The sequence below is a fragment of the Mercenaria mercenaria genome, chromosome 18, assembly GCF_021730395.1.
Source record: "Mercenaria mercenaria strain notata chromosome 18, MADL_Memer_1, whole genome shotgun sequence".
NCBI classification, from domain to species: Eukaryota; Metazoa; Mollusca; class Bivalvia; order Venerida; family Veneridae; genus Mercenaria; species Mercenaria mercenaria.
Window position 1 is genome coordinate 20,240,951 of NC_069378.1, and position 72,089 is coordinate 20,313,039.

At 36.9% G+C, this 72,089-nt stretch overlaps 1 protein-coding gene and 1 long non-coding RNA gene across 2 annotated transcripts; both read right to left on the reverse strand.

The window, feature by feature from the left end:
- Positions 1-18,020: 18,020 nt before the first annotated feature.
- On the reverse strand, positions 18,021-52,218 carry LOC123539390 (uncharacterized). Its single transcript, XR_006683967.2, has 5 exons — positions 52,029-52,218; positions 37,301-37,449; positions 33,286-33,492; positions 26,874-26,986; positions 18,021-18,893 (listed from the first exon to the last, which is right to left on the reverse strand). It is a non-coding gene; the product is annotated as an uncharacterized LOC123539390 (long non-coding RNA).
- Positions 52,219-64,221: 12,003 nt separating this feature from the next.
- On the reverse strand, positions 64,222-69,720 carry LOC128550497 (uncharacterized). Its single transcript, XM_053529694.1, has 2 exons — positions 66,163-69,720; positions 64,222-65,796 (listed from the first exon to the last, which is right to left on the reverse strand). The coding sequence occupies exons 1-2, from the start codon at positions 69,718-69,720 to the stop codon at positions 64,222-64,224; spliced, it is 5,133 nt and encodes a 1,710-aa protein (XP_053385669.1).
- Positions 69,721-72,089: the final 2,369 nt, after the last annotated feature.

Sequence of the window (72,089 nt, forward strand, 5' to 3'; positions counted from 1 at the left end):
AATATAGGTCAAACATAAAGACAACAGGGTCTGAACCTTGAAGAAGGGTTTCTGCTCAATAATTTGAGAACTGCTTGACCCAGGACCTTCAAACTTAATAGTATGATTGGGCTAGAATGGAGTAGAAGACCCATATAGTTCTGAGGATCAGTAAGTCGAAGTTAATGGTCACGGGGGCCTGAACCTTGAAAACAGTTTCTGCTCTATAACTTGAGAATCACTTGACCCAGAACCTTCAAACTTGATTGCACTATTTGGCTTATAAAGTAAACTACCCTACTGTTTTTGGATCAATATGTTGAAGGTCAAGGTCACAGGGCCTGAACCTTGAAAAAATGTTTCTGCTCAATAAAACAAGTGAATGAAGTATTGCCATGCAATACAAAGTCCGCTACTGGAAGGCACCTAATTTTCTCTACTGCAGTATAGCATAATGAACTGATATTTGTCAATGGTGTATAAACAATATTGTACTATATATACAGTATGTTATAAACAAAAGACATGGACTAAAATTGTATATATAAAACCCTATAGTTGTTTTCATGTAGCATTTTTGGCCGATTATCAAAATTTATAGTAAAAAAAAAAAAGAAATCCATAGAAGTCCACACAAACCTCTTTACCAGGTAGAGATAGGTCAAAATACACCTAAAAATTGGATGTAACATGCATGTTGTACTACAGAAAACTGGTCTCGATTTTTCCCTACGGCCTGTAATAAGTAAGTTACAATATAAGCTGTTTATAGTAATAACAAAGGGAAATAATTATAAAAAACGTGAGTGCCTCATGGTGGTGAACATTTGTGCCAACTTACATCAAAATCCCTCCATGCATAAAAAAGAAATGCTTCGGACAAAGTCATTCTTGAATTTGGCATTTGACCTCTAAGCGTGACCTTGACCTTAAACATAGGGACCTGGTTCTTGCGAACAACAATCTGTCTCATGATAGTGAACATTTATGCCAATTTACATCAAAATCCCTCTATGCATGAAGAAGAATTGTTCCAGACAAAGTCATTCTTGTATCTGACCTTTGGCATCTGTGTGTGACCTTGACCTTCGACCTAGGGACCAGGTTCTTGTGCATGACACTCCCTCTCATAGTGGTAAACATTTGTGCCAAGTGATATTCAAATCCTGTTTCCAGGACAAAGTTATATACCGGACAGGAAAAATGTCCCATTAACCTTTGATCTCCAAGTGTGACCTTGACCTTTAAGCTAGGGTTCTGGGTGTTGCGCATGACACATTGTTTCATCATGGGGAACATTTATGCCAAGTAATATTAAAATCCCTTGATGGATGTCAAGAGTTCTGGACCGAACAGGAAAAAAGCTCTGTTGACCTTTGACCTCAAATTGTGACTTTGACCTTTCAGCCAGGGGTCCGGGTTTTGCACTTCACACGTCGCCTCATTATGGGGAACATTTGTGCCAAGTAATATTAAAATCCCTTCATGGATGACAGAGTTATGGACCGGACACGAAACAGACCCTGTTCATGCCATGTAATCATTTGACTGCCAAGAGTGACCATGACCTTTGAGTTAGGGGTCTGAAAGTTGGGCATGACACATTGTCTTATTATGAGGTACATTTGTGCCAAGTAATGTTAAAATCCATTCATGGATGGCAGAGTTATGGACCGGACCGGAAAAAAGCCCAATTGACATTTGACCTCAAATTGTGACCTTGACCTTTAAGCTAGGGGTCCGGGTTTTGCGCATGACACGTCGTCTCATCATGGGGAACATTTGTGCCAAGTAATATTAAAATCCCTTCATGGTTATGGACCGGACACGACATTGCGGACGGACGGAATGACGGACGGACGGAAAAGCGCATTCCTATAGTCCCCAAACTGGTTTTCAACCAGTAGGGGACTAATAACTTAACCAGTAACCTTCAAACTTGATAGCATGATTGAGCTTATAAAGAAGATGACCCCTATTTCCATTGATGCCAGTAAGTCAAAGGTCAAGGTCACAGGGGACTGACCCTTGAAAACGGTTTCCCCCAAATAACTTGAAAACAACTTGACCCAGAATCTTCAGACTTGATAGCATGCTTGGGCTTACAAAGTAAATGATCCCTATTGTTTGTGGGGTCAGAATGTCAAAGGTCAAGGTCATAGGGGCCTGAGCATTGAAAACGGTAACCTGATAACCACTTTACCCAGACTTGATAACATGATTGCGTTTATGAAATAGATGACCCCTATTGTTTTCTAGATTAGATTAGTAAGTCAAAGGTCAAGGTCACAGGGGCCTCAGGTAAACGGTTTCTGCTAAATAACTCGGACTACTTGATTCAGAACCTTCAAACTTAATAGGCCTGACTAGCCTAAAGGAACCAGCGCGGAAGTCAACTGGTCTAGTTGGACGGATAGGGTTTTCACTTGGCGTGGCCACAGAGGTCTAAAATAAAAATTTTGTGCTGTTTTTTGTTTAAATTTCATTGTTTATGTATTTTTCACATTTTGATACATAAATTGTATTTGGTGAAGTGAAAGTGAATTTTAGTATGAGAAGCACTAGTACTACCAGGTCACAGCAATGAGATTTTGATGTGATTTTACATTATGCAGATTTGACAAAAGAAATCTCTCTAAGAAGATATATGACACGGCTTTTCTCTTCCTTTTATGTCCGTTTTTTTTATATAATTCTTTAAAATGAGGTAAGGATTGGGCCTAGCTATGTTAAACATTGTCAGTTTTATAAAAATTGCTTTGTGTATATTGCTCTGCATTGCTGCAAGTGCTCTTGTTTTTAGCTCACCTGTCACATAGTGACAAGGTGAGCTTTTGTAACCACCCTTCGTCCCTCGTCAGTCCGTCCGTCCGTCTCGTGCGTCCGTGCGTCAACAATTTCTTGTCTGAACGATAGTGGTTTCATTTATGATTTTATTTTAACCAAACTTGCACACAACTTGTATCACCATAAGATCTCGGTTCCTTTCTTGAACTGGCCAGATCTCATTGCAGGTTCCAGAGTTATGGCCCCTGAAAGGGCCAAAATTAGCTATTTTGACGTCTGCACAATAGCAGCTTTATTTATAATTTGATTTTTACCAAACTGGCACACAACTTGTATCACCATAAGATCTCAGTTCCTTTCTTGAACTGGTCAGATTCCATTATGGGTTCCAGAGTCATGGCCCCTGAAAGGGCCAGAATTAGCTATTTTGACCTTGTCTGCACAATAGCAGCTTCATTTATGATTTTATTTTAACCAAACTTGCACACAACTTGTATCACAATATGATCTTGGTTCCTTTCTTGAACTGGCCAGATTCCATTATGGGTTCCAGAGTGAGTGATGGCCCCTGAAAGGGCCAGAATTAGCTATTTTGACCTTGTCTGCACAATAGCAGCTTTATTTATGATTTGAATTTAATCAAACTTGCACAAAACTTGTGTCACCATAAGATCTCGGTTCCTTTCTTGAACCGGCCAGATCTCCTAATGGATAGACGGTAACAATCACACCTGAGGAAAGAATGAGCTAATGTTTCACAGGCAGTGGCTGACTACATATTTTCTGTAACTTCCATGTACAAGATCTGTCTCCTTTTTAAAAGAATATTAATTAATACAAATTAAGTTTACAATTTGTGGGTGTTGTAGCACTCTGATATCAATTCTTACTTTAAGTTCAAAATGTATGAACGAGTGCCCTTGATAAAGCTGGTTAATCTCTGGGATGGAATGAGCTTGCTGGACAGACAGTGACTGACCACAGTGTTTCTGTAATTTCCATGTTCAAACGCTGTGATAAATAGATAGATACTATCCCACATATAACAATAGAGAGAACAAAAGATTAGTCATATGTAAGAATGTCCGTCCGTCCGCCACACTTAATTTCCGATAAATAACTGGAGAACCAGTTGACCTAGAACCTTCAAAATTCATAGGCTGACAGGGCTTATAGAGTAGACGACCTCTATTGTTTTTGGGATCACTCCATCAACGGTCAAGGTCACAAGGACCTGTCTATGGAAAACCGTTTCTGATCAATAACTTGAGAACCACTTGACCAAGAAAATCGATACTTAATAGGATGATTGGACAAGCAGAGTAGATGATCCCTATTGATTTAGGGGTCACTCGATCAATGGTCAAAGCCACTGGGCCAGAACACGGAAAATCGTTTCCAATAAAGTGAGAACCACCAGGCCCAGAATGTTGAAACTTCGTGGGATGACTGGACATGCCGGGTAGATGACCTCTATTGCAGCAAACCTTCAGTGTCTCTTTGACTGTCGCTTCTGTCCCCTATTGACTTCTTGCCTATTACTACTAATTATATTGGGGGAGACGCGCTTTCTACAAAAGTACAACTGCATCTTTTAGTTAAGTTCACAATGCAGGAGTAAGAGTTTCAGAAAAACAGATATATTTATTTTACTTTGTTTTCTTCTGCTCTAACAAAATTTTTAACTGTACTTTCATGCAAAAGAATGTTTCAAAATGCATAATTTCATGTCCCATTTTAAACTTTTCTCCTTGTTTTAGGTTTATCACTATTTTTTAGTAAAATGTTTTCTTGCTATGGTCCTGATTTAAGTGCCTGTAACAAGATGGAATACAATGTAAAACTGTACATCGGTAAATCATCTGTTTAGTCATATTACAGTGAAATACAGTTCATCCTAAAATTGAAGGAAACACAGTTTTATTTTACTTTTTTCAATGAAATTGTCAAACTGTACGAGTGTAAGAGTAGCAGCATGCATTTAAAACATGTCTGATATAAAATGCTTTCTTTAAAATTGGTCAATCCATAATAAACATCGTTTTTGATTAACAAGAGCTGTCCGTAAGACAGCACGCTCGACTATTCTCAGTGCTTGACTCTTAATTAGAGCTTTGCCAGTAAAAACTTTATAAAATTTTAACAAAAAAATCTAGGGGTATAACTCAAAATTCAGTTATGGGGAATGTTTCTCTTGGTGCAGACTTTGATAGTGAATAACGATTTTAAGTTTTAAGTCAAAAGCTTTGATAGTAACAGTGATATTTGACTTTATCAAAAACTTTAACCAAAAAATTCTAAGTTAAAAAGAGGCATAACTCTGTCAAAATTCAAATAAGAGATATGAGGATTGTACTTTGATAGTAAGTAACTAGTTAAAGTTTAAGCTTTGATAATAACATAGATATTAGACTTTTTCAAAAACAAACTAAAAATTCTAAGTTAAAAAGGGGCATAACTCTGTCAAAATTTAAATCAGAGTTATGGGGATTGTTTCTATTGGTGTAGACCTTGATAGTATATAAATTTTTAAGTTTAAAGTCAATTGCTTTGATAATAAGAGATATTTGACTTTATCAAAAACTTTAACCAACGGCTCGGCAATGCCGACACTGGGGCTAGTGCAATAGCTCTACTTTTTCTTCGAAAAGTCGAGCTAAAAAGGTATGGTTTGCTGTTATGATCGAGTATGTAATCTAAGACAGACATACAGTCAAACTTTTTTCTTTCGAACTCAACAGGACAGGCTAATTTATTCAGTTTTTAGCAGTGTGAGCAGTAATATACAAAATGTACATATAATTTATACAAAGACTGTCTAGGGATCTGTCTATTATTTCGAGCAAAGAGCTGTATTCAAATTATACGAGTTCGAGCGAACAAACTATATTATTTACATATTTATATATTGTAACATTTACAGCTTCTGCTATACAAATAAGGTCTCCATTAAAGTCCCTGCATTATTTTAGGAGACATGTTAACCCAATATCATGCTGGACACAACTGATTTTGCCTTTGCGACCAGTGTAGATCATGATTAGCCTGCACATCTGTGCAGTCTGATCATGATCTGCACTGTTCGCCATTCAGTCTATATTTTTTGGTAAGCTTTCCTTTCAACAGTTAATGGCACTGTCCAAATTGAAAGATGGACAAGTTCATTATAGAAATTTAGCAGGGTAAGGGTTAAGTGTCCCTACAAGTTTACATAACTTTCTTTTTCCATTCATTTGAAATATTACAAATAGATATAGATATGAATATTTTAGTAAGCCATCCTTATTCATGGCTTTGTTGTTGAAATTAGAGGATTTAACATAAACATGTACAAAATGTACTTCTGCTTCAAAATTATACGAAGTATTAAATATGAATTATCATTTCCGTATGCAAATATGGATGCAGCCTTTGGTCCATATTTCAACATGTAAACAGTATGCAACATTTTAGAATGTGCAATAAATGAAGCATCTCTCCAGTATGAATGTTTAATATGAGCCAAAGTAGAATTTTCAGTCAAAATAACTTTAAATCAGCATGCATGATTAAAAATAAGCACCATATACTCAGTTCCAAAAGAAAGTGTGCACTTTTTAAGTTTAAATATTTCAAAAAATTCCGCGACGTTTTTGTTTCATTTTTTCATACACTAACTCTCAGGTATAACTCAAAATCTAAAATGCACGCCTATTTGTTTACGAACTGATTTAAATTTTGGTACCAAATATTATGTTTTCATGAAAATAACCGAGAAAAAAATAACAGAAAACTAAGTGCACACTTTCTTTTGGAACTGAGTGTATTCCTGTTCTGCATGTCTGAGACTGTTGTATAAATATACTGGTACTGATGATAAACCCAGACAGATGATAAAGTCGACCACCTTGGAAATATTCGATTGCAATCGGTTATTTGTAAAATTGAACACACCATCTAATAGTTTCCTCTTACAACACCAACTGGTGTAAACAAAAACAAAATTGGTAAATATTCTGTATAAATAAATGACTTATATTTATCTGTATAAAAAAATATTTATCCAAAATTACTGGGGAAGAGGGTGTTTTTTGCGCATGCTCACTGTCGACACATGAAGGCCTGACATTCGGTCACGTTTCATTACTTGATCAGGAATGACTGTTGCAGCTTTTTGGGGAAAGTTTCAATATATAGTTAATGGAACAGACCCGGAGAGAGAGTAGAAACTACTCGCACCCTAGGAGGCTCCAATTACATGGTAATTGAAGTGATGGCCAGTTTACCAGCATGCAGCCAATAAAAAACAATAAATCACATGTAACAGTGTTGATAAGCTTAGGCCAGATTTTCCTTGATGTAGGAATAAACGAATAACATGTATAAAATGATAGTGTGCTGTTTATAGTGCATGCATGTGCATTTAACTACATGTCTTTTAAATTTGCCCATTTTTTCCAGAAAACTTGATATATGGGTATTAGACAAAATTAATCAACATCCACTTTAATCAATTTTGTGCAAAATATTTAAAACCTATGAAATATAATGACCTATGAAATATAACGGGTCCTATCATTAGTATATAATAACTTCCATCAGGAAATTTGATAGTAAGAAGACTATATTGAAAATACCTATATATGCTATTCAAATTTCTACATTTGTATGCCTGTTTGCCTGTCTATCAGTCAAATAAGGTAGATCTTGCTGCGACTTTATAAAAACAACATGTTTTTTATAAATAGATGGCAGTCTGAAGAATATGCTTATCGTTATATTTCATCCATATATTAAGTATGTCTGTCTGTCTGTCTGTCTGTCTGTCTGTCATTTATTGAAGATGGAATCTATAATTGGATAAAAGAAACCATTTTCAGATTGGACCATATGTTGTTTATTGTGCATGCCGATGTACCACGTACAGGTTTTCTAAATTCTATTCTGCTCTGTTCTATTATAAAACTCTGCTAAACAGTGGTTTCACCTTACACAAAAACAAATACTGTAGATATGCACTGCATTTCGGAACAAAAAACATGTCGTACACTGGTTCATGTCAATTGATACATTACCTCTACTGACATGAATTTGCATTATGTAACAATTATTTTGTTAAAATAACAAAACGAATACACATGTTTGTGGATTCAATTTTGGTAGTTTTGCACATTGAAGGTAAAATATAATCCACAATGTAGAATTTGATAAAACCACTCCGTTTTAGAATTTCAGGACATACTAAGAAAAAGTCGCAAAATATATATATTCTCGTGCTTGCATTTTTTACTAGACTGATTTGAATGAATCTGGACCTTAAGCAAGATTTTGTAATTGGAGTTTATAGGAAAATCGCATTTTTTGCACTACATTGCAGATTTTATTAAAAATTCTCACAGTTTGTGAAGACATTATTGGAATTGTTTTATTGCAAACATTGTAACAATTGAATTTCATTTTAGAAAGATTGTGACATTGCCATCTAGTAAACACATGAACATCAGTAACGCATACATAGGCTTTATTCTATGTTATCAAGAACAATGAAGTTACTTCATTACTTTCGGTTTACCGGTATAAAATTGTGAAGAACTAAGATATGAAAAACCATGCTTAAAATTGTTCATTTACATATTCAGATGTAATATAAATTTCATTCAAACATCACAACAAGAGGGTGATGATGACCCTATATCGCTCACCTGTAAAACTTGGCCTTGACCCCACATAAACCAGTTTCGAACTTGGCCTAGAAATAATCAAGATAAAAATTCTTACCAAATTTCATGAAGATAAGGTCATAAATATGGCCTCTTGGAGTGTTAACAAGCTTTTCTTTTGATTTGAGCACGTGACCTAGTTTTTGACCATACATGGCCAGTGTCACACTTGGTCTAGGAATCACCAAGATAAACATTCTTAGCAAATTTCATGAAGATAGGGTCATAAAAGTGGCCTCGAGAGACAAGCTTTCCCTTTGATTTGACTGGATTGGCCTAGTTTTTGACCCCATATGACCCAGTTTTAAATTTGGTTCAGGAATGAAGATAACCATTCTGACCAAGTGTCATGGAGATAGGATGAGGTCTTTAGCTTTTGATCTGGTCAGTTTTCAAAAGGAACCGAGATATTATGCACATACAAGCTGTGTGCAAGTATGATTAAAGTTTATTGCAAAATGTGGTCCCTATTGTGTTCACAAGTCAAAATACCATAAATTTTGCCTTTTAAGGGGCAATAACCCTTGAACCCATGATGGGATCTGGCCAAGTTTCGAAAGGAATCGAGATATTATGCCAATACAAGTTGTGTGCAAGTTTGATTAAAATTGATTGCAAAGTGCGGTCTCTATCGTGTTCACAAGAAATTGTGGACAGACGACGAACGAAGGGTGATCACAAAAGCTCATCCACAGGCGAGCTAAAAACAAAATGCCTCTTTGCTGAGCTTACGATTGATTAGCAATGGACGGAACTAGCTATGGCTACACAGTGCTGTGTACATGCTAACAAATTAAAACGATAAAAAAAAATCAAAAAAAAATCAATGTAATGAATTATATACATCTTAAAATTACGTTCACATTCATTTTGTTCATTTTTTTCGAAAAGGCCACGAAGAAGAATACCTTTTTTTAAATAAAACAGGAAAGAGTAAAACAATTAATCCTATATACTTAATTAACAGGTGATTTACACTTTAAAAGCAATCACATAAAATATACAAAATATGCAGGCTTTTACCAATCTTGTTAGGTCATTCGGATACTCTCTGATAATAGACATAGCAACACATTTGAAATTGCAAAGTTTTTTAACTTTCTTGTAATTATATATCATGGAGCATTGTTGGTCCAAATATTTAATAATAACAGAACAGAACAGAATAGAATTTTATTAAAGACCTGTACATGGTACATCGGCATGCATAATAAACAACATCTGGTCCAATCTGAAAATGGTTCTTTTAGCTCTTAATGCTTGTCGTCACAGGATAATTTTCCATTTCAAGGACATGTTATTGCATATTCCATCTTTAGTGACTGACAGACAGACAGACAGACAGACAGACATGTATTATAATGATAAGCATATTCTTCAGACTGCCATCTTCTTATAAAACAGATTTTAATATGTAAAAACAGATTTATAAAGCCGCAGCAAGATCTACCTTATTGACTGATAGACAGGCAGACAGTCATACACAGCTAGAAAATTAAATAACAGATATTTTCAATATTGTCTTCTAATTAGAAAAGTTTGTGATGAAATATATTCTGTGCTTTGAATTATATTCTAATAATAAGACCCATTTTATTGGCAGTTTTTAACTATTTTTGCACAAAATTGATGTCGATTAATTTTGTCTTATATCCATATATCAAGTTTCCTGAAATAAAATGGGCAAATTTAAAAGACATGCAGTTAAATGCACATGCCTTCACTATAAACAGCACACTATCATTTTATATATATTATTCATTAATTCCTGCACCAAGGCTTATCAACACTGCTACATGTGATTTATTGCTTTTTATTGACTGCATGCTGGTAAACTGGCCATCACTTCAATTACCATGTAATTGGAGCCACCTAGGGTGCGAGTAGTTTCTACTCTCTCTCCGGGTCTGTTCCAGTAACTGTATAATGCTATGAAGAAAATTATGTAATTGACAAAGTGGTCGAATTTATCATCAGTCAACATTCGTACAGTCCCCATTTTACAAACCCCTTTCAGGCCTCACTTCGTGTGAGTTTGCTTACTAAATATCAATCTGAATTATGTTAAGTTTTCAGCAAATGTTAAGCTTTATTTTGATACCGACCATTGATTACAATTTGCAGAAATAAAAAAGTTACAGGTAAAAAACCTCATTTTCTGTTCAGGTTTATCATCACTACCAGTATATATAGATATATGTACATTGACGAGCCGATAGCTGAACTAGTTTGTATTTTTGTAATACTGTTGGAATGGCATGTGAAGTCATTTTATTTATTCAATTTACAGACTTCCATCTTGTGCCGAGTCTTTTTACTGTCAAGTATATATAGTTTTATAATACTTAGATTTAGCAAATATAACCTTTTGCATACAAAGTATCATTTTGTTTCAAATTTCCTTTGCGTAGCCCTGTGTTTACTTAAGAAATAATTTATAGCAAAAAGAGTGCTTTAACACTATTTATGCACGATGGGTGGTTATACGTCTGGCGTAATAATTTCACGAGGTATACCCCAAAATTACCTTCGGATATCGTTTTCAAGGTTCCTGTAGAAAAAAAAGAGAAAAGAGTGGGTTTAGCACTGATTTCCCCCATCTATCCAGACTTCTACAAAAAAGTTGTAACAGCTTCCCCCTTGCAAGGAGGGCTCAGGTGATCTAAATTTTTAAGTACGTCAGCTTTACAAAATACCGTATGTACCTGAAGACATTACGATGGAGATGTCACTTGCAGAGAACATATTATGTTGTGAAGAGAAGTTGTAGAGGTTCGTACTTCATGTGGAGATGTCATTACTCGCAGAAAAACAGGTGCATACTTTAATATAAGTTGCCAGTAAGTTACTTTCAATGAACTCAAGTACTTCACTTTGAAATGTTTTCAGTTACTTTCAGAGAACAGGGTAGATTTTCGTGGGAAGTTTCCAGGTGTTTTTTTTGCAGAAAGATTAGTGCTGAATTCATTCGAGACGTTATCATTACCAGCAGAGATTGATGTGGATTTTTTGTCAGTTACTTGCAGGGAACTGGTTAGTACTTCATGTGAAGAAGTTGTCACTTACTTGCAAAGACTGGAATTAGCATTTAGGAAATTCAATATTGATGGAATTACTAACTGCTGTACCTGATGAAAATACAGTTAAAAAGCTGTCTGATGACAGCACGCTAGACTATTCAAAGGCTCGTCAATAAAATGGATTTTAGAATAGTAATGTTACAACTATGTTATGGTAAGGGTCAAAATTATAAAACAAGTACTTACAATGGCAGAAATGTGTATGCAGTATTTACACACTAAGTACAAAAAGGGCATAGTTCTGTTGTAATACAAGTCTAAGATACGTGACCTTGTACACTGACCCTTAACATAGCTTTGTAGTTTCAATTCAACAGCCTTTAAAGTTAATGCTTAAAAGATCTTAAGTTGCATGCAAAACCTCAGTATGAACTAAGTAGACAGAGGTGTATAATTCTGTTAAAATACAATTCAGAGTTATTGGACTTGGCCCAGTGACTGTATGCAATGACCCAAAGACGTGTGAAGTTTCAATACAATAGCACCCCATCCCCAAGTACTTACAAAGGTCTATGAACACCTAATTTTCGAAGTGATTTCATGGAAACAAATATTCTGACCAATTTTCATTAAGATTGGATCAAAAATGTGGTCTCTTTATAATAAATGTTCGCTGAAAAGAATGGAAGAAGTTTAATGAAATTCTACCAAATGGTAAGTTTGTTATGTACAAATATGTGGATTTTTAAACAAGAGGGTCAAGATGGCCCTAGGTCGCTCACCTGATAAACACACCATAACAGTGTAAACATGTTTGACATAGTGATTTCATGGAAACAAATATTCTGACCAATTTTCATTAAGATTGGATCAAAAATGTGGTCTCTTAAGTATAAACAAGCATTTTCTTCAATTTGACCTAGTGACCTAGTTTTTGAGCTAAGATGACCTACATTGGAATATGATCTAGATTTGATCAAGGCAATCATTCTGACTAAATTTCATCAACCTCAATTAAAAAATACAGCCTCTATCGCATACAAAAATTTTTTCTTTGATATATCCTAGCGACCTAGTTTTTGACCCCAGGTTACCCATATTCAAACTTTCCTTTATTTCATCAAGGCAATGATTCTGACCAAAATTCATGACGATCAATTGAAAAATACAGCCTCTATCGCATACACAAGGTTTTTCTTTGATTTGACCTCGTGACCTAGTTTTTGACCCCAGATGACCCATTTTCGAAACTGGCCTAGATTTCATCAAGGTTATCATTCTGACAAAATTTCATGAAGATCAGTTGAAAAATACAGCCTCCATCGCATACACAAGGTTTTTCTTTGATTTGACCTAGTGACCTACTTTTTAACCCCAGATAACCCATTTTCCAACTCGGCCTAGATTTTATCAAGGTAATCATTCTGACCAAAATGCATTAAAAATAAAATGCAAAATACAGCCTCTATCGCATACACAAGGTTTTTCCTTGATATGACCTAGTGACCTAGTTTTTGACCCCGGGTGACCCATTTTCGAACTTGGCCTAGATTTCATCAAGGTAATCATTCTGACAAAATTTCATAAAGATCAATTGAAACATACAGCCTCTATCGCATACACAAGGTTTTTCCTTGATTTGACCTAGTGACCTAGTTTTTGACCCTGGGTGACTCATTTTCAAACTTGGCCTAGATTTCATCAAGGTAATCATTCTGACAAAATTTCATGAAGATCAATTGAAAAATACAGCCTCTATCGCATACACAAGGTTTTTCCTTGATTTGACCTAGTGACCTAGTTTTTGACCCCAGATGACCCATTTTCGAAATGGCCTAGATTTCATCAAGGTAATCATTCTGACCAAAGTTCATGAAGATCAGTTGATAAATACAGCCTCTATCGCAAACACAAGCTAAATGTTGACGGACGACAGACAGACTACAGACGACGTACATCGAGCGATCAGAAAACAATTAAAGGAAATCCAGATGAAATTGTGTACACAACCACATTGTGGTGATCTAAATTCAGTTCAAGTTTTATAGTTCTATGTCAAATATATCAGAAGTTACGAAGCAGAAATTGCCACATTTATATCACCCTATATAGTTAACACTAGAAACTTCTAAGGGCCATAACTCTGACGTTACTTGGGCAATCTGACTGAAACTTGACAGGCCGCAGAACCTCATATACATATATTATATGAAAGTTTTATTTAAATATTCCCAACAACATCCTAGAAATGGCTCTGGACGGACGGACAATACCAAAACTTTATCCCCCAGACTTCGTCGGGGGATAATAAAAGTAAACAATTAATTGTTCAAATGTGAAGTTTAAGCACTGGGACATAACTGCAGTTGCATAAAAACAGACATTTAACAGTTCTCTAAAAATGATGCGTGTTTAAAGATGTGAACTGTCCAGAGTTATGGCCCCTTCATGAAGTCCCTTTCCAGAATTCAGTACCTATGTGAGCAAATTGATGATGCTTTGATAGACATATATGTATGTTTTATATGCTGTTTAACATTTAACCTGCTAAATTTCTAAAATGGACTGGTCCGTCGTTCAATTTGGGCAGTACCATTTATTATTCTAAGGGGTGTTCACAGAAAATTTACTGACTGAATAGCTAACAGAGCAGACCATGATCAGACTGCAAAGATGTACAGGCTGATCTTGGTCTGCACTGGTCACAAAGGTAGAATCACTTTTATATTGTTGACAGAGTAATATCCCCTGTCATACATGTGCACACTGGCACTATAATTTTATTCAAGTATTCAAAGTCTCACTTGAATATCTTCGATAGCGTTCAAGATATTTGATACTACAAAAAAGGTATAACCAATGCCGACGCCAATGCCATGGTTAGTAGTATAGCTGTCCATATTCGTCGGGCTAAAAATTAACAGACGAACCAGGCATTTGAAGTCGTACTATGAAATTTTTAATATTTAAGGTAGGGGGGCTACTTTTTGTGGATTTCATGGTTTCATCAACACACTGAACAATTGAAATTGCCATTCCTTTTATCTTCTAAAAGTTGAAATCTGCATATTCATTTTCCCGTACAATGGAGCCAATACTAAGAATATCCTGCCCCCAAAATTAAATGATATCCCTTTGGGAACAACTATGTGCAGTGAAATAAATCTGTTAATGCAGTAGAGATGTTGAAAGTTTCTTACAAATACTAATACTATATGAGCCGCACCATGAGAAAACCAACATAGTGGGTTTGCGACCAGCATGGATCCAGACCAGCCTGCGCATCCGCACAGTCTGGTCAGGATCCATGCTGTTCGCTTTTAAAGCCTACTGCAATTGGAGAAACTGTTAGCAAACAGCATGGATCCTGACCAGACTACTGGACTGGATCCATGCTGGTCGCAAACCCACTATGTTGGTTTTCTGATGGCGCGGCTCATATATTCTTCATCTGAGAGTAAAGTAACAAATGCTGTTGAAATGTTGAAAGACAGCATTGCTCTACCCTTCAGCCTTGTCACTTACATAAATAAATGAATACCAGTAGAACATGGCTGTTGAATAGTTGAGCATTGCTGACCTCCATCAGCACATGTCAGCTGAATGAAAATAAGTTGAACAAGAGCCATGTTAGACATGGCTAATCCCCCCACCGGGCATATTATAATTGAAGGCTAAAGTTCCTGGCAAGTTTGTGTCTGAAAGTATTAATTTTGGGGAAAGCTTTGAAGAACCGTTTAGTTGTGGTCCGCATCAGGGGTTTTAAAGATGTGGAAGAAAGAATAAGTAAGCTTTCATGCAGGAATGGCTAAAGTCTTCAGGAAGAGGCAAACTTGTGGTGTGCTCGTTTCAACAGAGAATGCAGGGAAACTATCAAGAAGCTTGGTATGTATCTAAATTATTAACACTAGAACCCTGCACCCAAATCTTCTGTTGAAGGTGCCACCTCGGGAAGGCAGTCACAGGCATTACACAAGCAAGAACTAAACAAAATTTGGAAGAAAAAACAACAATTGGAAAAACAGTATGTCCCCATGTGGGACAATAATTCAAATAAATATATGAAAAAGGGGAATAACTCAAAAAATAGGCGGGGTAGAGTTATTGTTTTTCCACACTGCACTTCCTCCCAGTGTTCTATCAGTGTATGAAGTTTGAAGAAAATCCCTCCAGTACTTTTGAGGTATGCTCCGGACAAAGATCGTTGCGGACACACGGAGAGCACTTCTAATATCCCCCTTCACCTTTGTGAAGAATGCTCATTGGAAAATCCGTTGCTGTAGAAATTCTTGAAAAAAAACTGATATATTTTTTTTAAAAAATATGAAAAAGGGGAATAACTAAAAAAATAGGCGGGGTAGAGTTATTGTTTTTGCACACTGCACTTCCTCCCAATGTGTTCTATCAGTGTATGAAGTTTGAAGAAAATCCCTCCAGTACTTTGAGTTATGCTCCGGACAAATTTTTTTAAGAAAATATGATAAAGGGAAATAAATCAAAAAATAGGTGGGGTAGAGTTAATTGTTTTTGCACAACGCACTTCCTCCCAATGTGTTCTATCAGTGTATGAAGTCTGAAGAAAATCCCTCCAGTACTTTTGGAGTTATGCTCTGGACAAAGATTGGGCAACGGACACACGGACGGACGGAGAGCATTTCTAATATCCCCCTTCGCCTTTGGCAGGGGGATAACAAGAGCACCGCCTTGCGGGTGCTGACGTTCATCTGATTTTTTTTGTATAATAGAAAAATTATATACCTACCCATGATTTTCTAAGTCCAAAAAGAGCCATAATTCTTGCAAAAAGCAGGATGGAGTTATGTCTCTTGATGTACAGAGTCAGCTTATGATGGTGAACAACTGTTGCAAGTTTCAAAGCAATAGCTTGAATAGTTTAGGAGAAAAGCTGACCTAAACATAAAACTCAACCAATAAATCTGATATTTTCAAAAAGAGCCATAATTCTTGCAAAAAGCAGGACAGAGTTTCTTGCTGTACATGGTCAGCTTATGATGGTGAACAAGTGTTGCAAGTTTTAAAGAAATAGCTTTGATAGTTTATGAGAAAAGCTGACCTAAACATAAAACTTAACCAAGAAATCTGATTTTCTAAGTCCAAAAGGGGCAATAATTCTTGAAAAAAGCAGGATGGAGTTACATTTCTTGATGTACATGGTCAGCTTATGATGGTGAACAAGAGTTGCACGTTTCAAAGCAATAGCTTTGATAGTTTAGGAGAAAAGTTGACCTAAACATACAACTTAACCAAGAAATCTGATATTTTCTAAGTCCAAAAGGGGCCATAATTCTTGCAAAAAGCAGGACGGAGTTATGTTTCTTGCTGTATAGGGTCAGCTATTGATGGTGAACAAGTGTTCCAAGTTTCAAAGCAATACCTTTGATAGTTTAGGAGAAAAGCTGACCTAAACATAAAACTTAACCAGGCAACGCCGACGCCGACGCTAACACCAATCAAGTGATGACAGTAACTCATCATTTTTTTTTCAAAAAATCAGATGAGCTAAAAAGGGGAATAATTTTGTAAAATTGCTAAACAGGGTTATGGAACCTGTAAAATGCATATCAGTTCATGAAAGTGGACAATGGTGTTAAGTTTCAATCCATTCCTATTAATGGGTACTGAGATACCAGCTTACATACAGAAACTTAACCAAAAACTGCCGAGTCGAAGGGGCATAATTTTGTAAAAATGCAAAGTGGAGTTATGGAACCTGTGCACTGCATGTCAGATCATGATAGTGAACAAGTGTGTGAATTCAATCTGAATCCATTCCCATTAGTGGGTACTGAGGTACCAGTCGAAAAATAGGCATTATTTGATTTGCAATGCGATGTCGATGTAAAAACAACGAACTTGACTGCGCAATGTACCGAGAGAAATGCAAATGTTTCTATCTAGGAACACAGTGAGGCACCACATTGATTCTATTCTATAATGGGAAAAACATAACTCTGCCTAGTGGTATTTTTGTCACTGACCACTCCAAGGTGTTGCCCCACTTTGTTCCATTGTTTCATTCTTTTTTCATAAGTTCAGAAACCGGCCTGTGCTGACCATTGGTTGCATGTTTGGATTGGTGATTCTTTTTTTTATTATTGGATCAAATGCACTATGAACTAATGAATGAATTTGTCCTTATTCAACGACAGTTGCAAGAAACTATCACATATACATAAACACACTCACACAAAGTTCCAGACTATCACAAAATACGCCCATCTTTAAATTTGGCCTAATGCTTAATTTGGCCGAGATATTATGTCCACAAACATTGTCAGAAAGTTTGGTGAAGATCGGATGATAACTGACTTAAAGAGCGAACATGCTGTGGACGCTGCCCGCCCACCACAGGTGTTCACGTAATACACCATACTTTCAGACGGGCGTATAAAAAGGAAAAGTGCTTTTACTCACACCAGAATTGGTGGCATTAACATGTCACAGGGCAATGTTTCAAAACCAGGTACATGATTGAGCAAAGATTAAGGTCAGTGACAAATACAATAAAGAAAACAACACTTAAAATTTTAATACAAAGACTGCCTTGGTTTTGAGTGCCTTGGTTGTGAGCGCACATACAGAGTCGAAAATGAGCCAACTGGTGTTATTTTGTCATTGACCATTGATCAACTAACTGATGTTACAGCAGTGTTTATGCCAAAATTGTTAGAAGACACTGAAAGCTAACTAACAAGGATCTTGTCAACTATAATATCTCATGCGAGTGCGATGGAGCAAATAAAAGATGGAGAACGTTGTTAAGTACAACATCAAAATTCGTATTAATGCTAGGGTTCTTAATACCATAAAATAAATTGTAACATTATTGTTAACATGCTGGTGTTGATCTTTTCAGTATTCTATCTTAAACCACAACTTGGTCTTTAATGTTTAATGTCTATTTCACTGTCACACTTGAACATCCTTTAATGATACATTCAGTAAGTGTTAAGGTCAATAATGAACCATCAAATTTGCACTTGATCTTAATATTTTTAATGCCTTTTTCACTTTCACAACTGAACATTCTCTAATGTCATGTTCAGTAAGTTTAATAAATTATCTTTATCTTTGTATCTTTCCAGCTTGCCAGTAGACCCATGGTAGCATTCAGTCTGCGATCAATTATTACTAACAGGAATATATCATTGATAAGTTATTTCTCTGATCTTTTTTTCTGACCAGAGAGAAACAATTGCTCTGAATCTGTGCTATTTTGTGGAAAATTCAACACTTGACTCGCACTGGTATCCTCGGCCCTTCTATTGGCTGCCAGAAAACGGCGAGAAACTTGGTTTGATCAGTGCATTTTGTCTTCATGCCACGTCGACAGTCAATGACTTCGTGAAAAAATTCCATGGGAAGCAGCTTCAAGCAAGGGACACAACTGAAAAAATGCAAGAAAATTGATACATGATTAACAAACAGGGCTGGTTAGATTTTGATTCAAAATATTAGTCTGTGGCCCACATTATATGGGAAATATATATATATACAAGCAAATTCGATGAATTGGTATCCCCCGCCGAAAGGGTTTGTGGTCAGGAATGGCAAAAAAATATATCCTGCAAAAAGTTAAGGATGTTACAAAGAAGCAAAAGAAGCAAATAATTTCATTTGTCAAAATCAATTTAACAGAAAATGAATGCTATTTTTTGGTTGGGGGAGGGGTGGGGGGCAGCGGGGGTGACTGGGTGAGGGTACAAAACATCGATTATTGTCATTGATCATCGATGTTGATTATAAATATTGAAATAGGGATGGAAAAAAAAAAAAGAAAAAAAAAAAAATGAGGGGGGGGGGGCGGCGGTGGGGTGATGACTGGGTGGAGGAGTGAGGTGGGGGAACAGTACAACTTTGCATGTTGATAAATATTCATGGAAGTTTGAAAAAATAATAATAAAAAGGAAAGAATTTTTTTTTGGGGGGTGGGGGGGTGTGGGGAGGGGTTGGTCGGGGAGGGGGTGTGACGAAATCAAGGTGGTGACCAGGTGTGGGTACACAACTTCACATGTTTATAATAAATGTTCACGGAAAAGAATGAAAGAAGTTTTATGAAATTCTACCAATTGGTTGGTTTATGTACAAATCTGTACATTTTCAAACAATTAAAGGGCAATAACTCTAAGGAAAATTGACCAATTGAAAAAAAAAATGACAGACATCATCGAAGAATGTTGATTCATATTTATTTTAAGTTTCATGAAATTCTACCAGCTTGTTACTGAGAAATGGCTGCAGACGTGGATTTTTCATTAAATCAAGGGCAATAACTCTAAGGGAAATTGACCAATCCAAAATAAAACTTGATGGGCATCATTGCAGTATGTTGGTTCATACTTATTTCAGGTTTCATGAAATTCTACCTGCTAGTTACTGAGAAATGGCTGCGGACGGACATTTTTGGGCATTTTTCATTAAATCATGGGCAATAACTCTAAGGGAAATTGACCAATCCAAAAAAAACTTGACGGGCATCATCGCAGTATGTTGGTTCATGTTTATTTCAAGTTTCATGAAATTCTACCTGCTAGTTACTGAGAAATCGCTGCGGACGGACGCATGGACGTGACGGACGGACAACGCCATTTCAATACCCCCCTCCCGATTTCATCGGCGGGGGATAATAATGTTTCGATTTTACCATAAAGGATTTTGTGTTCATAATCCTTTCCTCATACGTTCAGTGTATACTAAGTCTTCTAAAATGCCAAAATACAACCCTAAAAGTCAATCAACGGTTAGCTAAATTACCTGTTAAATGTTTCAAACATCTGGGCCCAAATGGTTACTCAATTTGCAAATAAAAGTATAAGCATGTTTGTTGTTTTCTGTTTAAAAGTACTTATAAATATTATTGCATGACTTTACATAGTTACATTGCCAGTTCATAGTTCATGCCCTATGACCAGTCCATAATTCAGAGCTCCAGATAAGCTTTTGGTGCAATTGGGTATTGGAGATCTGAATTGGGTATAAATAATCATTACCCAGCCTTTTCAGATGCAACTGAGTATTTTCACCAATCTCACACAAACAACTGAGTATTTTTTGCTTACAGTATACATGGTATATTATCATAAGCCAGAATTGACTAACTACACTGAAGTACTATAATAGCACCCTTCAATTTTTAATACAAAAACGTATTTAAAATTGTAATGAAATGTGCTTAATTAAAACAGTATTGTCTTCTTTTAAATTGTTTTTACGTGCCTGTGATCAATGTAAACATGTGTATGGTACCAAAGATATTTTTCTCCAATCATTTAATGTATTCTGAGATACTTTTGTTCCATACTGTTGTTTTCTTTTTCACTTTTCATGCAGTCAGAGATCAATTCGTCAATATCCCGAATGATGCGTTCACCGCAATATGCGTTCTCCCATAAGATGTCATCCAGTATCGGTGACATTACATTGTCACAAACTGTTGAACAGCAAAAATACAAATTTGTTAGTCTGTGTTGCAACAATGTTTTTCTCTGCTCTCTTTTACATTTTATCGGCATAAAGAAAATTGTTTACAAAGTGTCCAAATAACACTGATCAGCTGATTGAATGGTCCTGTGATTTTTCCGATAAATTGCAACCTGTTTTGTGGTAACGTATAACCAGTCAGTTGTCTAGCGTTAAAGTCTCGTACCCATTCTAGTAATAATAAGGAAAATGCGATACGTAAGCGATTTTTTATGAATTGGGTATTAGGAAATTTAATTGCTTTTTAGTACGCACACTATTTGAATTCAATTGGGTTTTCTGCAATTTTAATTGCGTAAATACGCAAATACGCAGCTTATCTGGAGCTCCGGTCCATATTCAACAATACAAAACTGAAAATTAATTCCTGGTGTCATGTAATGAATCACTTCTTGAATGGCTCTGTCATTTGCATCTCAGGCAATAGATTTGACTATTGATTTGCAAGGCATTTAGTAAGTGTATAATAGTTGTTACAAAATTGTTTCATATGTCTAAATACAATCTAAAATTATTAATTTAGGCAGGTATAAAACAACAGCTATCAGAGGACAGCAGCACTCGACTATTCAACAGCCTTGTTAATTTAATTAATGTTAAATTTGAAAAGGGGGCAGAGTTTTGTAACAAGAGGGCCATGATGGCCCTGTATCGCTCAGCTGAGTACCATTGCTCAAAATGATATGATAAAGTTTTTCCATAGAGCACATAGGCATACACATTAGATATCATCACGATAACCATTTTCTTGTAACAATCCCTTTTGACCTAGACAGGGCCAATTTCCATACCAAGTTAGAGGGTCCTAGGCTCAAATGCTGCATTTTTGATTTTTGTACCAACAGGACTATTCCTCACCTTGGAAGACTTAAATAACATTTAAAACCAATCTCAATGTTAAATGTTCAATCAAGAGTTATCTAATATGACTATTTCTTACCATGGAGACATAAATAACGTTTCAAATCAATCTCATTAGAAGCTGCTAAGGTGTATTCATTTAGATAAAAAAACAAAAGGAGGTAATTTCAGTCAATATGTATCTTCACTGATTGTCCAAGTCCATCTGTTGACATAAATGAAATTTCAGATCAGTATCTTCATTAGTTATGGAGATATACCCATTTTAATATTAAATAAAGGGAGGTAATTTGATATAAAATCAGTCCATAGTTATCTACCCTGATTGTCTCAGTCCAACTAATGACAATAATGAATTTCAAATAAGTCTATAAGTACTTACTGATATAAATCCATTTTGATTACAATCAGGGGAGGTAATCGGATATAAAATAACTCTGTAAGCTACGATTGGATCTGACATATTCTTTACGGAATACAAGATTTATTGTTGCTGAAGATATTTTGGAAGTTTGTATCAAATCAAACAATAAATGAAGTCTCTTTATGGCTGCAAAAGCCAAAATAGCAAATTTTGAACATTTAAGGGGCCATAAATCTGGAACCCATGATGGAATCTGGCCAGTTCAAGAAAGAAACCAAGATCTTGTGGTGATACAGGTTGTGTGCACGTTTGGTTAAAATCGAATCATAAACAAGAGCTGGTCGAACACAAAATGACCCCCTTGATGCATTCAGTAATTGCACAAGGAATAGAAATTACATGCTCACTGTAAACAAAAGTTCTACCAGTCTGGTTTAATCTGACCTTGACCTTTAACCTATCAACCTAACAAGAGATCTCAGAGTGATCTTGGCGCCATCAACTGAGCCATTTTTGAATGTTCCAAATTTCAAGACTAGCTCAAGGTCAAAATCAATGTCAAATTTCATTTCGGTACAAAACAATGTGTATGTGATCCAAATTTGGAAGCTGTGAAGGTAGGTCACTAGATCAATTTCAATGTCAAATTTCAATTCAGAACACATAAATATGCATGCTGTCCAAAATTGAAGCCTGTAGCTTCAGAAATGTGAAAGTAGGTCACTAGGTCAATCTCAAGATCAAAGTTCATTTCAGTACACACAAATATGCATGTGGTTCAAATCTGAAGGCTGTAGCTTGAGAAATGTGAAAGTAGGTCACTAGGTCAATACCAAGGTCAAAGTTTTTTTCAGTACACAAACCTATGCATGTGGTCCAAATTTGAAGGTTGTAGCTACAGAAATATGAAAGTAGGTCATTAGGTCAAGATCAAGGTCAACTCATGTCAAGGTTCATCTTGCCATTCAAAACTATACATGTGGTCCAAATTTGAATGATGTAGGTTGTGGACATGAAGATTTTAAGTTTTTCCCTATATAAGTCTATATGAACTATGTGACCCCTGGGGCGGGGCCATATTTGACCCTACAGGAATAATTTGAACAAACTTGGTAGAGAACCACTAGATGATGCTACATTACAAAGTATCAAAGCCATAGTCTTTGTGGTTTGGACAAGAAGATTTTCAAAGTTTTTCCCTATATAAGTCTACGTAAACCTTGGACCCCCAGCGGGGAGCCATATTTGACCCTAGGGGAATAATTTGAACAATCTTAGTAGAGAACACTAGATGATGTCATACACAAAATATCAAAGCCCTAGGCCCTGTGGTTTTTGGACAAGAGGTTTTTCAAAGTTTTTTCCTATATATGGAGAAGAAGATCAGAAACCATTCAACTGTTCCTGGCCAATGTGCCCTTGACCTTTGACCTAATGACCTCAAAAATCAATAGGGGACACCTGCTGGTCATGGTCAACCATTTGTGACCCTAGGCCTAAGCGTTCTTGAGTTATCATCCGGAAACCATTTAACTGTTCAGGGTCAAAGTGACCTTGACCTTTAACATGCTGACCTCAAAATCAATAGAGGTAATCTGTTGGTCGTGACCAATCTCCCTATCAACTTTCATGATCAAGTGTTCTTGAGCTATCATCCGGAAACTGTTTTACTATTCAGGGTCACTGTGACCTTGACCTTTGACCTACTGATCTCAAAATCAATAGGGGTCATCTGCTGGTGATGACCAACCTCCCTATCAACTTTCATGACCCTAGGCCCAAGCGTTCTTTAGTTATCATCCGGAAACAGACTGGTCTACATTCCGACCGACCGACTGACATCTGCAAAGCAATATACCTCTCCTTTGAAGGGGGGCATAATAAAGCTGCTTTTATGCAGACAAGGTCAAAACAGCTACTTCTGGCCCTTTCAGGGGCCATAACTCTCGAAACCATAATGGGATCTGGCCAGTTTAAGAAAGGAACCGAGATCTTATGGTGACAAGTTTTGTGCAGGTTTGATTAAATTCAAATCATAAGCTGCTGTGCAGACAAGGTCAAAATAGCTAATTCTGGCCCTTTCAAGGGCCATAACTCTGGGACCAATAATGGAATCTGGCCAGTTCAAGAAAGGAATCAAGGTCTTATGGTGATACAATTTGTATGCAAGTTTGGTTTTAATAAAATCATAAATGAAGCTGCTACTGTGCATACAAGGTCAAAATAGCTAATTCTGGCTCTTTCAAGGGCCATAACTCTGGGACCAATAATGGAATCTGGCCAGTTCAAAAACGGAATCAAGATCTTATGGTGATACAATTTGTATGCAAGTTTGGTTTTAATAAAATCATAAATGAAGCTGCTATTGTGCAGAAAAGGTCAAAATCGCTAATTCTGGCCCTTTCAGGGGCCATAACTCTGGAACCCATAATGGGATCTGGCCAATTCAAAAAAGGAAACAAGATCTTATGGTGATAAAAGTTGTGTGCATGTTTGGTAGAAATCTAATCTTAATTAAAGCTGCTATTGTGCAGACGAGGTCAAAAGGCAGACGGTCCACTATTATAGGTCAGTGGGCCAACAGCCAAAGAGCCATTTTTTAAGGGGCCATAAATGACCAACAATGGCCCTGAATCACCTGCTGGTCAACCAAAATGGCCCCTTAGGCCCTGCGAGTCATTTACTGCAATACTGTTTACAGCTGAAGCCCAAATGACAGGAACAACGAAGGGAAGAAATTCAAAAAAAAAATTCTAGGTCCAAAAAAAATCCTTACAAGGTACAGGTATGTCAAAATATACCTACAAGTTGGAGGTACCATTCATGTTGTACCACATAAAAGTGGTCTTGGTTTTTCCCTACAGCCAATAATAAAAAAGTTTTAACATAAGCTATTTATAGTAACATTAAAGGGAAATAATTCAAAAAAAAAAAAATTTATTGTAAGTGAACAAAAATGGGATCTGCCAAATAAAAACAAGAGCACTTGCAGCAATGCAGAGCAATATACACAAAGCAAAAGTCATATATGACCTTGACCCCAAAGTGTGACCTTGACCTTGAAGTGGGTCATTCGAAACATGCGCTCTGCACGTTGTCTCGGTGAGGTGAACGTTTGTGCCAAGTTTTCTTGAAATCCTTCAAGCAGGTCGAGTTATAGAGTGGACAGGAAACAATCTGATATGACCTTTGACCCCCTAAGTTTGACCTTGACCCTGAAGCGAGACATCCAAAACATGGGCTCTACACGTCGTCTTGAGGTGGTGAACATTTATGTCAAGTTTCTTTGAAATCCTTCAAGGGGTTCAAGAGTACAGAGCGGACACAAAATAGCAGACGGACGGACAGACGGTATAACATAATACGTCCCTTCGGGCGTATAAAAATATTCCTTTAAAGATATCATTGGGACCTTCATTTCCCTACCAGATGAAAACATTCCAAGTGCTCGCCTGTACAACAAGTCAGGTTTTCAATAGAGGTAAATAAATGAGGAAAATTAATGACTTGAACAGTATCAAAATATTTTTTTACTTGAAATTCTCACGCAAACAATGCATTTTACCTCCGACAGCAAGTCCAGCTATGAAAAAAAAACATGTCCGTGAGCTATCATAGGAGACAATGCACTTCAATGTTGAATTAAGCGGAAAAAAAACAGGCATAACTGAGGAAACTTGAGCTATCACTTGAGTGATTAACACCACTGATGTGGATTATGATGTTGGACACAAGCTTGAATCAGTATAATCTATTTCAAGTAATAGCAGGGAAGGTTCTGCATCTAGTCACACTAAAATACAATGTCACTATGAGCAAGTAGTAGTACAGTAAGTATCAAATGAATATCTTACGTCATGAAGATACTGGACTTCATCATAAAAACTTTAATCTTATTTCTAAGTAAACAAGAGCTATCACTAATGGTGACAAATGCCCCCGCAGCACCTTGACCTTTGACCTGGTGACCCCAAAGTCAGTAGGGGTGGTGTACTCAATAAGTACTATCAGCATGTGAAGTTTGAAGGTCCTGGGTGAAGTGGTTCGCATGTAAAGTGCCTTCATGCAAAAAGTTAACGTTGGCCCCTGTGACCTTGATCTTTGGCCTGGTGACCCCAAAGTCAGTAGGTTTGGTGTACTCATAAAGTACTATAAACATGTAAAGTCTGAAGGTCCTGGGTGAAGTGGTTTGCGAGTAAAGTGCCTTCATGCTAAAAGTTAACGTTGGCCCCTGTGACCTTGATCTTTGGCCTGGTGATCCCAAAGTCAGTAGGGTTGGTATACTCAACAAGTACTATCAGCACGTGAAGTTTGAAGGTCCTTGGTGCAGTGGTTTGCGAGTAAAGTGCCTTCATGCAAAAAGTTAAAGTTGTGACGAACGAACGGATGGACAGTTGAAAACTAATATGCCTCCCTTCGGGGGCATAAAAAGGTGCATAATTCTGACGATACTGCAGGTGGAGTTACATAGCCTAACATACTATTGAACATTATCAGTATTCACCAGTACAGCATGTTTTAATTGAATATTAATTAATGAAGAAAATATTGGAAAACAAAGCCTTGACTAACACGGATGCATAAGGCCAGGGCAAGTCTAACAGCCCTCCTTATTCTTTGAATAGTCAAGCTAAAAACACAGTAGATTTCTGTAGAACTTACATGCATTTGCCGATATTTTATCCGTCAGTTTGGTCTTGGTTTGCAGGAATGAATCTTGGAACAGGGGCATCTGTATTATGTTGGCTATGACCTCCATGAACCCTACGACAGATCTGTAATTCAATATATGTACACAAATTTAATGATTTAAACAATTAATATTGTTTTATTTCCTCAAGGTGTGCAATTCCATTTTTAAGTTCATGCAAGCTCTTGGGATCCATTGTGTTTGACAGTTTTTTTAACCGTTTCACTTAATTTTCTCACATACTTTTTTTGTATATATAATATTATACAGTAAACCCCGCTTATAACGAACAGCTAGGGACCTCTAAAATTGTTCCTTATAACCGTGGTTCCTTATCCGTATAGCGAACTAGTTCCTTGTAACCAAGGTTTGTATAACAAACACAATTTGTATAACGAACACTATTTGACTGACATTTCATAAGGGCTATGTGTTCACACTCCAGGCCGACCTTGAATCTTTATGTGAGGAAGTTGCTTTTCTAGTACCGGTAATTATCCTGGAGAGATGGTAAGGTAAACTGCCTGCAGCATGTATATGACTGAAAGAGTGTTGAAACGCGGCGTTAAACCTAAACCAAGCCAAAATGTTCGTCAGTAATAATGACCGTAATTTATGTTTACAGTATAACCTGTACTAACGGTCACCTCCAATCAGCGGTCACCTCCGTTCAGCGGTCATTTTATGACACCCCCGACGGATTTTCCTCTATTTCATCACTTTATTCAGTGGCCACCTCCCATCCGCGGCCAGCGGCCATCGAAATTGCCTCCCAACCACCGTATTTGACCCCTTTCAGCGGCCATGTTTCTTCCAGAACCAATTATTTTTAGGCGATAATCGCCGAAGATACCCGATTTTTGAGAAACATATGATTGCTAAGTTTCGCATGACTTCACCACAAGAACGACAAAATGACATGAGCTTCTCAATTAAAACTGATAACCAAAGGTGTGATCCCCTTTTTGTTACGATCAAATGGCCAGTAATTATCGGCAATTAGCATGTCACCTTGTGTCAATTTTGTTGTTCACAGTTTGATCTCGGTTAAAGATAATACTCGGTATCTAATTAGTAGCATAATATTTGTGATTCTTTTATGCCCCCGGCATCTACTGATGCGGGAGGCATATAGTGATTGTCCTGTCCGTCCGGACCATTTCGTCTAGCATCAATACCCCTTACTGGAATGACTTGATACTAATGCAGATGTAACCTGTGACCATTCCTCATCTTCAGACATCACCTGACCTCAGTTTGACCTTGACCTTTACCTCATTTTAGACTTGGGTTGCTTTATATGGGCCATCTCTTGGTTAACCAAATGGGACCGTTTCGTCTAGCATCAGTACCCCTTACTAGAATGACTTGATGCTAATGCAGATGTAACCTGTGACCATTCCTAATCTTCAGACATCACCTGACCTTAGTTTGACCTTGACCTCATTTTGGATTCGGTTGCTTTATATGGGCCATCTCTTGGCTAACCAAATGGGACCGTTTCGTCTAGCATCTGAATACCCCTTACTAAAATGACTTGATACTAATGCAGATGTAACCTGTGACCATTCCTCATCTAAAGACATCACCTGACCTCAGTTTGACCTTGAACTTGACCTCATTTTGGACTTAGGTTGCTTTGTATCGACAAGGATGCCACCGGGGGCATCACGCGTTTAATGAACTCAGCTTCTTGTTGTTTTCTTTCATCAAAATACTATTAAATTTATACGAAATTTATTGTGTTTGAAAGAAATATAAACCACTCGATCTTTTACGGATTGAATGGCAATCTTAGATTTTAGCGTAGACAGTAAGCGCGGAGAGTAGCTTCCCTTACCAAAATGGCGAAAATTGTAAACAAACTTGTTTTGAAGTTGGAAAATTGTCTGTAAGAATGTTTGTTGTAAAAAAAACACACACGCCGGAGTTTTATATTGCTAAGAAGACCATTCGTATTGCGAAATGCATGTCAATGTATCCTGGTAAAATTATAATAGAAAACCGAAAATGAAATGGGCCTAAAGGCTAAACTGGTCATAAGTCTGAAAAAAACATATACTGGCTGCACCTCCGATCAGCAGTCACCTGGCTTAAGTGGCCAAATTGTCTGTTTCCCCTGGCTGGCTGCTTAAGACAGGTTAGACTGTATTTTTTGTTGTCATTTCTATCTTCTTTTTAGAGAGCGCTACATGATGACTATAAGATATGTTGCAGTTACTCCCCCTTACCTTGCTCGACTGCATGTTATATGAATAATTATCAATACTAATATAAAATAAATGTTCAATTTTTTTATTATTACAAAAATGTTAAATTAGACTACCCATTAAAAATTAAAATTAGGGTATTTATGACATACAGTGTATTACGACTAAACAACGGCGCCATACATACGGATTAAAGTGTAAATTATACCTATACTTTTGCTATTGTCCATTTTAGCACCTGCTATAATTTTTACAATTGAAAATTTGGTAAACTGGACTGTTTGCCATTGTTAATCACGTGTAATTAGCACATTTATTTAGGATTTTCGTTCACTATAATTATTAACATGAAATACCCAATACATGTAGCTGTTGAACATAATCCTGAGTAAATATAGTCTACTATCATTTAGTATTTGGTAATTTGATGATATTATATATTTTCTTTTTATCCTATCCGTGAATTAACAAACTAAAGATCATAGAAATGAAATAATTTGTGTTTATTCATGTGCATGAAAGTGCGTGATAGTGCCGACGTTGCTCTGTCATCAGCAATTCTCAGGTTTATTTCCGGTTTTCAATAATTTTTATTCTTAAATATGTCTGTTCGCTATAACTGAGGGTTTTTTCATTGCATTTCGTACTTTGGGCCTGGAAAAAGTGTTCCTTATAACAGAGTTCCCTATAACCGAGGATTTTTCCATTAAACAAGAGCCATGTTACACATGGCTAATCCCCCCGCCGGGCATATTATAATTGAAGGCTAAAGTTCCTGGCAAGTTAGTGTCTGAAAGTATTAATTTTGGGGAAAGCTTTGAAGAACCGTTTAGTTGTGGTCCGCATCAGGGGTTTTAAGATGTGGAAGAAAGAATGTCAGTAGTGAGGTGGTTTACTGCTAAATTTTATTAATTTTCATGAACAGTATAGCTATGATGTTTTTCTATATGGCTACTGTAAAAAGAAGGAATGGAAAGCTAACAGGGAACAAGAGTGCCAGAATGTCACAATATATGCCCGTCAAAGCAAATTTCTTTACTCTAGCAGCTGTATTTGCAAATGGAATGTTAATTTTGTGGTTGTTTAGTAATCATTGTAAGTCTTTTGTTTTTTAAAGTCCACAAAAAAACTCCTTACCAGGTAGAGATACCTTAAATATAATAAAATACACCTGGAGAGTAACATCTATGTTGTACCACAGAAAAGTGGTCTTGTTTTTTCCCTAGGGTCAATTATAACAAGAGGACCATGATGGTCCTGAATCGCTCACCTCTTCCCACATGACCCAGTTTTGAGTATGACGTCGTTTTTTCTATTATTTGAAATAGTGACCTAGTTTTTGAGCTCATGTGACCCAGAACTTGACCTAGATATTATCAAGATAAAAATTCTGACCAATTTTCATGAAGATCCATTGAAAAATATGGTCTCTAGAGAGGTCGTAAGGTTTTTCTATTATTTGACCTATTGGCCTAGTTTTCGAAGGTACGTGACCCTGTTTTGAACTTTACCTAGATATCATCAAGGTGAACATTCTCACTAATTTTCATGGAGATCCATTGAAAAATATGGCCTCTAGAGAGGTCAAAAGATTTTAATAATTTTAGACCTACTGACCTAGTTTTTGAACGCAGCTGACCCAGTTTCAAACTTGACCTAGATATCATCAAGATGAACATTCAGACCAACTTTCATATAGATCCCATGAAAAGTATGGCCTCTAGAGAGGTCACAAGGTTTTTTTATTATTTAACCTACTGACCTAGTTTTTGATGGCACATGACCCAGTTTCAAATTTGGCCTAGATATCATCATGGAGAACATTCTGACCAATTTTTAAGGAGATCCATTCACAAGTATGGCCTCTAGAGAGGTCTCAAGGTTTTTCTATTTTTAGACCTACTGACCTAGTTTTTGACTGCACATGACCCTGTTTCAAACTAGACCTAGATATCATCAAGATGAACATTCAGACCAATTTTCATACAGATCCCATGAAAAATATGGCCTTTAGAGAGGTCACAAGGTTTTTCTATTACTTGACCTACTGACCTAGTTTTTGATGGCACGTGACCCAGTTTCAAACTTGACCTAGATATCATCAAGATGAACATTCTGACCAACTTTCATACAGATCCCATGTAAAATGTGACCTCTAGAGTGGTCACAAGCAAGTTTACGGACGCACACACGGACGGACGACGGACACCGCGCGATCGCAAAAGCTCACCTTGTCACTTTGTGACAGGTGAGCTAAAAATGTTACAATATAAGTTATTTATAGTAACAACTAAGGGAAGTTAATCTTAAAAAAAAAAAAAAAAAAAAAAAAAAATTGCAAGTCCACACAAAAATCTTTATCAGGTAGAGATTGGTCAAAATGCACCTCAAAATTGGATTTAACACGCTTGTTGTACTACAGAAAAGTGGTCTCGATTTTTCCCTACAACTAGTAATGAAAAAGTTACAATAGAAGCTATTTAAAGTAACAATGAAGGGAAGTAATTCTAAAGAAGGGAACTGCGCATGACACTTCGTCTCATGATGGTGTATAATTGTGCCAAGTTACATCAAAATCCCTCCATGCATGAAGAAGAAATGCTTCGGACAAAGTCATTCTTGTATCTGACCTTTGGCCTCTAAGTGTGACCTTGACCTTAGGCCTAGTGACCTGGATCTTGCGCATGACACTCCGTCTCGTAGTGGTGAACATTTGTGCCAAGTTATATCAAAATCCCTCTATGCATGAAGAAGAAATGCTCCGGACAAGGTTTTTATTCTTGTATCCTTTAACCTCTAAGTGTGACCTTGACCTTCGACCTAGGGACCTGGTTCTTGCGCATGACACTCCGCCTCGTGGTGGTAAACATTTGTGCCAAGATATATCAAAATCCCTCCATGCATGAAGAAGATATGCTCCGGACAAATTTTTTTAAGAAAATATGATAAAGGGGAATAACTCAAAAAATAGGCAAGGTAGAGTTATTGTTCTTGCACACTGCACTTCCTCCCAATGTGTTCTATCAGTGTATGAAGTTTGAAGAAAATCCCTCCAGTACTTTTGGAGTTATGCTCCGGACAAAGGTCGTTGCGGACGGACGGACGGACGCACGAACGGACTTTGACCTCTAAGTGTGACCTTGACCTTCGATCTAGGGACCTGGTTCTTGCGCATGACACTCCTCCTCGTGGTGGTAAACATTTGTGCCAAGATATATCAAAATCCCTCCATGCATGAAGAAGATATGCTCCGGACAAATTTTTTTAAGAAAATATGATAAAGGGGAATAACTCAAAAAATAGGCAAGGTAGAGTTATTGTTCTTGCACACTGCAATTCCTCCCAATGTGTTCTATCAGTGTATGAAGTTTGAAGAAAATCCCTCCAGTACTTTTGGGGTTATGCTCCGGACAAAATGTTTTAAGAAAATATGATAAAGGGGAATAACTCAAAAAATAGGCAAGGTAGAGTTATTGTTCTTGCACACTGCACTTCCTCCCAATGTGTTCTATCAGTGTATGAAGTTTGAAGAAAATCCCTCCAGTACTTTTGGAGTTATGCTCCGGACAAAGATCGTTGCGGACGGACGCATGCACGCACGCACGGAGAGCATTTCTAATATCCCCTTCGCCTTTGGCGGGGGGATAAATAAAGAAGGAATTAGATCGGGGAATTGAAAACTGTTCCTTATAACCGAGTGTTCCTTATAAGTGAGGTTTACTGTATATATATAACATTTTCAATGTATAATATAACTTCCCCATCTGAAGCTAATCCTGGCAAATAACTACAGTCATGTAGCTTGGCAAAGCTGCAATGTAGCTTTCATTTTGAATATGTAATTAAGAAAATCCTATCCTCACTGGCAAAACTAATGTACAGGTAACTCACTGGAAGAATGAGAATGTCTAGGTTTTCAATAAGGTATGTTCTTGTTAGTGTTCTGACACCTAGGCCAAGGCTATGATGATTCTCAGGACAAAAGACTTAAGTGATGGCAGACATCAGAACAAACAAACTTGTAAATTCCATTTGTTAATTTAAACCAGGTAAGAGGGGCTTAAAATGTCAATCAGCCAACCTGCCTTGCCATTTGCGACTTTTGTCTTTTTTCAGCACTCAATCCTTAAAGAGATTCTATTTCTGCAATGTGTAACTTAAACATTTATGTTACCTGAATTATAGTGTTGACTGTACAGATGTGGTTCAAATGAACTCCAGAAAGTTCCAGACAAGATCCAGCTTGAAGTTATTCAATGCTAACTATGTCCCACATTTCCAGCAGCTACTGGTAGTTAGGCGTCTGAGTTAGCTGATCTCATGTTGCTTAATTGTTGTTATAACAGCTTTATTCATCAGTCATTTTTGCCAGTCTCTCCAACTAAATGAAATGTATGCAGAAAGTGAAAGCATGTCAAGAACTACCATGAATAATGTGTTTGCAGGAGTTCTGGTTTCTGCACACTGCAGTTACTTAACCATTACCCTGCTAAATTTCTATATAAAACTTGTCCATCTCTCAATCCGGACAGTACCATTAACTGTTAAAAGGGGTGCTTACCAAAAAGATACTGACTCAATGACGAACAGTGCTGGTCATGACCAGACTTCATGGATGTGCAGGCTGATTTGAGGATCTGCAGTGGTTGCAAAGGCAGGATCAACAGTGTCCAGCATCGTAATTCAAGGTTTAACTCGGTTCTCAAACACACAATGTCATGTGAAATTTAATTATTTTCAAAAGTTTCAGGCATAATTTCTATAGGGAATATCTTTATTAAGTAAACAAAGTTGAGTTATGGTTCATGTACACTGCACTTAATCTTAATGTCATCTTTTAGTGTGTGAAATTTTAACAAGTTCTGTTTGAGGGGACACAATGACTATGCTGTAGCTGCTACATAAAACACGTTAGTTAAATTCTGTTATCAATGATGGGTTTCTCTTTAACACTAGCGGAAAAAAGAAACTGTGCATGGACATATGCTATAACTTAGGAGGTATATAAGAAATCGCAAAAAAAAAATCAACAGGGTTTTATCTGACCTTTATTTAACACCAGCTCAGTTGATATGGTTAATGCATCAGAAAATGACCGGAGAGGGATACACAGCTTACCTGTGTAAAGTTTCAAGCTTTAATTTATAAAATTGAGCGATACATGAACATTTTACACCTGCACAGTTTCTTTTTTCCGCTAGTATATTTATCACAGCTTTGAACATCCGATTCAAAATAACAGTATTAATAAATCCACTGATTTTATTACATCCCTTTATGGTTCTGTCTGTATGAAAGATATGCTTTTTTTACTACACAATTATGTATTATTTTCTATTTTGACAGCCGTTTGTTTTTAACCTAGAATTAAGAGCCTGATGGACCAAATTATTTGTTTTAGAGTCATACTCTTGGGTAGTGTTGTAAATAATGGGAAGTAATTCAACAAAAGCTGTCCATAAGACAGCGCGCTCAACTTTTCTCAGTGCTTGACTCTGAATTAGAGCTTTGCCAGTAAAAAGAAATCCAAGTTAAAAAGGGACATAACTCAAAAGCTTTGGTAGTAACAGATATTTGACTTTATCAAAAACTTTAACCAGAAATTCTAAGTTAACAAGAGCTCATCGAACACGAAATGCCCCCCTTGCAGTCCATATTTGAAGCCTGTAGCTTGAGAAATGTGAAAGTAGGTCACTAGGTGAACCTCAAGATCAAAGTTCATTTCGGTACACAAAACTATGCATGTGGTTCAAATTTGAAGGCTGTAGCTTGAGAAATGTGAAAGTAGGTCACTAGGTCAAAATCAAGGTCAAATTTTATTTTGGAACAAAAAACTATGCATGTGGTCCAAATTTGAAGCCTGTACCTTCAAAAATGTGAAAGTAGGTCACTAGGTCAATAACAAGGTCCAAGTTTTTTCGGTACACAAAGCTATGCATGTGGTCCAAATTTGAAGGCTGTAGCTACAGAAATGTGAAAGTAGGTCACTAGGTCAAGATCAAGGTCATCTTATGTCAAGGTTCATCTTGCCACTCAAAACTATACATGTGGTCCAAATTTGAATGATGTAAGTTATGGACATGAAGATAGTAAGTTTCTCCCTATATAAGTCTATATGAACCATATGACCCCTGTGGCAGGGCCACATTTGACCCTAGAGGGATAATTTGAACAAACTTGGTAGAAAACCACTAAATGATGCTACATTACAAAATATCAAAGCCATTGTCTCTGTGGTTTGGACAAGAATATTTTCCCTATATAAGTCTATGTAAACCATGTGACCCCCAGGGCGGAGCCATATTTGACCCTAGGGGAATAATTTGAAAAATCTTAGTAGAGGACCACTAGATGATGTCATATACAAAATATCAAAGCCCTAGGCCCTGTGGTTTTGGACAAGTGGTTTTTCAAAGTTTTTTCCTATATAAGTCTATATAAACCATGTGACCCCCGGGGTGGGGCCATATTTGACCCTAGGGAAATAATCTGAACTATCTTGGTAGAGGACCACTAGATTTTGCTAGGTAACAAATATCAAAGCCCTAGGCCCTATGGTTTGGGACAAGAAGATCAGAAACCGTTTAACAGTTCCTGGCCAATGTGACCTTGACCTTTGACCTAATGACCTCAAAATCAATAGGGGTCATCTGCTGGTCATGGCCAACCTAACCATCAATTTTCCTGACACAAGGCCCAAGCGTTCTTGAGTTATTGCCTGGAAACCATTTTGCTGTTCCTGGTCACTGTGGCCTTGACCTTTGACATACTGACCTCAAAATCAATAAGGGTCATCTGCTGGTCATGACCAACCTCCCTATCAACTTTCGTGACCCTAGGCCTAAGCATTCTTGAGTTATCATCCGGAAACCATTTTACTGTTCTGGGTCACTGTGACCTTGACCTTTCACATACTGACTTTTAAATCTACAGGGGTCATCTACTGGTCATTACCGACCTCCCTATCAACTTTCATGATCCTAGGCCCAAGTGTTCTTGAGTTATCATCCTGAAACCGTTTTACTATTCAGGGTCACTGTAACCTTGACCTTTGACATACAGACCTCAAAATCAATAAGGGTCATCTGCTATCTGCATCCCTATCAACTTCCATGATCCTAGGCCCAAGCGTTCTTGAGTTATCATCCGGAAACGGATTGGTCTACATTCCGACCGACCGACCATCTGCAAAACAATATACCCCTCCTTTTTCGAAGCGGGGCATAATAAAAAGGGGCATAATTCTGTCAAAATTCAAATCAGAGTTATGGGAATTGCGTCTCCTGGTGAAGACTTTAACAGTAAATAACTACTTTGAGTTTCAAGTCAAAAGCTTTAATAGTAACAGAGATGTTTGACTTTATCAAAAATTTTAACAAAAAATTCCAAGTTAAAAAGGGGCATAACTCTGTCAAAATTCAAATCAGAGTTATGGGGATTGTTTCTCCTGGAGTAGATTTCGATGGTAAATAAGTATTTTAAGTTTAAAAGTCAATAGCTTTGATAGTAACAGAGATATTTGACTTTATTAAAAAACTTTAACCAAAAATTCTAAGTTAAAAAGGGGCATAATTCTGTCAAAATTTGAATCAGAGTTATGGGGATTGTTTCTCCTGGTGTAGACTTTGATAGTAAATAACTATTTTAAGTTTCAAGTCAATAGCTTTGATAGTAACAGAGATATTTGACTTGAACAAAAACTTTAACCAAAGGCGACGGCGACGCCAGGGCGAGTACAATAGCTCTACTTTTTCTTTGAAAAGTCGAGCTAAAAAGTAAGCAATGTTAGATTTTCATGAAACCTCAAACATCTTATAATTTATAAAGCATGTACTCAAATTCTATACTTATAATCAATTAGGATCTAAAGTGCAGCTTATGTGCTTAAATATTTTTCTTCTGAAAAAGCTATTTGTTGATAAATTGTTTCTTATACTAGCATCTGTCTTGAATATAATTTATCTTCATACAGTTACCAGCTGAGAAAATAAGAAATAAGACTTAATTTCTATCCATTTAACTGTTTCGCTGAAGAAATTTCTATCCATTTAACTGTTTTGCTGAAGAAAATTTAGAAACCTGCAGATTTATTCTATTTTTTTTTTATGACAACGATATTTAATATTTTAGTGAAAATTCCGAGAACAAATATTCATAACTATTAATTACCTTAAAGAGAATATACTTACGAACAGAAGACACCGGCAGTAGAGGTCTAGAAGATTGAAGGCAGGGAACATACAGAAGGACCTGCACCGTGTTTGGCTCCCTCAATGTCCCTACTAAAGGACTGGCACTATTTCACATTTCCATGGGAATACAGTCTCTGGCTCCCAAGCTAGTAATTAGAGAAAAGCCAAAACAGGAAAAACTGAACTTGAATTTATTTTGTGTTAAAAAGGTTACTTATTAATTAATAAGGCAAGAATTTAATACTGCAGAAGTGAGCTACATGAAAAACAAATCTGACAATATGGCCTGTCCTGGTAACGGAAGGCAAACATTCAAAGGAATCTGAAAAGAGAGAAATCCTGCCCGTTCCTGGCAGGCTTGAACCTGAAAGAAATAAAATCCTGCCCAATGTATGTTCCGTCCAAGTAAAACATGCATTAGAAGACCTGGGCAGGGTATGGTCCTGAAATAAAGAAGAAATCCTTGCAATCCCTAATTTCCGTCTCTCTCAACAAAGGAACAACTATCATCTAGCAACCCGCCGGCGAGAATTGAAGACCAGTCATCCCCATTAACGCTTCCCATCTTGCGATATTGACACCGGGTCCTCGAAGGTTACGCAAGTAGTCTTGATAAACAGTTAAGGGATCTGCCAGGCCTTGAAATCTGAAAAAAATATTCTGCCATCTCTGTATGCTCAGCTGTCTTAGGCAGACTTTGAACCTGAAAAAAAAAGAAATCCTGCCTACCTCATAGAGGTGGTCCTAGGCAGGTCTTGACACTGAAAGAAAATCCTGCCGACTGCATGTATGGACGGAACATACAGTCAGTTGTCATTGGCAGGCTGTAGACCTGAAAGAAATAAAATCCTCACAATCCCCGATTCCCATCTCTCAAAACACAAAGGAACAACCTTCATCTAAACACTGCCGGCTCAGAATTGTAGACCAGTCAATCCCACACATTTTCATCTTGCGGATATATAGACACCGGATTATCCTCGATGGAAACGATGATAAGTCTCGATCAATAGTTAAGGGATCTGTCAGGCCTTGGCAGCTGTAACAAAAAGCAACTCTGCCAATCTTTTGAAGCAGCATCTCCTCCTCAGCAGTCTGGAAGATTGGCAGGAAAACAAAACAAAACAAAACAAACAAACCTTAAGGCCCTATATTGCTCACCTGACTTAGTTCTTACTTTAGATAACCTTGTGCCTTATTTGGCCTAGACAAACAATTTGACCACCTCTCATGTAAAACAGGTAGATCATTAATCAAGTTTTTCAATGAATTGACCTAGTGACATAGTTTTTGACCTCAGGTACACCACTTCTGAACATGACCTAGATTCCATACAGACCAACATTCCCACAAAATTTTATGAAGATCAGGTTGGAAAAGTAACCGTTACAGTTTTTTACAAAGTTTTTCTATGATTTGAATATATGACCTAGTTTTTTTTCCCAAAGTGACCCAATTACAAATTTATCCTAGATTTTAAACAGAGAAACATTCCAACCAAGTCTCATGGAGATAAGGTAGAAAATGTAACATTTGGAGTGTAAATGTTATTCTATAATATGACCCTGTGACAAAGATTTTAACCTAGATAACCAAGTTTTTGACCTTTACCTAGATTTAAACGAGAGAATTATTCTGACCAAGTTTTATAAAGATCATGTAGTAAATGTTTCTTTGCTAAGATCTGACTGGTTGACCTAGTTTTGACCTCAGGCAACCCAGTTTAAATCTTATCCTCATTTCTTATAAAGAAAGTCATTTTGACATAGTTTCATAAAGTGTGGCCTCTAGAGAGTACTTTCTATCCAAGATGACCCATTAACAAACTTGTCTGAGATCTGACCAAGTTTCATAAAGATTGAGCTAAAACTGTGACCTCTGAAGTATTCTATGATGCACGACACGCAGGTAAGATGACAGATGACAGACATAAGGTAATCACAATAACTCACCTCTTAAAGATGGAAAAAAGTCCTTATCCTAACCAGAATTTAATGCAATATCAAGCATAAAAATAATTTATACTGAAACACCAAAATTATTCAAAACTTTACACTATTAAATAAATTTTACAAAAATGAAGAGGGTCACAATAGTGTTAGATTGCTTGACCAAGTTTTACTATTTTAAACTAGAGTGTAACCAAGATTTTTCTGTGATCCAACTTTTGACCGCAAATGATTCAGTTTGAACATTCCTCTCACTAAATAAGGTTATAGGTTGTATTAGATAATACCTGGTGAATTTTAACACAGATGAACTAAATTTATTTCACACCATTCAAAATGGTTTTATTCCGGTTACCTAGAAAATTTGGCCTCTGCCTTGGTAAGACTTCAAAATTGACCTTGTGACCTACTTTTTAACATAAAATTGCCAAGTTTCTATATTGACCTTAATTTATTGAATAGGGGTAGAAAATACCTCTTCACAGTGTTAACATTGGTTTTCTATGATTTTCAACCTCATGACCTACTTTTTTACCCACAATGACCAAACTTGTATATAAGATAGGTAAAGGTCTCCTGTGTTGTGCTAACAAGGATTTTTTTATGATCTGACCTAGTGACCTATTTTATGACTGATGACAAGTTCATACATTTTTAGGATAAAGGAATAACAATATAAATTATGACAATTTATGCTAATTCCTGGGCTGTAACCTTGGTGGTTTTTGGAACAACTCTGTTCACTATTGAACTTTACCTAAATATCTTCTATTATCCAATTACAACTACTTTATGATTTTGTTCCATTTCATAAAATTTTGCCCCTAGGATTAAATATTCAAGAAAATTTAAATTAACTCTTGCATTCATTCAACTCATTTACCTGGCCACTTAAACATTACACATTATATCAACTTTTAGAACCATTGTATTTTACAAAATTATTCCTTATACAGACATTGCAAATGATTTTCTTAGATGCGCATTAATTTCAGTAAATTTAATTCATAAAGGAAACATTTTTGATAAACAATGCCAAAGTTTTAAAAAGTATAATATTTCAGTTACATTGCAAGAACCCACATTAATAATACAAACTGTCAAGAAAGACCTTTTTGGAAGTATTACCCACAAAAATTTTGATACAGCAATTTTCTACTTTAGTAATCTTATTAATTTTTTTCTTGACCTTGTAACCTGGAAACCTTGTCAGTACTAAAGATCCCTGTTTGAATTAAATGCACCATAAACCAAAATTTATTCACTTTCAACAGGACTGACTTTCATACCTTAAATTTACTTTATAACACCAGCCATCAAGTATAGTACAAATACTAAGAAATAGCAACCAACACTTCACTCCTTTGTCAAACAATGCTAGAAACAACGAAAGTACCAAATATATATACCAATCAAATTATTCTTATTTTTACAATTCTCTACTACAAGAGATCTAAAATTTGCAATTTTGACTTAAATTCAAGGGTCATTACTCTGAAAAGCTTTTCACTTTCATATTATATAACATGACCTACATATTCAGTATGATTGAGATCAAAGAACAAAAACTTTACTAAATAAATAAAGACAACCAGTATCAATTGGAAATTTTGACTAATTCAAGGGGCATTACTCTGGAGATGCTGGTCTTAACTTAATTAGTGATATTGACCTTTACTCTGACACCATTGGCAGTTGCAAAATATTCTGTAGCAGTGTTTCTGAGATCAAAGAACAAATACCCTTTCATCCAGCAGACATCATTAGTTTTACAATTTTGACTAATTCAAGGGCAGTGACTCTGGTGATACAGTTATGAAACTTGACCTAGATTATATAGAAACAGTGTAGTCGAGATCAAAGGAAAGTAAAAACTGTGCAGAAGACAGTCATTATTTACAATCTGACAGTAAAGGACAGTAACTGTGGAGAAAATGGTCCAAAAAGGCTACTTGTCAAATTTAGTCTAGATTGTTACAGAGATACAAATTAACAAATTTGGTGGTTACAATCAATGTAAAGAATATCCCTTGGTTCCGGGACTAGAATTTAAGTAACCAAAAATACTTTTTCAAATATTAATTTTTGAAAACCATTATATTGCAGAGCTTAAATGCTTGAAGTTTAAATTACTTAGAAAGGATTCTATCAAACAGCAAAAAGTCATACAGGCTGAATTGTTTTGAATTTATTTCTGTGGTAGGCCATTTAAGTGAAATTGCTTCTTCATAGTTCCCATATTTCCATGATAATAAACCAGTTTTCTAGTTTAAATGTTTTTGTAATTAAAAGTTGCTAAATATTAAAAGACTGAAAGACTAAGGTCAAGAAGAATAATAGCTAGATGAAAAGCTAGCTGGCTGTATACAACCATACAATTTAGCAGCTTTAGCTAACTTGATGGAAGAAATCATACAACCTGGTAGCACACAGGAGAGCTACTTAGATTTAATGTATGGCTAGTATAAAGGAGATGTGTTTGCGGAATGTAATATACTGCCAATAAGATCTATAGGATATTGGAATATATAGGATAGGCTTTAAGAAGCAAAGAATGTAAAGTGCTCCCTAGAAGAAACATGGGCTGGCTGGCTGTATGCAACATCTTTCTGGTAGCAGCTTTGGCTAGCTTGATGGATGAAATATACAACCCGGCAGTACATGTGAGAGCTAGATATAATTTTGGCCCTAATGGCAGTAGGGGATAGGTAGCTAGAGACAGGTGGATGTGATAGTTAGAAGGAAGAAATAGAAGGAAGAAATATATAGCCTAGTAGCATCATGGGTGGACACCATGGGATAGCTAGTTAGAGAAAGATGGAGGAGATAGTTAGAAGGAAGATATACACCCTAGTAGCATCATGGGGGGGGGGGACACCATGGGATAGCTAGATAGGGATAGATGGATGTGGTAGTTTAAGACTGAAGAAATATATACCCTAGTAGCATCATGGGGGGACACCATGGGATAGCTAGCTAGGGCTAGGTGGATGGGACAGAAGATATACCCTAGTAGCATCATGGGGGACACCATGGGATAGCTATCTAAGGCTAGGTGGGTGTGATAGTTAGAAGGAAGATATATAGACCCTGAAAGTAGCATCATGGAGGAACACCATGGGATAGTTAGTGAGAGATCTATAGGTGGATGTGATAGAGACACTGTAGCAGCATAGGAAAGGAAGCTGGATGAGAAAGCTAGCTGAATGAAGATACAAGCACAGCAAATAAGCTGTATTGATAGAAAAGCAATAGAGTAAAATAAAGAGAACTGATCTAATCTTTCAGTCTTTAAATATGGAGCTTTTTTAAATACTTCATTTAATAAATCATATGCTGAACTAATTTCATACGGATTGTGTAGACAAGTCAAGAAATACAGTAAACTTAAAAGTAAACAATACTTATAGTAACCTGCTTAAGCCCGAGCTTAGGGCGCACGAGCGTTGTGGCACATTTCATTAACTCTCAAAACAAAGCATTCAAAGGATCTTCTACATTCTTTTTTTTTTTTTTTTTTTAATTTTTAAATTTTGAACATATTCATTTTAAAGACTAAAATGGTGTGCAGTATGAAACTGCTCATTGACCTTTATGTAGTAAAAGATTCTAACTCTGCACTAAAATGGTTACTCCCAAATCATAATAATTATCCTCCTAAGGCAAATAATTAATGTTTAAACTAAATTCAATCCACCAATGTAAAACCTTTCAGTGTGATTTTTTTTTCACCACATACAGCTTCATTAAACTTGATGTGTAACTACTATATTTGTAACATTTCTATGTTGAATAAAGATATATGCTAGTTCCAGTTTATTTGAAAATATGTAAATCATACTTGAAATACTGCCAATCTGACCTTTCACCACGTAAACTTGACCCTACAATATATACTAAATTGACTGGACATGACTGACAGTTTCATGATGAAAAGAATTTTGCCAAGTTATATAGGTCTTTTTCTGTGTTAAAGATATGGAATGTACATGAAAACCTGACCTTTGATCTCAAAATATGACCTTGACACTGACCCAACATGACTGAAAGTCATCTTACTTTGGTAAAACTTATGCCAACTTCTATAAAATCTTTTAAACAGGTAAAAAGATAAAGATTTTGCATTTGATCTCATCATACAACCTTGACCTTGAACTGACATGACTTTAAGTGGCCTCATAATCATAAAAAAATATGTACTAAGTCAATACTAGAATTTTATTAAAACTCAACATTTTATTTTTAGCACAAAGTAAGGAACTGATGGTATTTATTTCATAGTACAAATTAAACCACATTAATAAATATTGCCAAAATTTTAATGTTTTTTTTTTTCAAAATACTGAAATTCTGTCCAAAATTTATTCCACATATATGTAGCATCTGGCTACTTTCCACTGAATTTGTAAAAAGCTATATAATGTATATATGTATATGTGACATTTTAGGAAAATGAAGACCTGAATGTTTTATTTTTTCTTTTAGCTACAATTTTGCTAATAGCATAAACGCATTATATGTTTCCAAATGATCTTCTCACTGATTTGAATATAAACACTTTTTCTTTCTGACTGCAAAGACAGAAATGCACTATCAAAACTTTTTCTTCAATTGTAATTGACTGAATCGGTTTATAAAATATATGCTTGAAATTTCAGAAATCAAAACTTAAAGAAGGTATCTTTTTACCATTTGTTTCTTAAAGTAGTTTCCCAAGATAGATTTCATGACCTACAAGTTTAAAATCATGCAATGTCTGTGAAAGATATAACACTAAACAAGGCAGTCTGAAAGACAGCTAAATCCCCCACCAATGCTATGGATAGTGAAAGGGTAAACATTTGACCTATAGCTGTGACCTTGACCTTGAACTGACATGGCTGACTCATGAATTCTGCATAACGTCTTGATGAGGGAATCATTTGACCCAAGTTTCAAGAAAATCCTTCAAGCGGTTTAGGAGATACAGAGCTCAAACCTTTGACCTTGAGTTGTGACCTTGACCCTGAGTTGACAAGGCTGACTTATGAGTTCTTGATGCGGTGATTATTTGACCCAAGTTTGATGAAAATCCTTCAAGGGGTTTAGAAGATACAGAGTGGATACAAAATGGAAGGCTCAAACCCTTGACCTTGAGCTGACAAGGCTAACTCATGGGTTCTGCACATCGTCTTGATGAGGCGATCATTTGACCCAAGTTTGATGAAAATCCTTCAAGGGGTTTAGAAGATACAGAACGGACACAAAATGGAAGGCTCAAACCTTTGACCTTCAGCTGTGACCTTGACCTTGAGCCAGCATGGCTGACTCATAAGTTCTGCACATTGCCTTGATGAGGTGATCATTTGACCCAAGTTTGATGAAAATCCTTCAAGGGGTTAAGAAGATATAGAACGGACACAAAATGGAAAGCTCAAACCTTTGACCTTGAGTTGTGACCTTGACCTTGAGCTGACAAGGCTGACTCATGGGTTCTGCACATCGTCTTGATGAGGCAATAATTTGACCCAAGTTTCAAAAAAATTCTTCAAGGGGTTTAGGAGATATGGAGCGGACACGAAAGTGTTACGGACGGACGGACGGAGACCATTCCTATAACCCCCCACCACTTGTGGCGGGGGATTAAAAATAAAGTAAGCTCCTAAATTGAGCATTTACAAAAAAGTATATATACCATATCTCCATATTGCGCCCCTATATATATATATATATATATATATATATATATGTGTGTGTGTGTAACACTTAAAAATCCTAAAATATATAATATTGCTTTGAGTTTCTGAATAAATAACAATGTATAGGGTGGATAGGTCAGATATTGAATAAATACATGATCCATTTGTATGTGGCAAACAGGGCTGGAAGTCTAATGAGAAATGGACTACACCTCAATGCTGAAACAAGTTCAATTATTAGTGAGTATCCACTATTTCTTTAGTCCTACAATATTCCAAAACAGCGAAGTTTTACATATTAATTTTGTTTGACAAATACGCTGTATTCTGATATTAACCAGTAGCAAGCAATTATAGTGAGCTACAAAGTATTTTCAAAAGATGACCAACACTATAGGAATTTTGACTAAATATGGGAGAAAAGTAACCTTTTTTGAATTGTGGGACAAAATCAGATGACTTGTAACATAAACAACATTCCCTGGAAATGAATGCAAAGTGTCTTTTAATGCAGCCAGTCACCCTGTTTCCCTTATCAAAGACTTCTTCAGTATTTTTGAACGATGACCTATACCCTTACCTTTTGAAATTTTAATGGCATTTTTGTCAAAATAGTTAACCACCTAAAACTGAAAACACCAATATACACATGTTACTTTACAATTTCTCCATATCTGCTATAAAATCAGCTAAAAGATTAAAAAGTTAATGCTTCAAAAATAAACGACATTGTCCTTAAATGCAATATTTAAACATGAACCAGTAGCAGTATTCCCCCCCATTTCGAATATATAATCACACACAGATGTTATGTAGACAAGCTTTCAAAAGCCTGATCTTTTATATTATATACTTATTCTTTACAGAATCTAGCTAGTCCCTTTTAGATAATATTTTGTAACAAATATGTTGCCAAAAATAAATAAATCTGTCCTTAAAAATTTATTACAATTTATTCATAAACCTTTACCCAGTACCTCTTTCCCATTTCGTCTTGGGTAAGTATTGACCAGAAACTGTTTCGTTTTGTTTTTTAAGTACCCTGTGACCTGACTCCAGTATCTGTTAATACAAACTGTTTAAGTTTGCTTATACACACAAAGTTTGGTGACAAGATTTTGTTTTAATAACTGTTACAGTGACCTTGACCTTGAGCACAAAAGCCCCAAATACATCCCAAGCTAGATTATGGTATATTATATGCAACTCCAACTGGTCAGAATTGGTCATTCCAAATAATCTTACTGACCAGAAGTTTTTTTCCAGTTTTTAGTAACAGTGACCTTGGCCCTGGTGGCCCTAACTGCAATTCAACACCAATTTTGACCTTGATACCTAAAGTCTTACATACTATATTATAAAGCTAGGTCCCCATAATATTATAAACTAAATGCTATACATTCCTCTTTGTGACAATATGTCAATACAAACAAAAGTTTACTAGGAAAGCAACACAGACCTGAACCAAAATTTAATGGCCTCAACTAGCTACACACCAGGTTTGGTGACACTATGTCAGTCTGGACATAAATTATTAACCAGCAGCCCCAATTGGTGCCATTAGCCCCATTCTATAACCAAATCATAAACAGAAACCTGTTACTGGCCAAAATCTCTTGTTATTAAAGAAAGCTAAGTCTAAATTTATATAAGTTTACTACACACACTAAGTTGGTGACAAAAGTATCAATTTGACCTACAATACAGACTGAGCCGGCTTGTCAGCCCACCTTACTACATTGTATGTTACTTTAAGTACCCCCATGTGGTCACCAGGATTTTCAGAATTGCAATATGGAAGTGATAATGATTCACTAAAATCCATTGCATATTAAACCTGATTTATTATATGATGAATCTGGACAAAGTGCTGTCATGTGTGACCTAATATTTGAGGAACAGACCAGACTCTCAACACATTTCATTATTAACATTTTTTAAGTTTCAGTATTGTTACGGAGACACAATATAAGTACTAAAAATTAAATGAATGTGTATAATACATGTGCCCTTGTCTCTGACCTTGAGATTTGATTACAGACCAGACTATCCTACACAACATAACATCATGCTGAACATTTCATTTGAATTACTTATATACTAAAGTAGACTTATGAAAATACATGAAAATGATTGAAATTTAATGGTACATTACACTCAATTTGACTTGGAACTTTAGTGCATGCAGGGTGTGTGCAGGGATGCTGAACAATGCAGGAGAACAGTGCAACGGAAGGATGCAAAGGAAGGATGAACAAAGTCCCATGTCAAAATTGTAGTATTAAGTACCTTAAAAGATTCTAGAACCTTAAAAATGATAATGTTACCAGCAGATGTATGTTATGCAAAAAGTCTGCCCTCCAAATTTTACCAAGTTGCATTAATTTTGAACTTTCTAGAAAATGATTAGCTAAATTTGTCTGCCCAAAATATGTTAGAAAGTGTAACCAATTTGGAAAATATCATTATTAAGATGGAAAGATATTAAAATGCCAAAATGACTGCTTTTTAGAGAAAACTGGTCGAGAGCCTGATGATCCATCCAAATTAAGACAATGGCTTTTGGAAAGACACTAACTGGTTCAATGGTTTTCCTAATTAACCTTTTAGAGGATACTGGTTCAAATATATTGTTATTTGTAAACCAAAATTGACCATTGGGAGGATACAGGTTTAGACCTGACCTGGTTTTTCAAGGATACCATAAACCATGTTGACTATTGAGAGGATACTGGTTCAGACCAGACATTGGTTTTCCTATTAACCTTTTAGAGGATACTGGTGCAGACCAGTCATTGGTTTTCCCAATTAACCTTTTAGAGGATACCAGTTCAAATATAATGTAAACCATGTTGACAAGTATACTATCGAGAGGATACTGGTTCAGACCTGACACTGGTTTTCCTATTAATCTTTTAGAGATACCAGTTCAAATATATTGTAAACCAAGTTTACTATTGAGAAGATACTGGTTCAGACCTGGCACTGGTTTTCCTATTAACCATTTAGAGATACCAGTTCAAATATATTGTAAACCAAGTTTACTATTGAGAAGATACTGGTTCAGACCTGACACTGGTTTTCCAGTTCAAATATATTGTAAACCATATTGACTAATGAGAGCATACTGGTTCAGATCTGACATTGGTTTTTCCAATTAACCTTTTAGAGGATGATAGCTGGTTCTAATCTACTGAAATCAAAGTTGACTACGAGAGGATACTGGTTCAGACCTGACATGGTTTTCCCAATTAACCACTTCAAATATATTGTAATCCAAGTTGACTATTGAGAGAATACTGATTCAGACCTGGCACTGGTTTTCCAAATTGACCTTTTAGAGGATACTGGTTCAGTTTCATTTTAAACCAAGTTGATTATTGAGAGATAACTGGTTAAAACCTGACATTTCCTAATTAACCTGTTAGAGGATACTAACTGGATCAGTTTTATTGTAAACCAAATTGTAACTATTGAGAGATTACTGGTTCAGACCAGACATTGATTTTTCCCCAAATTTAAACCCTTTTAGAGGATACTGGAAACAGTTTTATTGTAAACCAAATTGACTATTGGGAGATTACTTGTTCAGACCTGACAGTGTTTTCCCAATTAACCTTTTAGAGGATACTGGTTCAGATCTAATGTAAACCAAGAAAATGTCTATTGAGAGGCTGTTGGTTCACATACAGCATTGACATGTTTTTCCAAAATTAATGTTTTAGAGGATACTGGTTCAGATCAATTGCAAATCAAGACAATGACTTTTGTATTGGTTTTAGAGCGACAACATATTTTTACCCAATTAATTTATTTAGAGAATTAATTTTAGAGTATAGGCCTACTGGTTCATTTCTCTGGCAAATCAAGATGTTGCATTTTATTTTTCAGATAACTGATTAAGTCCTGACCCAAACAAACAAAAGTACTCAACTTCAACAAATTTCATCATATAATCAGGATCAAAATAAACAAGGCAGTCTGAAAGACAGCTAAATCCCCCGCCACTGTTATGGATATTGAAAGGGTAAACCATTGACCTTAAGTGGTGACCTTGACCTTGAACTGATATGGCTGACTCATGAATTCTGCACAACGTCTTGATGAGGTGATCATTTGACCAAAGTTTCGTGAAAATCCTTCAAGGGGTTTAGGAGATACAGAGCTCAAACTTTTGACCTTGAGTTGTGACCTTGACCTTGAGTTGACATTGATGATACATAGGGCTGTCATTGATAGAAACGATATCGATGTATCAACGATATTTTTTTGTCGATAGATTATCGATTCCCATTTTCAAAAATCGATATTTTACAGAGAGAAAAAACTACCCAAATAAACACTCAGACCCTAAAAAACAACTAAAGTTCACAAAGTTGTAAATTTGGATAAATGCAAAAAAGGAGTGAAGGCAAAATAAAAAATGAAAGATGTTATTAATTTTTATGTATTTCTTTTATTTCATAAATACAAATACAACACAATCAAACAGAAATATGGAAAGTAGGCAATAAAACTTAAAATAGCATTTACATGAAGGTATATAGTATGCATATGGACAAATTATTTTAATAGGTCGCTAATCTAACTTAATAAGCAATATATCGATGTATCGTCGATATTTGTCTTCTGATATATCGGTATCGTCGATACGCCTAAGACCCAATCAATGACAGCCCTAATGATACATGAGCTACTGATGAGGTGATCATTTGACCAAAGTTTGATGAAAATCTTTCAAAGGGTTTAGGAGATATAGAGTGGACACAAAATGGAAGGCTCAAAACTTTTACCCTAAACTGTGACCTTGACCTTGAGCAAGCATGGTTGACTCGTAAGTTCTGCACATCATTTTGATAAGGTGATCATTTCATCAAGGTTTTATAAAATTCCTTCAAGGGGTTTAGGAGATAGAGAGCAGATAAGAAATGGAAGGCTAAAACCTTTGACCTCAAGTTGTGACCTTGACCTTGACCCGGCATGGCTGACTCATAAGTTCTGCATATCGCCTTGATGAGGTGATCATTTGACCCAAGTTTGATGAAAATCCTTCAAGGGGTTTAGGAGATATAAAGCGGACACAAAATGGAAGGCTCAAACCTTTGACCCTCAGCTGTGACCTTGACCTTCAGCTGGCATAGCTGACTCATGAGTTCTGTACATCGTCTTGATGAGGTCATCATCTGACCCAAGTTTGATGAAAATCCTTCAAGGGGTTTAGGAGATATAGAGCGGACACATAATGCAAGGCTCAAACCTTTGACCTTCAGTTGTGACCTTGACCTTGAGCCGGCATGGCCGACTCATGGGTTCTCCACATCGTCTATATGAGGTGAGCATTTGACCAAAGTTTTATAAAATTCCTTCAAGGGGTTTAGGAAATATAGAGTGGACACAAAATGGAAGGATCAAACCTGTGACCTTGAGATGTGACCTTGACCTTGAGCCAGCATGGCTGACTCACAAGTTTTGCACATCGTCTTGATGAGGTGATCATTTGACCAAAGTTTCATGAAAACCCTTCAAGGGGTTTAGGAGATATAGAGCGGACACAAAATAGAAGGCTCAAACCTTTGACCTTCAGTTGTGACCTTGACCTTGAGCCGGCATGGCTGACTCATGGGTTCTGCACATCGTCTATATGAGGTGATCAACTGACCAAAGTTTTATAAAATTCCTTCAAGGGGTTTAGGAGATATAGAGTGGACACAAAATGGAAGGTTCAACCTGTGACCTTGACCTTGAGCCGGCATGGCTGACTCATGAGTTCTGCACATTGTCTTGATGAGGTGATCATTTGACCAAAGTTTGATGAAAATCCTTCAAGGGGTTTAGGAGATATGGAGCGGACAAGGAAGTGTTATGGACAAACGGACGGAAGGATGGATGGAGACCATTCCTATAACCCCCCACCACTTGTGGCGGGGGATTATTAAGTTATGGCCCTTTTTATGGTTCACCACATCCAAATATATTGCCACTGATAGCAAACAAAGCTGTTTCGGTTATTTTTTTTTTTTTTTGACAAGCCTAAACACTTAATGACAGTACTACTGACAAATTAAGATGTTTATGTATTAAATCAGCAAAGCCACCAAACCTCCCCTTTTTGTATGTGACAAACGGAATGATGTTCCAGGCAATGAGATGAAATGCAAAGGCCTTAACCCTTACCCAGCTATATTTCTATAATGGACTGGTCCATCTTTCAATTTGGACAGTACCACTTATTACTCAAAGGGGTTTTCACTGAAAATTTACTGACTGAATAGCGAACAGTGCAGAGCATGATCAGACTGCACGGATGTGCAGGCTGATCTTGGTCTGCACTGGTCGCAAAGGCAGAATCATCTGCCACCAGCAGGCTAAGGGTTAACTATATCTCGATGCATTGGGATATTTATAATTTTATTTCCGCTTTTTGTACTTTGACATTTTTGTAACTTTGCAACTCTGACAAATAAAAACAGAATTCAATTGCACTGAATATTTTGACAAATAACAATGAGATAGATTAAATGCAATGTGCAAGAACCATAACTCTGTATCGAATATATATCTTCTCCTATACTTTCTTCATAGTCAAAACTTTGATAAATAGAAAGATCCAGATATCAAATAACTTGGTAAAAAGGTTACAGCCCGGACAAGATCTAACATGGCCTTTGACCCTATAAGTTAATATATCCTTGACCTTTAAGAACAAAAACCTGTATCTTACTGCAAACACTGTTTCAAATTGTGGCAAACATTTATGCCAAATAAACATTACGCAATCGGCAGATGTATAATACACCTAACAGCCATTTTAAGAACATGTTGACCTTACCTGCTTACTGCAAGAAGACTTGAAAAAAATAACAATGAAAGGAAATATTATTTTGTAACCATATTGCATTGACAAGAAACTGGTTCAAGCCTAACACATCATGACACACTGCTTTACCTGTTTTACCACAAAAAAATATTTCTTGCAAAACTGCTCTAAAGATAATCTGGAAAACTGTTGCATGCTGATATTAAAAAACACCCTGAACATCAAATAAAGGTCTAAAAAGCTAAACTTCAATTAAACATTTTTTTTAAAATTAATTTTACCTTCCTTCCTGTGTTCGTTCTTTGTCCTTTGTCCGCCAACGACTGCCCACAACTGACTGAGAGTGAACACGAGTTCACGCGCAACACAAATGTCACGTGATTCGCTCTTCGGGCAGATTTCTCTACACATTCACTAGCCGTTACCTGCTACACAATGATAACAATTCAACCGAACATGCGGTGTTGTCTAGCGACATATCATATTGTGTACGACACTGTTCATTTTTCTAAACCACAACTTAGGTTTTTGTTGCGGCTAGTTTTGAAAGAGTGCTACCGGTTCAACTGTCAGAAACAGCTTACAACAATAACCCACATATTGAATACTGTTCCTCCATATGGCTCCCTTGGCAAAAATCCCTCACATACAAAATTGAACGAGTGCAACGAACTGCAGCTCGATACGTATGTAACAACTATGGTCAAACAAGCAGTGTTACCCAAATGCTGGCAAACCTCTACGTTCTTGAAATTTGCATGGTAAAAGCTTGAACAAAAATTCTCTACCAGTACTAAGAAAAAGAACATTTAGCTAACAAATGGATTCTGAATTCTGATATTCTACGGGCTGCACTCGTTTTTTGATCTCGGGTCTGGACAGGGGCTATATTTTATTGCATTCGCGAAGAGCAACACCAAAACAGAACGATCGTGCTGGCGAAAAATAAATGCTGTAGAATTGTTTTTCACATATGAACATGGGCGAAATGAATAGATGGACAGACGAACGAGATATGAATTGTTACTTTACTTTATACTAATTTATTTCAGCTCGATTGTGATCGAAGCTTGGTGCTTATTTGAATCTTCCTGCAAAAACCAGTAACTGATGTCATATGAGAAGACATGGTCGCGACCGCCAGTGGGGCTCGAATCCCCGACCTCGAGGCTGAGCAGACGACACCTTAACCACTACTCCTCTTAATAAGTTGCTGTAATGGTTATAATGAAGAAACAGGCATGGAAGATGAATAATTTCAGACATAATGTCTTTTATTAAATAGTTACAGAGAACATAATAAAACGGCCTCTAGTTTGTGCTGGATCTACCCAGTCGAAGCGTGTGTTCTCTGTGACGCTTTTATTCTGAAATCAGTCGTCCTCTACGTTTGATTCATGTGGAATAGCTGTCAATTACATGCAGAGAACGGGCTATAGTACTGGTATAGAATCCAGGTAGCTACCCGTCATTACATAAAGTAAATACTGTGGAAAACGTCGCTTTACCAAAAACAAACACACATCAGCAGGCACGTGTCCAGGTGGGGGGCCAGGGGGCCCGGGCCCCCCCAGCTGGCTGCCTAGTTACGATTTTTATTACTATGGGCCCCTCACTTAACAAATTTATACACCAGGGCAACTGGCTTGATTTGACAGCAATACACAGGCTAAAGAGCCATAAAACCGTGTCCGGTAGTGGAAATTAGCCCCAGGCATGTCACAGGTAAAAGTTTATCTGTGCATGCTTCATTGATCGGTACTTGATTGGGTAGTGGAGAAACTATTATGTTTTTTACTCTTTGGAAGTGTTATAAAATGATCAGAACATTGTTGGTTTTGTTAAGTAAATCTTAAAATGAATCTGAAAATTGAAATATTATGATGGTTGTATTTTGTTTCTACATTAAGGCACATTCCCCAAATTTATTAAATTGAAAGATATTTATCCTATCTTTTTATTTTACAACAATTATGAATTTGAAACTGCTGTATCAGTTTTACTCTTTTGGGTCCAATAACCTTACTTAAAAACTCCCATAGTTTTAAAAGTAGTTTCTCAGTAAATCTCACAAAACGCATCTAAAACTCGTTACTTATGAGGAGTTTTATACATAAAAATATCATTTAATATGTGCTGTGATGTTATAGTTTGTACAGTCAAACAAGTATAAAATACACATCTATTTATTTTTATAGACCTTTGGTACAGTTAAGAGTTCATTGTCATTTGAAATCTATGATGTGAATAGTAATTGTCATAATACTTTGTTTGTTTTGTTGGAAATCTAAAAACATTTGGCCATTTTGCAAATAGGATACCCTTAATAATTAGACTAGCCACTAGACTGATAATTACGATATTTCTGATTTTTTTTTCTTTTTTATTTTCATAGAGACAAAAGCCAGTCTATTCTAGAGATTTTCTAAGAGGACTGATGTTAAAATTGTAATATTGGCTCAGTTCACTACATGAAATCATAAAAATGTGAAAAAAATTATCATAGTATAGGAGCTAGTCTTCTTAATAATCATCTTAAAACTTCAACATTTTTTTCAACTGGGTATCATACAGAAAAATAAGTCCGTCATGTGACACTGTGACTGCATACATACATTGAAAAAGGCTTGATGAAATGATTAAAAAGTAGACTTTTCCTTAAATATATGATACATTCATGCATCCTTAAAGGTGTTTCAGGTAGCAGGAAAATGCATCTATTCATGTGCCATATTAAAAAATTTTCGCAATCGGGAGGGGATACTCCTCCCGAACCCAAACAAATCCTGCACACGGGCCTGCGACATCATATTCCACTGCGCCTCTTCATTATAACCAGTCTGAAACAATTATACACAATGATATAACAGAGTAAGTATAATACAGGAATAGTCTTGTTTCAATGATGGAACACACGGGGTAAAATGGAACAGACGGGATCTAATAGTTAGACAGATGAGGTATAATGATAAAACACACGGAATACGGTGGGACAAACGGGATATAATGATAAAAAAAAACAACAACAGGCGGGATATAATAATAGAACAGACGGGCTGCAGTGACAGAACAGACGATATATAATGAAGAAACAGACGAGATATGATGACAGAACAGATGGGTTGCAATAACAAAACAGATGATATATAATGATGAAAACAGACGAGATACAATGAAGGAACAGACGGTCTGCAATGGCAGAACAGATGATCTGAAAACAGACGAGATACGATGAAGGAACAGACGGGCTGCAATGACAGAACAGACGAGATATAATGAAGAAACCCACCTGTTTTGATGAAGGAACAGACGAGCCATTAAAATAAAAATTCGTACTAAAGAACACATGTAATAAGCCAAATGTATCAGCAAAATAAGGCCATACGTAACGAGAAATGGGGTGATATTATTCTACTTTCACTGAGTGTAAACACACGGATCATACTCAGTAATGCAATTCGCGTAGCAGATACTAGTATGTGAATACACAGAACAGCTTTTCCATATAAGGTGATTATACAGGTATCTACACAGCCCAGGTGTGTTGATTGATTATACAGGTATCTACACAGCCCAGGTGTGTTGATAGAACGAACACACCCAGGTGTGTTGATAGAACGAACACCGCAACAATAGTCGCTAATCCTTCTTTTGTGAAAACATACGACATCCGACTGACATATTGCTCATGGAGTAGTATTGCTCATGGAGTAGAGTAGATCTAGCGAAGTGAAATTTAAATTTATTTTATTTTGTTGGGTTTAACGTCGCACCGACACAATTTTAGGTCATATGGCGACTTTCCAGCTTTAATGGTGGAGGAAGACCCCAGGTGCCCCTCCGTGCACTATTTCATCACGAGCGGGCACCTGGGTAGAACCACCGACCTTCCGTAAGCCAGCTGGATGGCTTCCTCACGTGAAGAATTCTACGCCCCAAATGAGGTTTCGAACCCACATCGATGAGGGGCAAATAGTTTCAAGTCAACGACTCTAACCACTCGGCCACGGAGGCCCCTGAAATTTAAATAAGAGTTCTGAGTTTGTTATCAATCACAAAATGAAATTACATAAAAAAAACTATTAATTCGGTCATAAAATGCTATCAACCTTGATTTTTTGGTGTAAATATTTTGGGATAAGATTCTTAAGAATTTTATGCACAGTTCGTTATGTATCATAGTTTCCATATAATTAAATTGATTTCACTGAAAGTATCTCTGTCCCGTTCAAACCTCTTGGATAGTGTTGATTTGTCTGTCCCGTATACATTGTTTCAAAATTAAAAAAAGTGTCAGATCATACACTGTTAATACATGGTAAGGTTACATTCATTAAGTAATACGGGGAAGCGGAGCACGTGCCGATGCTTGAGGTCTGCATTTATACGAAAGTCGTCAGGAACCGCACGAAGCAAACTGACAGACATTATGTAGATCTACATCATCAAAGGAAATTTTCTTTAAAAGCGAGAAATGCCCATTAATGAATATTTAAAATTTCATATTTGTAGACGTTATATTCTGACTACTATCGTGCGCACGTGGTCACCAGATTTTCTACGCAATTATGTGTAGCCTTAGAATCCAGTTTGTCTGAATCCTTTCTACAGTCAGCACCGACGTTGAGTTTTGGTATGTTTATGTAGATTCGGTTTAAGAGCAACTGTTTTGGTGGTAACCGAAGGCTGTGCCGAACGACTCCAGGCTTCGTAGTTCGACAGTGTTGCTGTCAGTCTTCAGATTATTTTACAATGCCTTTGAGATTATACTCCGAGGGTGGTAATACCGAATTTTTTTTATCTCATTTTGATGAAGTAATTTTTAATTGTAAGTTTAGGGAAAAAAATCAAACTTTGGCCGATAGATTATTATAAAATTTTCAGCATAGAGGCAACATTTGTAAATCTGCGCAGGAATAGTCACAGTTAAGGGGAAGTAACACTGTGTTGGAGTTTGCAGAATAAGCACACAGTTGTTTCCCTTGCCCTCCCGGTTGCAGAAAATTTAGAAGGTTTGCGGTATCATCAAGTTCCGCCAGAATCAAACATTGCCAATATATTCAAATTGAAAAAGCTAATATTTTACACCGTATACAGTATTTACAGTTACAATTCATAGTCCTGAACAACATTGTATGTTAACATGCCTCCTAAAATGTTTGACGGAAAAAGAGCTGTTTGTAAGACATGTAAGCCCCAAGACGGCCTTTTCCATTTCCAGTCTCGAGAGTACTGTGACATTGTCCTTCGATCCTTTGACCTATTGGCTCAAAAAAAAACACACAAAAGGTAAGCCTTATTTACTGACATGCAATCATATTCTAGGTCTGAAGACAGCAAGCTCAAGTGATTAAATTAATTCTTAAGGTATTTAGCAGAAACCATTTTCAGTCTACATGTCAGTCTGTCTTTGACCTAGTGCTAAGTGACTACAGCAGTGAGGTTCATCTACTGTCAACAGGCAATCATTCTATGAAGTTTGACCGCTGTAGGCCAAAACATTATCTGGTTTATTAAGAGGAACCATTTTCAGTCTTGACGTCACTATGACCTTAACCTTTGTTCCGAAAAAGCAGTGCGATACAACTACTGACCACGGGCAATAATCAGTTGAAGCTTGGTGTTTGTATGTCAAAGAGTTCTTTTGTTACGATGTGTACGCTGAACCGTTTAGAAAAAGGTCACAGCTCTAAAACAGACTTAAGAGTTTTTCATGAAAAAAACATCACTTAACATGCAGACATTGTAAAACGCCACAAATTAAGGGCCATTCCCAAGTGAAAATCACTGAACACTATGCTAAACACTGATTACTCACAAGTTTTGGTGAAATTTAGCCCAGTGGTTTACAGCAAGTAGTGCCAACACAATAAAATATGACAAATTAAAGGCCACAACTCCACTGTGAACCACTGAACCAGAACATGCCCAAGATATATATAACTACACTCGACACTGATAAGTCCTGTAAGGTTTTGTGGAAATCTGCTCAATGGTGTAACAGAAGTTGCTAAAAAAAGTTTTTTAAAAAACCAAGGCAGTCTGAAAGACAGCTATATCCCCCGCCGCTGTTTTTGATAGCAGAAGTGTTGATGGTATAGAGAGGAAGCATTGACGTTGTTAAGTATATTTTGTAGTCCATGCATGATGACATCTCCTTCAAGGGGTTTAGAAGAAACAGAGTGGGCACAAATGGAAGGCTCAAACCTTTGACCTTGACCCAACATGGCTGACTCATGAGTTCTGCAAAAGGTTTGATGAGGTGTTCGTTTGACCAAAATTTATGAAAATCCTTCAAGGGGTTTGGGAGATACAGAGCGGACAAAAATGTAAGGCTGAAATCTTTGATCTGAAGTTATGACCTTGGCCTTGAGTCGACATGGCCGACTCATGAGTTCTGTACATCGTCTTGATGAGGTGATCATTTGACCCCAGTTTCATGAAAATTCTTCAAGCAGAGCGGACACAAAACTGAAGGCTCAAACCTTTGACCTTGACCTTGAGCTGACATGGCTGACTCATGAGTTCTGCAGATCGTCTTGATGAGGTGATCATTTGACCCAAGTTTTATGGAACTCCTTTAAGGGGTATAGGGGATACAGAGCGGACACAAAATGGAAGGCTCAAACATTTGACCTCGAGTTGTGACCTTGACCCAACATGGCTGATTCATGAGTTCTGCACATCATCTTGATGAGGTGATCATTTGACCATAGTTTCATGAAAACCCTTCAAGGAGTTTAGGAGATACAGAGCAGACACAAAATGGAAGGCTTAAACATTTGAACTAGAGTTGTGACCTTGACCTTGAGCTGACTCACGAGTTCTGCACATCGCCTTGGTTAGGTGATCATTTGACCCTAGTTTCATGAAAATCCTTTAAGGTGTTTAAAAGATACAGAGTGGATACAAAATGGAAGGCTCAAACCTTTGACGTTGACCTTGAGCATACATGGCTGACTCATGAGTTCTGCACATCATCTTGATGAGGTGATCATTTGACCCAAGTTTCATGATAATCCTTCAAGGGGTTAAGGAGATACAGAGTGGACACAAAATAGAAGGCTCAAACTTTTGACCTCGAGTTGTGACCTTGACCCAACATGGCTGATTCATGAGTTCTGCACATCATCTTGATGAGGTGATAATTTGACTTTAGTTTCATGAAAACCCATTCAAGGGGTTTAGGAGATACAGAGCAGACACAAAATGGAAGGCTTAAACATTTGAACTAGAGTTGTGACCTTGACCTTGAGCCAACATGGCTGACTCATGAGTTCTGCACAGTGTCTTGATGAGGTGATCATTTGACCCTAGTTTCATGAAAACCCTTCAAGGGGTTTAAGAGTTACAGAGTAGACACACAATGGAAGGCTCAAACCTTTGACCTAAAGTTTTGACCTTCACCTTGAGCCAACATGGCTGATTCATAAGTTCTGCACATCATCTTGATGAGGTGATCATTTGACCAAAGTTTCATGAAAACCCTTTAAAGGGTTTAGGAGATACAGAGCAGACACAAAATGGAAGGCTTAAACTTTTGACCTAGAGTTGTGACCTTGACCTTGAGCCAACATGGGTTATTCACGAGTTCTGCACATCATCTTGATGAGGTGATCATTTGACCAAAGTTTCATGAAAACCCTTTGAAGGGTTAAGGAGATACAGAGCAGAGACAAAATGGAAGGCTTAAACATTTGAACTAGAGTTGTGACCTTGACCTTGAGCTGACATGGCTGACTCATGAGTTCTGCACATTGTCTTGATGAGGTGATCATTTGACCCTAGTTTCATGAAAATCCTCCAAGGGGTTTTATTATCTGGCATGGAGACAATTGTTATTGATGGACAGACGGATGGGAGACCATTCCTATAACCCCCACCACTCATGGTGGGGGATTAAAAAACTTCCAGTTTTCAGTGGTAGTACACATTTATACCGAGTTTAGCTACGCATGCTTGAAGTGTGTTCTATTTTATACCGAGTTTAGCTACACATGCTTGAAGTGTGTTCTATTTTATACCTAATGCATGGTACTGGCCATACATAAATTTGTTAATTTTATGTTTACACAAACTATATGTAATAACTGTTTGTACTTTCAAATGTGAAATTTGGGTCTTTTATACCTTTAAAATGGATACAGAAGTCGAAAAAAGGGCATAATTTTGAAAAAATCCCAAGTAGAGTTATGGGTCCTATACAGTGCATGTCAGATCATGACAGTGCACAAGTGTGTAAAGTTTCAATCCAATTCCATTAGTGGATACTGAGATACCAGCTTACATACAAAAACTTAACCAAAAACTGCTGTCAGAAAAAGGGGCATAATTTTGAGAAAATGCAAAGTAGAGTTATGGGACCTGCACAGTGCATGTCAAATCATGACAGTGAATAAGTGTGTGAAGTTTCAATCCATTCCCATTAGTGGATACTGAGATACCAACTTACATACAAAACTTTAACCAAAAAATTCTAAGTCGAAAAAGGGGCATAATTTTGTAAAAAAGCAAAACAGTTATGGAACCTTTGCAATGTAGGTCAGTTTATCACAGTGAATTAGTGTGTATGAAGTTTCAATCCATTCCCACAAGTAGTTACTGAGATACCAGCTTACATACAAAACCTTAACCAAGAATTTCTAAGTCGAAAAAGGGGCATAATTTAGTAAAAAAGCAAAACACAGTTATGGAACCTGTGCTATGTAAGTCAGTTTATCACAGTGAATAAGTGTGTGAAGTTTCAATTTATTCCCATAAGTGGAATCTACTATTCTTTGAATAGTTGAGCTAAAAATCCCCATCAAATTAATTCATCTTGACCAACTATATAAACTTATCGTGTCTGTAGAGCTACATTCACAATTTAATGTCATGTAAAAACTGTCATTTGTTTAAAAAAAACTTCCAGGATTTTAGTGGTAGCACACATATATACACTGTGCAAAGCTACGCATGTATTAAGTACTATTTTGAATCTGACACACTGTACTGACACATTAATTTTATGTTTACTTTATAACTATGAAGTCATTGTTCATACTTTCAAATATGAGGCTGGGTCTTATGTATCTTTAAAACATTTAAGAACTAGAGCTGCTTTTGAGAAAAGCGTCTCCCACAACTGCCTAATCTAAATAGTAAGTCAGTCTTTATATACTGTTTACTCACTACAAATATATCTTTGAAGAGTAAAAAGGCTGATTTTGGGTAATTCAAGGGCCATAATTCTGAAGTGCCTTAGGCGATTTGGTCAGTTAATGAACTTGGCCAAGGAGTTATGGTCAAAAATATTTGGTTCAAGTTTGGTGAAGATCGGATGAGAAATGTTTGACTTAGAGCGCTGACAAGGGTAAAAAGGCCTATATTCGGTAATCCAAGGGCCATAATTCCAAATTGCCTGGGTGAATTTGGCTAGGTATTGAACTTGGCCGAGCACTTATGGTCAAACACATTTTGTTCAAGTTTTGTGAAGATCGGATGAGAAATGTTCGACTTAGAGTGCGGACAAGATTTGTGACAGACATACAAATATGTCTCCCACACCACTGTATGTTGGGAGACACAATTATGATTTAATAAATCATGGTTTAGGTCCCTAAAATATATCAGTGTCTATTCACAACTGTAATAACAATGTACGTACACTGGTTTTTCACTTAAAATTAGTGTCTCTCCAGCACTAAAGTGTCCATGATCTACAAAAATGAAAACAACAAAATCAGCGACACATTTTTTATTTCAAACAAATAAGCACAAATTTCCATTGAGGTACATGAAAATATCAATTTAGAAAAAATAAAACAATGTGCAAAGTCACTTAATGGGTAACATTTTAAATCTTTAGATAAAATTATTGTTAAAACATTTTGACCTATGTTTCAATAGTAAATTTGGATAATTAGTACATAGACAAATGACATAAACTTTCATTTCATTTATATATTACAACATGCTGAGAAGGAAACAAGCTAGGCAAAGTTGCCATAACAAACTAGAAGAATTACAGCAAACATGATTATATTAGTTCTGTCGCAGATAGTCCAACTTCAGTCGCAGATAGTCCAATTTCAGTCGCAGATAGTCCAACTTCAGTCACAGATAGTCCAACTTCAGTCACAGATAGTCCAACTTGTGGCATAATTATCACTTCCATTTCAGTCTTGTGACTGGCAGTGGAAAGATCAGGGGAGGTAACTAGGGTCACTGATTGGACTAAATCACTGTAAGACAGCAGTCAAGTCACCAATCAGTTTTGACAGGGACACAAAGGGATACCTACAAATGTTTGGTCTATTTGAATTTGAAATATCAGGTCTGGTGTTCACAAAACATTTACAATCTGTGTTTTTGGATCCACATGCATGACATAACATCATTATTCATGAGAATGTGTTAAGACCAATAGAAAGGAGGACTACAATTATAAATGAAATGATTGATCAAACTGAGTTGTTGACCAATGTCACCATGTTCATGTTGTTTTGGATAACACTTTTTTGCTAGAGTCAGTGAAACAAAACATACATATGAAGCTCAGTATGTTGTCACTTTACTGAAGATGAATCTGTTTGTTTGTTTGTTTGTTTTGGGTTTAACGCCGTTTTTCAACAGTATTTCAGTCATGTAACGGCGGGCAGTTAACCTAACCAGTGTTCCTGGATTCTGTACCAGTACAAACCTGTTCTCCGCAAGTAACTGCCAACTTCCCCACATGAATCAGAGGTGGAGGACTAATGATTTCAGACACAATGTCGTTTATCAAATAGTCACGGAGAACATACGCCCCGCCCGAGGATCGAACTCACGACCCCGAGATCCGTAGACCAACGCTTTTACCTACTGAGCTAAGCGGGCGGGCGAAGATGAATCTGTACCAAATCTCAACCCCAACAATATATCCCAACAATATATACCAATACCAAAAAATTTATTGCGTAAAACATTATTACAATGTTTATAGTAACAGAGAGAAAAGAGAGAAAACATGGAAATACATGAAACTATAAGAACCATTTTCTGAAGGGTCATTACAAGTTCAGTAAAAACGGTTGCAAATATATATAAATATTTTGACAGATTCTAAATATAACATACAAGTTTAACAACAATCAGAGAAAATACATTCTGTAGCTTACTCTTATTCACCCTAATTCTATTTGCGAAAAAGATAAATTTTGACAAGTTATTAATTACTTATTTGGAAGAAGAATTCATGAGTAGCACAAACTTATTCAGATTCGGCCAATGACAAAAATATGGCTTAAAGTACCTTTTCCTTAAATCTCTATATTTGGGGCAAACAAGTAGAAAATGAAATTCTGATTCGATTTTATTCATAGTACATGATTTACAGAGCCTATGTTCCCGAGGTATATTGTTGTATCTTCCTGTTTCGATAAATAACTGATGGGCAGATACCCGAAATCTAGAGAGAGCTAATAAATATTTCCGGTTATGTATGCTTTCTAGATATTTCTCGCGCTCAAATGTATGCCTGAAAAGACAATATGAATGTAAACGCGGTGAATTATTTATGTCAGAGTACCACGACTGATAATAATTATTAAATATCCTTTGTTTGATCAGCATCAAAGTATTTGTATCAATCAATTGATCCCTCCATACGTACGCAAAGCCGTGTTCTTCCAGTATATTTTTAACATAGAATGCCCAATTTTTCCCCCCGTATGTTGAATTATTTTCTGCATCATTTCTCAAAAGAGTGTAAACTTTAAACGTCAAAGAAGAATTATCTTGTGACAACAATTTTCTCCAATATTTCAGGATATTTATTTTACGGAATAAATGAAGCGGTACTCTACCCAATTCCCCATACAGGGCGGATAAATTTGTTGATTAACTAACATACGTCGTAGGAATTTCACATGAATCATTTCAATGTCCGTTGCGGTATGCACTCCCCAGATTTCTGAGCAAAAGTTTAGGACGGAACCAACTAATATTGTCGTGGAGACATTAAATGAAGACAAAAGTGTTGTCCGTTTTACGTTGACTGTTTACTTCATAGACCGGAAGAACAACAAGTGACGTACAGGACGTCATAACAAAACAACAAAAGAGCGCGTTACTTAAACGTGACGCCAAGAATGGCGGGTCATTAAATATACAGGTTACTTAACGTGACACTCGGGGCCCGCAAAGCTTAAATTCAGACTAAATACATGAATAAAGTAATTACATAGTAAATCTACTTTAAAGCAGTCTCAATAATAATAGTGTATCAAATAAAATTTGAAAGTCTAGTACGATTAAATTTAGTAGTCAATTTTGTAATAAATCACAGTTTTGCTATAGATAATTACATCCGTTTGAATAAATGAAGTTACTAACATTATTTCACTGCAATCACTGGAAATGTCATTGAATAAGTAGTATATGTACATCGCTGAGTAATTTAAGTGTCCATATAATCACATGTCATGGCACGTGAAACGAATCACGTGTATAAAGTTATTTCAACTCGAGTGGATACAGCTTGGCAATGGGTCGCATTGTAACACCTCGTCTGGATCTGATACGGGCTGCTCGGATAAGACCATCTCTACCAGTGACAACGTCCTCTATGACGCCAAGGGACCAGCGATTTCTCGGAAGGTTATTGTCATGTATTTGCACTACGTCCCCAACCGTAACAGTATCGCCATGATTGCCAGACATCTTATGAAACTGTCGCAAAGATGTGAGATATTCATGCTTCCATCTCGACCAAAAGTGTTCAATCGTTGCAGACTTAAACCTGTAAAGTTTGTCTGCAGAATTGTGGGAAATGTCGTCTGCTGTGGCTTCTTGATCGTCTGGGTAAACAGGGGAGGTAATTCTGCGCCCATACAGCAGATGGGAAGGGGTAAGAGGTTCCTCATCAGTGGGGTCTGTAGAAATGTGCGTGAGTGGGCGGTCATTGACGATACATTCTACTTCTGTAACAATAGTTTGCAGAACTTCCAAACTCACCAGTGATTTCCCGAGTACTTTCTTAATGGATGTCTTAGTAACGCCAATGAGCCTCTCCCACCAGCCTCCGTACCATGGGGCATGTTGTGGGATAAACTTCCATGTAATACCGTATGTCCCAAGGATCTCTGTCTTCAGTAGTTTGGCAGTGGAGATGTACGTCAGGGCATTGTCCGACATAATGATTTTTGGTATTGCTCTCCTGCTAAAGAAACGTCGTAGAGCCAAAATAAAAGAGTCTACTGTCATGTTTGGTACAATTTCTAAATGAATAGCCCGTGTATTGGCACACGTGAACAGACAAATGTAAGCCTTTTGTAGATTTCCGTCTGATGCCTTCACAGTTAACGCTCCGGTGAAGTCTATTCCTGTGACTGTAAAAGGTGGCGCATGTTTCACTCTGTCGCTAGGTAACGGTGGGGGATCTGGTACCCGGTATGGTCTACTTGTAACCTTGCGGCACGTGACACACGAGCGAATAATTTTCCGAACATGTTGACGAATGCTTGGAATCCAAAACTTTTGACGAATGAAGGTGACCGTGCTCTCTGTGCCAGAATGTAACTGTGTAATGTGTGCGTCCATTACAATCAGATCAGTAAAGTTATTTCTTGATGGAAGTAGGTACGGGAATTTCGTGCTGTCTAATAGTGGAGCATTGGAAATTCTACCGCCACAACGAATCAAATTGTCTTCATCCAGAAATAGATCGAGCTGTCTCACTAGATTTGGTATGGTGGTACACCGTTTTTCTTTCTGGGAAAGGTACTGTTTCACATCGTGGAAATGAATATCCTGTACGTGCTTTATTAACTGTCTGGCTGCTGTGTTGATCTCGTGCGATTCTAGAGGTCCGCGTGACTTCTTCACATTTCGGCAGTTGTTAACAAACCGGATAACGTATGCTGTAACACGTAACAGTTTCCGATACGAGCTAAATCTCTGAATGTCTATAATCTCTAGAACACTTGGATTGGGTAGTTTACTCTGTGTGGATGTTAGTACTGCTGTTTCACTGTTACTGCTTTCACTTTCATTTTCACAACTATCATATACAATGAGTTTGCAATCACCCTGTGGAAATGACGTACCATCTTTCAACCAGATTGGACCATTCATCCACAATCTGTTGTCGCGAAAATTATCGTAAGTAACTCCTCTCGACAGAAAGTCTGCAGGGTTTGATTTATTTATTTTGTTGGGTTTAACGTCGCACCGACACAATTTTAGGTCATATGGCGACTTTCCAGCTTTAATGGTGGAGGAAGACCCCAGGTGCCCCTCCGTGCACTATTCCATCACGAGCGGGCACCTGGGTAGAACCACCGACCTTCCGTAAGCCAGCTGGATGGCTTCCTCACGTGAAGAATTCTACGCCCCAAATGAGGTTTCGAACCCACATCGATGAGGGGCAAATAGTTTCAAGTCAACGACTCTAACCACTCGGCCACGGAGGCCCCCTGCAGGGTTTGAATCTGTTGGGCAATACTGCCACTGAAAACCATCTGTTAACTCCCGTATTTCTCTGACACGATTGGATATAAACACTGGTTGTGATTTTGAGGAAGATATCCATTTCAACACAATCTGGCTGTCGCTCCATAGATATACTTTTGTACAGTCAATGGTCGATGTAATATGCTGAGCAAGTCTAGATCCTATAAGTGCTGCACATAGTTCAAGTTTCGGTATTGTAAGCTGCTTTACCGGGGTTACTCTATTCTTTGCCATAATGAGTGTGCTCTGGTTACCGGAAACAAGATATGCACATGCGCCGTATGCTTTTGTACTTGCGTCGCTAAAGACATGAAGTGCAACATCTGTGGGAGAGGCATTGGGAAAGTATCGTCTGCAAAACTTCGTTTCGGTTGCTTTCGCTATGTCCCCTCTTATCTTGCACCACTCTCTGATGATGTCGTCTGGCAGCACTTCGTCCCACTCAAATTTTCGTTTCCATAGCAACTGCATAAGTATCTTGCCTTTCACGGTAATTGGGCTTAGTAATCCGAGCGGGTCATATATAGAGGACGATTCTTTCAAAATTTCCCGTTTTGTCAGAAGGCAGTCATTCATAGGCATTTTTGCTCTTTGTGGAAACAACATTTCGTCAGTTGTAGAATCCCAGCGCATGCCCAACACTTTTGTGAATTTGTCCTTGTCACTGACTCCGTCAGATTCGATTCTAGCACGCAGCACTTGGTTATTTGTACTCCAAGACCTCAAATTAAAGGCAGCTTGCTGAAAAAGTCGTCTGCTATTAGTGTAAAATTTTGACAGTGTAGTGTCGTCTGGTAAGCTTGTAATTATGTTATCTACGTATAACCCTTGTTTGATACGTTCTGTTTCGTCACATTGATGTAATTCAAGGTGCTTCATAATGGTGGCGTTTAATATGAATGGCGAGCATGTTGCTCCAAATAGCACCGACTTGAACCGATATGCCTGAAGTGGACTGTCTGGATTGCTTGGATCTGATAGCCAAAAAAATCTTGTGACGTCACGATCGTCTGGATGCAAACTGATGTTCAAAAACGCCTTCTCAATATCGGTGGAAACTGCAAATTTATGGTATCGGAAGCGTAGTAATATTGACGTCAAGTCGTTTAGCTGTGGTGGGGTATTCATCAGGCAATCATTCAAACTTGGGAAATGTTGGGTTGACTTACAACTGCAGTCGTATACAATCCGTATGGGTGTGGTTGCTGACTCTTTTTTCACAGGGTGGTGGGGAATGTAATGTACTGTCGTACTTGGTCTAGATGGGTCATCTTCTATCTTCTCTACAAATCCTCTCTGCTCCTGTTCATTAATAATCTCACTATACTTCTGCAGCAGTTCCGGTTCTTTTCTCAGTCTGTTGACTACACTTACTATTCTGCGCCGGCTTATCAGTTCATTACTGGGTAGAGATGGATGATCATCTTTCCAGGGTAATCTTGCGACGTACTGTCCGTTATCGTATGTAATGCATGTGTCTTGGTATTGTCTGGTATATTCGTCGCATCCTTGGTATTTAGTCTTCTGTTCCACTCCCATAGATTCTACTTCCCAAAACTTCTCTAAATTCAATTCCTCCTGCACGTGCAAAGTCATTATGTTCATCATGGACACAGGAAGTGGGGAGGGATGGTTTTCTGTATATAACGGTCCTGACAGAAGATATCCTATTCTCGACTGAATGGCTGTGGGTCCATTTCCTCTGATGATTTTATCTTGTACCACGGACCAGTAATGATCAGCGCCAATTAGCATCTCGATCTCAAAATCTTCATCTTCTGATATAGGATGAGCAAGTGTGATCCCCTTCAGGTATGTAAAGTCACTAACATGTTTCTGATAAGTTTTCAGAGGCACGGAAATTTCAGGCACTATAAGGACTTTTATCGGAATTTTGTGCTTTGGGGTTTGTAGATAGACTGTAGCTGTATTTAGATGTCGCATGCGTCTTTCTCTGTCTCCGAACCCTGATAGACATAACGTTTCACTTCCGGTTGGCTGCAGCTGAATTTTCTGTGCTAGGGCTTCAGTAACAAAGGAACTCTGGGAACCTTCATCAAACAGGATGTTTGCGGTGGTGGAACTACAAGATGAAGTTACTATGGAAACTGCTGTCTTCGATAAAACGGGTCCAGAAGAAAATGTGTGCGCTGAATGGAGAACTGATGTGTTGGTTTTCTCCGCGTTGTGAGCTTCAGTAGATTTATCTGTTGGTTTGGCCGTTGATTCTCCTACACACAAACTTGTATGATGTCTAAGTGAACATATCTTGCATTTGAATTTGGATTTACACACATTAACTTTGTGACTTCCTAAGCAGTTAAAACACAGCTGCTTTTCCTTTACAATATTTAGTCTATGTTCGCGATCATTAACTTTTAAACAGTCTGTACTAGAGTGTTCTCCCTTACAATACACACATGTCTGTACTTTTGTATATTTCGCACTCGATTTTTCTTTATTCTTTTTCTCCGGTCTGCGGATATCAGATTTGGTCAGAAAGGATGCTGTCGCAAACACTTCTTGCGGGGTATTCAATGCATTTCCGGCGTCTAGAATATTCACTTCGTTCAATATACACCGCATTAAGTCATTTAAACACCAAGACTGTGTTCCGTGCGCACGTGTAATGTTCGTTCTCACTTCCGGTGATAACTTATGAAGGATGACGGGAGTGAGGAGTGATCCGTATGTACTCTCGTTCTGGCCTAATGAATCAAGTCCCCTGATATAAGTCTCCGTGGTATCATAGAACTTTCTCAGACTGGTTACTGTATACACAGGGGCTGGAACTTCTAGCAATGCTTTCATATATGTTTGTATAATTTTATCTCTCTGTCCGTACCTTTCGTGTAACAGAGACACTGCTTTGTCATAGTTAATATTAGTTAAGGAAAACCCCGCTATAATCTGTACAGCTTCTCCTCTCAATGACGACTTCAGATAGTTGAATTTCTGTACACCACTCAGTGACGGGTTCGTGTGAATAGCTGACTCGTACGAATCCCAGAATGACTGCCAGTCAAGGATGTTTCCGTCGAATTTTGGCAAATCTAGCTTAGGTAGTCTGTGGTATATGGAACTGTGTGAGAGGGTAGAGGCAGGGTTAGTGTGAGACACATTCTCGTGAAGTTCGTGCACATGGTTCGTCTGGGACGATTCGCCGGAAACGGGCGCATGAAAGGTTGGGGAATTTACATTTAAGTTAGACAAAGTTACCTTTTTAAAACTTGATATTTTCTGTATCTTGGTCTGTAATGTGTAGATATACTCATGCTCTAGAATTTCCGTCTCGATCTGTTCACCGTCATCTTCTGAGATTGAATCAAGGATTTTTTCATGGATCTCGATGATCGTCTGCTGTTTCTGTCTCAATGCATTTTCGATCGTCTGTAGATCTTCGTAATCGACTGCTTCCTGTTGAATTGCCTCGAATTTGGATAGAAGTCGTGTAACTGCGCCTTTATGACCCTTCTGGATATATCGTAGTTTAGTTGCCATTGCTCACTTTTTTTGCGTCACGGCACCAAAATGTCGTGGAGACATTAAATGAAGACAAAAGTGTTGTCCGTTTTACGTTGACTGTTTACTTCATAGACCGGAAGAACAACAAGTGACGTACAGGACGTCATAACAAAACAACAAAAGAGCGCGTTACTTAAACGTGACGCCAAGAATGGCGGGTCATTAAATATACAGGTTACTTAACGTGACAAATATATCAAATAACTGGATTTTTCTAGATAATGGTAATTCAATCTGTTGAAATATAGAAAACAGGCTGTGCAATGAAAAAGAGGCATGTTGAGCTATTTGTTTTTGTGTGCGTAGCCAGTTTCCGTTTTTATATAAACTGATACCAAAGTATTTAAACGAGCTTACGTTCTCTAGTTTTGTACCATAAATGTACGTGTCAATTGATGTGGGTCGACCATTTTCAAAAATCATAACCTTGGTTTTATTTACATTAATTTTTAAACCCCAGGTTTCACAATAAGTCTCTACGTCTTTAAGCATTGACTGTAGAGATTCAGGCGAATGTGCAAATAAGACCATATCATCTGCATACAATATGAGGAAAAGTTTCAAGTCATCAATGGATATAATATCATCGAAATCTGAACTGGTATTTTGAATATCATTCACGAAAAACATGAACAATAAAGGAGAACTCGGGTCTCCCTGCTTCAATCCAATTTCAGAATTGAAAAAGTTCGAGAAGTTGGATTTATATCTTACACATGATTTAACTGTATTACACATAAGACGCAGTGCTTTTACAAATTTTCCACTGATATTTTCTCTTATTAATTTATGCCATAAATGGTGTCTATCAATGGAATCAAAGCACTGTTGGTAATCAATGAATGCACAGTATACCCTTTGTTTTTCTTAGTGTTTTGGAAATAATTGCTTGAAGCATAAAAATACAATCACTTATACACTTACCTTTCTGGAAACCAAACTGGTTTTTTGAAAGTTTGTCGTGCATTTTTGACCATTTGTCCAACCTATTTAATAATATTTGTGAATATATTTTAGCTAGTATATTTATCAAAGTTACACCTCGGTAATTACTTGCCAAATTTGGATCCCCTTTCTTGCATACTGGTGCAATAATACCTTGACCCCACGAGACTCACAGGGTATTCGTTGCTAGTAAATATTCTGTTAAACAAGTTGCTCAAAAATGGCGATAATATATCAAAAGCGGACTTAAAGATTTCTGCTGGAATGTTATCGACGCCTGGGCTTTTATTATTATTCTGCGAAAAGACAGCCTCCCGAATTTCGCTTTCGGAAATTTCAATGTCCAATTCCTCATTATTTAAGTCAGAATTTTCCCCAATTTCTTGGTCATTATCATTCGAGGGTGTACTGCCGAACATATCCTTGAAATGGATAAAAACTTCTTCAATTGTCAATGCATCTGCAAAATTTGTTTTCTTTTTGTATGTCTTTTTAATATTTTCCCAAAATTTCCACGGTTGCGAGGATGCTAAATTGTTTATTCTTAATCCTTCTTTTACCCGGTAAGCATGTCTGGACTTCTGTTTTATTTTATTATAATGTGTCTGTGCTCTTACAAAATTTGAAGGTTTTTCATCATTCTTATCCCTATATACCGGTTTCAATGCATTTTAAATGATTGTTTTGCATTATAGCAGCTGTTATCAAACCACGGCTTACTGTTTTACAAATGTTTACTTTTATAATTATTTAATATTATACAAAACATTTTTGAAACTAAAGAAGAACTAATATGTTGATACCATGGGATTATTATAAAGTGGCATAATTTAATGCTGTACAATTGCAAAGAACACAACTGAAACAAAACAGAAATGCATTAAAACAAAAGAATATTTCAAAAGGAAGTAACATAACACAGTTTTTATTACCAAAAGCCGTATATGTAAACTAAAGCAATGAAAATTCATTGAGATATCCAAGAATTTGTGGAAAACAAAATATATATTATGTTACACATGTTGTGAACAGAAAAAGAACTTTATATAAATCTATAAAGCACTAAGAAATAAATCTTTAAAGCACTGACTTTATCTAGATAACAATGGAAAAAAAATGCAAGATCCAGCTGAAATCTGTAAAGGTTCATTTCTTTAAAGAAATATACTAGTTAGTATTCAATGTTCTCGATCTTTTACTTACAGTAGAAAAATTCGACCAAAATGTCTTTGAACAATCTGAGATAAAAAAAAGTAAAAAAATTGACTTCCTGTCAGCATATCAAAATATTTTCTAGAAACAAAATGTGAATTTACTGACAAAAATAATGTTACAACAAAGTGTAAACTAGAACATTCACAACAAACAAGAGCTGTCACTAATGGTGACAAATGCCCCCG

Excerpts from the sequence above, each read along its gene's own strand:
- LOC128550497 (XM_053529694.1), bottom strand. The coding sequence starts at position 69,720 with ATGGCAACTAAACTACGATATATCCAGAAGGGTCATAAAGGCGCAGTT. Across the intron at positions 65,797-66,162 it reads GGGGCCTCCGTGGCCGAGTG|GGTGATTGCAAACTCATTGT; the intron begins GTTAGAGTCGTT and ends TCATTTCCACAG.